Source organism: Pundamilia nyererei, unplaced genomic scaffold, assembly GCF_000239375.1.
Source record: "Pundamilia nyererei isolate P.nyererei 1_Seehausen unplaced genomic scaffold, PunNye1.0 scaffold00035, whole genome shotgun sequence".
In the NCBI taxonomy this organism is placed as follows: domain Eukaryota; kingdom Metazoa; phylum Chordata; class Actinopteri; order Cichliformes; family Cichlidae; genus Pundamilia; species Pundamilia nyererei.
In genome coordinates this window covers 1,181,806-1,253,894 of record NW_005187436.1, presented here as the reverse complement: position 1 = coordinate 1,253,894, position 72,089 = coordinate 1,181,806, and the positions used below count along the sequence as shown (strand labels likewise).

At 40.0% G+C, this 72,089-nt stretch overlaps 1 long non-coding RNA gene across 1 annotated transcript; it reads left to right on the top strand.

Annotated features, from left to right (window-relative positions):
* Positions 1 to 17,094: 17,094 nt before the first annotated feature.
* LOC102192970 (uncharacterized) lies at positions 17,095 to 66,388 on the top strand. The gene is made up of 3 exons (XR_001290336.1): positions 17,095 to 17,386; positions 17,632 to 17,856; positions 66,077 to 66,388. It is a non-coding gene; the product is annotated as an uncharacterized LOC102192970 (long non-coding RNA).
* Positions 66,389 to 72,089: the final 5,701 nt, after the last annotated feature.

Here is a 72,089-nt window from a genome sequence, read left to right as displayed (position 1 = left end):
CATGGCAAACAGGATAGGGTCAAAACAAGGCTTTCCATTAACCTAGGACAACTGGTAATAGAAGAAACACTCAGTTGCTAACTAGAATTGTAACATGTCACTAGCACTTTTGAAAAAGCACAGTATGGTCCCACTTTAGGTCAAAAGGAAATTAAAAAAAAATTGAATATAGAAACTAGAAACTGTTATTATGAGTAGATGACACACTGGGAAAATGACCAGAGAAATGCTAAAATTAAAGTTGATTTGTAAATTGTTTTAAAAAGCAAAGCAAATCTCCCCATTGTCATTTTTTTAAAAGTTATTGAACAGTTAATAGAAGTAGAAAAATACATTTTTAGTCCAAAAAAACTTTGACTACTGAGAGGAAAATGTTATACTCTACATCAAGAGGCAAAAAGAAAACTCTAAATTCACATATTAGATTTAAAAAAATAAGTCAATTAGCTTGCAGTATATTATCTAAATATGTGAAGGATACCCTTTCAAAAGGTCCATGTCAAATTCTTGACAGTTATACAAAAAATATTAAACTTTAAACTTGGCCTGGCATTAAAATCCAAGCCAGATTCTCTAATGTGTAGGAAGAGGTATTAACCTGATACACAAAGTATGCGAAATGTTACATTTTGTCTTAATGACTGTTCTTGCATTAGTGAATCTGGTTTCAGTGCACTGAATTTTTTAGTTTTGGAGACGGAAGATGAAATGGGAAATATGCACGAAAAAACATTTTATGTGATTTGGATAAGGGCAAAGTTCTAGTGTTGTACTTTGAAGGCTACTGGATCCATTTCAGAGGAAAGTAAGTGAAATTAAGAAGAAAAAAATGCTGGGCACCATGTGTTAAGATGCTACTTGGAAGATGCTAAGCAGATACAGTCATGCCCCATGATATTCATATGCTGTATTTTCCACAAAATTGCACCCACACTGCTACTTTAATCTGAATACATAAACTTACAAACCACTTGCTGCCATTACGTTATCATAGATTTCATTGAAAATTCCTTACAGTGCCCATGCCAGTAAATGGATCCCGTCTCTTAACTATACTGCTACACTGCACTAAAACCTTAAGATGATTAGTGATATTCTTAAAACCTAGCCCACTGATAATGTGTTTAAAGAAGCGATACGGCTTTTCCAAGCTTTGAGTTCAAAGTCTGAGAAGCATGGGGTCAGAGTGCCAATGGGCTAAACAAAGAGTAGCCAAAATGGGCTTTGGGGGATTTCAAACTCAGGCCCCTGAACCCCTTTGATCAAAACATAGCTACCGCTATAGAAATACTAAGTATCGAGTGCATGGAACTGTGCTGGTAGCTAAAAAGACTTTAAGAACTATGAAAATACAATTTTTGTATGTAATGGTAGGTAGATTCTCAAATTATGTTATATAATGGCTTCCAAAGCTGCTATATTTTCAAACAGGATAGATGCAAGGGATGCTGTTGAACCTAGTATATTTGTTTAGATGTTTTATATTTCACTTTTATTATCAATCATCACTTTTAGATATGATTTTAGACAAGATTTCTTTCAAATTTATATATAAAACTAATTACACATAAAGATTAATCAGGTGGTAAGCAGATTTTTCTTCCCCATCTGTTTTAAGGGTGGTATGGGCTAACTCACAAATATTCAACTGGCTAATTAGTTCTACTTTGACTCTCAGTAAATGCCAGTGTACTTAATGAAATAAACAAGAATAAAAATGACTGAAACTCAAACTTGAACAGATTTTCCCATCTTGAACAGCCCTGAGCAATTAAGCAGGTATGTTTTCATATTATTCTAATATGAAATCAATTACACCCAAGAGAATGTGACTGTGTCGGTTATCACGAAACTGTCAATGAGGCTAACAATATAGTATCAACAAATGTACAGTGAAATTGATGTCTTTTTTCTTAATTTAAGGAAAAGAATGTCATGAAGGGAATATTTATTATATGTAAGATATCTAAAGTTGTTAAATGAAAAAAGAAATGCGTATAATGTCAAACTGCACTTAATAAAAAAAGAAAACTTAATTTTATGTGATTATTAGCATCCTTCAGTACAACACCTCTGGGTATCAACAACAACAACAGATTAGTCTGGGAGAAAACCATATTGGCAAATGGAATATATGATGGAGAAGATAATTGCATTGTGAGAATTTCAATTAGCCTATGTAGGTCTTTGAATATTTCCTTATGGCACTGGTGGTTAGCTCATATTTAAACAGTTATCGCTGTGTTTCACAGTCCATTACGAATGTTTTCAAAAGGTCCATAGTGAATGATGTAGTGTCTAGTACTTTCAGATAGACCTTATACTACTCCAACTTAGGAACATACAACTGCAATATAAGCCACAACATATGTTGCACATCTGAGAGAGGGGCAGATATGGCTTGTTACACCCAGAGTACTGCAGGCAAAGATTAAAAAAAAGATTAGAGTCTACAAATGAATCTTTCCCTCATTGTTGTCTACCCTAGCTGTGGATTAAATCACTGTTTGGTATGTAACAGCATATAACAATGCTATAAATTGGGTTTTCATTCATTTTCCAACTTACCTTAAATAATTTGCTTCTTTGATTTTGTCGCTATCAAGCGATTTCATCAAATGCTTTGGTCTAAAACGTTGTAGAGCCCAAAATTAAGCAACAAATTTTGGGGTTTTTTCCTAGCAAACAATGCAAACCAGAGGTTTAATTTAGTATAAGACAAAAAAACAGTATAACTATCATAATAGTGAAGCTAAACTAATCAGTTTTGGGCATTATAACTTGAAAATAACATTTAGTGATTAATTGACTAATAATGGCCATGATATAAAGAAAACACACATTTTATTTATTAATAATATGCATGAAACTCAAACAAAGGTAAATAGTTTTGAAGATTATGATGAATATCATATAACTTTACATCCCAGATTTAAGTCAGGAAAGGTTAACACTTTCTCAACAGGAATCTTGATTGCTTTATTTTTTAAGCTGACACAAACAATATAGCCAATATAGCCAATAGAAAAAGACAAACTTACTGCTATATTTTCTATTTATTCCACCCTGAAAAAGCCAATTACTGCATTAAAACATTATTTTTCAGCATGAGAGATATCTTCCTTTATAACAATGAACAAAATTTCATTTTATTATTTAATCTATTAGAACTGGTTGATGCCTCCTGATGACACAAATAGATGGGATGCACAAAATGTAATAGGCATCTTGTTTTAATTGTTCAAATTTTCTCTCTTTTTTTAAGGTGACAGGGCCATTACTCCAAAGTCACCACTTATCAGCAGTATCACCGAGGATTAATGGTTTCACTTCTGCTAGTAAGAAATGTTTAAGTTGTCCTGATTATCAGTGCAAGAAAAAGAATAATGGTTATTTGTCATTGTGTTAAGCAGTGGGAGAGACTAATCTAACAAAACACCGAGTTAAGAACACCATTAACCCTTTCTAGTGAAGCTGAGTGGGATGTGAGTTGGATTGTGCCCAACAGTGAAGCCCAGTGTCTAAAATAAATGCTTGTCTTTGTAAGAGCTGTGTCAATCTGACTCAGAGGTGCATTATCCATGAGCAGTTTATGCTATAGCAACTATAGTTACTCTGGCTTCCATACTGAGCTTAACATTTTCTACATTATTCACTATTTTTGGACTGTAATCACACTTTTATTGTGTAGGAGACAGTGACCTACAGAGGAAAAAAGGTTTGTTTTTATAATACTGCATAAGAAAAAAGAAAAGCTAATGGGACAACATCTACTTCCTTAAAGTTAATAACAGCCAGTCAGTCAAAGATACACAAACAAAAAAGGAAATTTCATAATGTTACAGTAAATATTACATTCATAACCCCATTGCAGAACACAAACTAAATATGGCAGTAAGTGAAAGATAACATTATAATGGTAAATGTTCAGACATTGAATTTAGTTTAGGACTTATACTTTGTTCGCACCAGAACAATTACCACCACCAATATCTGGCATACTACCGATTTAACACATTTGTCTCGTAAAGGATTTTTTTTCCAGTGGTAGAGTCCCTGAAGCTTTTGTACTGGTGGTGCTGCTCCAGTAATCGCCTACATTATTTTCCTTGTCTGTCACCTTTATAGTATCTATTAGCCACTCTCTACTATCTGTTTGTGGGGCATTTTCTCTTCCTTTTTTCCCATGAATGTTTTATATATTGGAGGGAGAATGATTGTTCTTTGCAATGAGGCTAGCGCGTGGCCTCAGTAAGACAAATTGCTCCAGAACGTCTAAATGGCAGTCAATGATAACTCATTGTAAGGAGAGTAAGTGACTTCCAATGGAGTGGATAGGGGACAGAGAATAATGGCAGAGCACAGGTGAAAAATAGATGTTTGGCTCAGTGTAATTACTCCATTAGGGGGCTCTCTGTTAATCTACCAAGCCACAGCAAGTGTTTTTACAGCGATGAGGAGGTGACAGGCGAAAATGACTGCAACTGGACAGAGAGGAGCCGCGCTGCCTCCCCAGTCACAACACACTCTATGAAGTGTTTACTAATGGACAAATGTACTCCCAGTCTGTGCTCTATGCGGCATGCCATATGAGCTACTCCAGTCAGAAGTTCATATAGTGATAGATGTATTGACGGAGCTCCTCAATGAGCTGACATATTAATTACCTGCAGTATGGTCCCATGCATGCAGAGTGCTTTAACCTTCACTGTCTCTGTTTTGTGCTGAAGGATGGATCAGCTGTGTGCCTGTTAAATATGAAAATCTGGGTTAAAACAAAAAAGGGACAAAGGAAAACCCACCCGCTGGAAATCAACACCCCCATTCTGCTGATTTTCCAGACAAACATAATGATAACAATTTTTTGACCATTTGGTGTCTGCTGCTTCCGCCTGTGGCAATCTAGACAAAAGAAGCCTGGAAAAAATGCTCCAATATGGTCTTAAGAGTTTATTCTGACCATACAATCTGTTTTCTTAAGTCAACTTTCAAAACACTGCTACGAGCAGTGCCCACAGCATTATCAGTGAAGCTCAGATTGACCTGGTATTCACCTTTATACCATTTCCCATCTGTTTAGGTTCCACCCTAGAATTCATCCCAGTTGGCTGTAGGCCCACTTTGCATTGGGCTTTCTCCGTGAAACCCTGAACAAAACCCTGTAGGAGCTAGACTTTCTGTTCGGCCTATTTCAGAGGAAGATTTCAGCTTGCATCCCAGGATTTCAGCACCTGACTTTTTCCAAGTGCTTTCCAATGTAAAAACAACAACAAAAACAACAACAACAACAACAAAAACATAAAGACGAAAGCGGAAAAATTTAACCATTTGTTTCAGCGCAACTTTAAATTTAACTCGAATAAGTCGAATATCCCTGCACCTCAACAGCAGTAACTATGGGTTTATATAGTGAGAGGAAAACTGCCTGCAAACAAGCTGGTTACATTAGCCGACAACGAGTTTATTCGAATTTCTTTAAACGCATCTATTTTCATTCAAGTTACATTAGAGGCTACATCCTTGATTATAGCTGTTCTCCTTACTGCAGCTTATTAGATAGGAGGGACCGACCTTCAACTTGATGAGAAAAAAATAATAAAAAAAAATAAAGCTATCAGCAGGCAGGAATGGCTCAAAACACACACAAAGGCACCAATACAAGGCGTCCAGCTGGACAATTTTCTCTGCCCCAAAAGCTACAGGTTGCGGTTAGGGGACTTCAAATGGTAAGGACAGTGAGAGGTGCCATTATCACTCAGTGATGAAAACGAGCACGGTGACCCGATTAAAGCGAGAATTTCTGGGTCATGGTCTTGTTTTTCAATGCTTAATTTGTCTATCGATAGTGACACGGTCCGTGGCTTGCACCTACCTGTAATATTATCTTTCTAAAAGTCGTGGTTCAGACAGGGCCCTTGTCACTGTAACCCAACACGGAGTGAGTGAGCGGATTAGCCCGCAGCGTGTAGCGGGGGGGAAGAGCAGGCTGCCTGCCTGTGCTGTGCAAGTTGCGGGCTGCGGCGCCACTCAGTGGACGCTCCGGTTTCAAGAGCTCCTGCTTCACCGTGGGGTCTCAGTCACTACAGTCTGCTGTGCGTGAACGATACAAAGTGTTTCTCGAGTTTTTAAACCATACATAGATAGATAGATAGCAAAACCTTCTTTAATACTTCTATTGAAGACAAGTAATGATAAGTGGACCTACATACAGCCACATAAGCTATGCATAACAAATGCAAGCGTTGCTTTCTGTCTTACATTGCACAAGAGTATTGGGAATACTATGGACCTACACTTTAGCCTTCACCTGAGCTGAAACTAGGTATAGCTTGTTTAGGTGGCCTTTGGTGTGTGATGTATGGTAACAAATAACAGTTCACAGTGTCTGTGGTCTAGCCTTCTCAGGGCTCCCTTTGCATCAGACACAGTCCCCTTCATCTCATGCTAATGTAGTGCAAAAAAGATATCCAGCTTTAAAGACATGGCAGTGAGTTTAAAAAAAGGCTGTGCTTAGTGTTTGAAGTCATAAATGTGACAGAAGACTTCAAGAGAAAAGACCCAAGACTGGCAGTCTAAAGATGAGTGAGAGGCGGACAGGGAACATGTTTTTTTCCCATCCAGAGGGATATTCTGTGGCCAAGCTTGATTATTAGAGATGAAGGACAAGCTGAGAGGATGTGGGATTGTTAAATTCTTGAATCCTTTCACTAAAGAGCCCCCTCCTATAACATTCTTCCGCGCTCCATTTCTGTGCATTTATGGCGCACCCTTGATTTTGCTCCCTTTTCTTTTTAAGGCCAAATGAAATTCAGATTCCTTGATGATATGCAAAAAGCAGAAGAGAAATATGGAAATATAATTTGAAGCTGGGCTGGCATTTAAAAATAAAACTGCAATATACATTTACAGTGTTTATATCCGAAAACCAAATAATACTGCTACAAAATGACCGAATTTCCTGTTTGACTAGAAATTATAGGCTCACCCCCCTCCCCAAAAAAATTAATCACTACACTGTATGTAGAGAGCACTTCCGCTGTCTATGGTGTTATGTGAAACCCTGGCTGTGGATTCAAAACCTTCTTTCCCCTTTCTGTGAGAGGCTGTGCTTCATTTGATGCCCTGTCCATTATTGCCAGCATATTTGAAAAGTGCTAAGCCTTGAAACGAGTCCCATATTATTTCAGGCCGGACTGAATATTTCACGGCAGGAGGCAGAAAATGAGACCTTCCCTCAAGAGACTGCCTGCAGTGCATTCTACTTGGTGCAGCAATCGGAAGGTCTCATACTGTGCAAAACACACTTGAACAAACAATTATATATTTATCCACCACACTTGTGAGATTTTTTTAAATTTCTTTATTTTTCCTATCCACTTGGTTGTACCGAAAATTAGGAGGGGGGGGGGATGCAAGTAAACTGTATATATGGAGTTTCCTTTAGTTTTGGGCTTGCAGCTATTGGTATCAGCACCTTCACCAGGGACAGTGAGTATTCACCAACCCTTAGAATAAGGTGTTTTATCACCACCTCAGGAGCAGAAACACATTCTAGGGAAAGAGGAGCTTCCTTTGAGTTGCATCCAGAGTAAACTGCAGCAGGCTAAAAAAAATTAATAAATAAATATAAGCTAACCAGATTGATACCTGAATCCCCTCTGCCTTCTTTAAATCCTATCTCGTTCTTGTGAGATTAATCTGTGTTCTGGTGCATGATTTCATGAATGTGTAACAGACTCTTCTGTGGACAGTTGTCTCTCTCTTTGACTGATTCACGAGAGTTAGATAGCGGCATAGCGCTCTGAAATGTTTGCCGGCAGAATATTCATGAGTTAGGAGTGGCAGAATGAGGAAAGTTCCGAGAAAGCTGTAACACTTACTAGTAAAAAAGAACTCAAGAACATATGTAGGTGTGTTATAGTCACCCACTCAATTTGCCCTCTGCACATTTATACATTATTACTGTTTGAGTCATTCCTGGATTATTCTACTTGGCAAGCACCAATAATACTATGTATGTAGATATGCATTAGGGCATTATGGTAACAAAAAAAAAGCTGTTTCTGTGGAGATGTGTTCTTTTATCTGGTAACATATATAAATACATACACATATATTCCCCTTTGACATTTGATTTTATCATCTACCTTCAAATTATAAAATTGTGGTCGGCCATAAATGACATCTATTCAAATTTAAAGTTGACATATAAAATATGCTTCAATTTTATACCATAATAGTGAACAAACTACTCAATTTGCACCTAAAAGTAGATTTGCTACAGGAAAAAAGTCAGACAACAAAGCTTTGCTTAATCATTAAAACTTCAGCTGCCAGTGACCTTTGGGAAGGATCCATATCTCTGTTCCTGGAAGAAATGATGTGAATGGCAAGCAGTTGTGTCCTTTGTGTTTTGGGAAGATATTGAGTGTTTGAAGTGTTAACCCTGACACTACGCCTTTGGGGCGAGCAGGCGAAGGAAACATGTCACACAATAGGATGGGACTTGGATCTTTGCTTCCCCTATCCTGACCTCTGACCGTTATTGGTTTTAAGGGTTGCTGCAACCCCAGCTCCTTAGGGGCAGTGTCGGCCTCTATCATATCAACCCAATATGTAGAAATAGTACTACTACTAGCTAATAATTTGTACTTTATGTAAAATAGTCTCACTGCCATTTTAATTATTTCTTTTTGTTTAAATGTATCATAAATTCAATATGTTGGTGTGATGTTATAAAGGATGTTATGTTACCATTGCAACTGCTGTTAACAAATTTCTGAACAGCGGTATAATGATTTTTTCAACCCAGTAGGACTGCAAAATTATCATTTCGATCCTCGCTTCAAGGTTTTTTTCATTCAGCCTGTTTATAATATCCTCATTGTGGCTTCAAAAGTCTTGGCTGTCTATTAGGTATTTGCTGTCATGGAAATGACCTTTGTTAATGAATCTTTGAATTTTGGTTGACAATGTTTTTGTGTGATCTCTGCATGTTATATGCCTCCAGTAGCTTCGCTGACATAATCCGCTGGGGCCACACATAAAACAGTGTGCCATCTGCACCTGGAGCATGGCTATCAGCTCTTTTTTTCCCCCTCACACTGCTTTTGCTTGAGCCTTCTCCTGCCTGTGTGTAGCCTGACCCTGCTCTTCCCGTTCCAGGCTACAGAAGCCAAACCAAAGGCAGCTTTCAAGGGGGACTGTCTGCTCAAATCAAGTCAGAGGCCTTTTTAGAATTGGTTCAGAGATCATAGCAAGTAGAAGTCAGGGAAGAGGATGACCCTCTCCTCGAGGCTTGATCGGATCTTGGCCCAGTCAAACCCAGCAGGGCTCAGTCTCTGGACAGCTTCGTCTCTGCAGGCTTTGACTCTGTGATAGTGCGAATGAAAGAGGGCACCAAGAGAGCAGCAGTTCTGATGTGTCAGGCTCAATGTCCTGGCAGTCTCGCAGAGCAAAGTGGGCAAAGCAAAGGACACAGCCAGCAGGCACGGGGCCAGAAGAAGACCCCTATATTGTGTGACATGTCATCTAATGGCTGTCTTCCTCTTTTAAATCCATGCATCTGAGATAAGTTGGGGCCAGTGACAAAGGTCACGATGTACAAGACAAATAAGCAAATGTAAGAAGGCTCTTTAATGACCCAAATAAACAGATTGTTAACATTTTATAGTCAAATATTAACAGTAAAATACCACATTGTTAACAGATAGAAAAAATATTACTTCCCCTTATTAGTATCCATTAGCATCTGTTGATTTTTCATAGACATGTCTTATATCAATCAGTAATTCAAATTATGTTTTTCCCCTTTTTACACTCCAAATAATGCCTGGTGTTCAGCAACATCTTTTTGGGATGAAAAAGTAAATTCTGAGATTTTGTCCTGCAGTCACTCACTTGGTTTATTGTTGAACAACAATGTCAGATGTCAGAAAACGTTTGAATTCTGCTCACTGTAAACATGGCTACACATTGGGATGGAGAGAGCTAGTTGTGTCTTGTTGACACAGGATTATTCACCCTGTGTTTCTGACCCTTCTCTACTTGACTTGGGCTCCCCTCACTCCCACCTCCACAGATCTCAGCATTCATTAAGATTACGTATTTACTTTAAGCCTGCCGCCTCTTTGCATAATGGCAAGCAGGTTCCCTGGCCGGCACAGTGTGTTTCAAGTGCTTGGTGAGGATACGACTGAATTTTAAACACGATGTGTCTTGCTTCGAAGTTGACCTTGCACAAAAAGCCCAGTGATCTCATTCTTCGCTTCAGTTGAAAGCTGCTGATTCTCTCTGTTACAGTGTTGCTCCTGTAAGAAAGGAACTCTGTATGGCCCGCATATCACTGCAGGCCACTTCTGCATACTCCCTCCACTTTCTCTTTTCAGCAAAATGGGAGGGCAGGGAAAATGGCATAATTCATAATTCTTTGATATGGAAATCTAGGTTAATTTCGCTCTCCAAAGGGAGTAATTTACCAACAGAGAATAATGTCCAGCTAAATGCAGGAAAGGAGATCAGCCATTTTCAACTATAGCAGGGAAAAACTTATCTGAAGTTATTATTGTACAAAGATGAAAAACACGATAAAACTATCATTTACATTTGGAGCCTGATGATCATGTATCTCGCAGTATATAGTGTTAGATGTCATGGTTCCTTGTGTCAACCACAGTCATTTCCCACAAGGCGATGGCAGTAAGAGGATACCCAGCTCCCACTAGATGTAACTTTATCTCAGACTTACTTAAGGTCAGTGAACTCACAGGTCAGCAGAGGTCACAGAGGAAACCCCTATACACTGAGTACACATGATTCTGTCCAAATGGATTACATTAAATAGTCTTGAGCTTCAGCATAGCTTTCAGCAGCTTGACTTATCTGTGAGAACAGCCTATGATCCAAAACTTTGTAACATTTTTTTACTTTTTCAGAATATCCTTCCTGGCAACCTGTCCAGGGTCCACCACACCCCTATATACCTAACGCTAAGGAAATTGTATGCATGTATGGATTGAATATCCTTAATAAAAGTTATTTTTTTATGTTGGTGTTGTAAAGCTACAGTAGCCAAAGCCCCAGTAATAAGGAAAAGACTTTTATGAAGTGCTCTTCGAGCTAATATCATCATGCTGGTACCATTTCATCCATAGCTTTATGTGACTGAAAGCATTTATTATACTGACACCAAACAGTTACTTTGATACTGTGCCTGTCAGTCAGAGGCATTGCCAAGCTGTCCAATGCGACTTGGGGTTATGAAGGTTAATACTGGCTAGTACTCAAAATTCAAATCATGACAGGATGGGTTCATTGATGAATGACTGATAGTTGACCCCATATTTCACTTGTCACTGTGTCCACTAAAGATTTCTCGGACAAGGTTTGTATGAAGAGGCTTGCAGCTTAACCCTCAGTTGTCTTCGTTTTCCCTCACTCGCCTCAGCTGATGACTCTGTTACTTATCGTGACTCACTGTCAAATCTGATTAAAACTGGATTTCCTTTACAGTGCTGCAAAACTCAGGGATTTAAGACGTATGTAAGTGTACGTCTGTGTGTTGAAAACAAAGGCACTGATTTCACAAATCCGATATTATAGACAATATAATACCCGCAGTTTTTAACACAGTAATGAAGCAAATACTGAAAATCAAGACAAGCAATTAGAGCTGGTAAAAGGTTCATTAATCTAACCAAACCTTTGTCTGTTGTTTAAATATCTTTTTTATTACATAATAGCAAAGAGGATTATGAGTAATTTTGAAGAATTGTGAATCTATTCTTTACTTGATGGCAATAAGTATCATTACTTTCCATAAGATTACCCAAGTATAAGATTGTTTAACTGTTTGGTTAATCATGACATTTATAAATTCATAGTTTTATTGGGTCCTCACAGCATGTCTAACCAGTAAATTATCAACAATGTTACACCATTTGTTTAGGCCATTCACAGTTCTAAACCAGTCTATGTTATCATCTAGTGCTACTTTTCCCCAATACTCAACTGAGTCTTAACAGTCATTGTTTTGTTTTAACAGCCAATCCATTTGTACAGAATAATGCGTACTCAGTGTATAGGAGTCTTTGCATTATTTGGTACAGCACGACTCAGCACAGAGTGCCAGACTCTCTTTGTAGGGCAGCTAAGTTCATTTTGTGTCATGAGGGTTGAGCTATAAAGACGCAATAGGCTAGTGGGGTGTTGTTGAGCCACTGTTTCCTTTTATATGCCTGAAACAATATGGTAGCCTAAATCATAAACAAAGGGGTGTGCTTTCAACTTGACATGAACATATCAATTAGTGTACAATATTATCAATCTGACTGCTAAATGCAATAAGCTAATGAATTTTCTAATCTCTGGCAAAGTCGGTGCTACTATAACTATCCCGCATTGCTTCATTACGTGTTATTACAAATGTACAGCTCAGCAGGTTGTATATATAAACTGTATTCCCTGAGAATGTGTATTGCTCTTGTCTATCGCACAAATTTCCCCGCCGTGGGATCAATAAAGTCTTGTCTTATCTTTTCTTATAATTGTAGTGATCAAGGTTTAAAGAAAGCCACTTTGTTATACTGAGACACTAAACAGTTCTGGTTTTAAGCTAACCAATACCTTACTAAACCATCAATCACACTTCAAGGTAAATGCCTTTGCTCTGGAGCAGGTTGTGTTAAGAGAACGTAGCAAATGGAATATTTTCACAAATTCTTTTATACTGACAGTTTGATCGAATGGCAAAATATAATCTTAACTGAGGGAGTATGTTTTTTAATTGCAAACCTGTGTACACTGATACACTAGCAGTTAAGTTACCAACAAATGATATGTCTGGTGTCTCCACCAGACATACCATTTGTTGGTACAAATTTGCATACATTCATCTGGTGATGAATGTACAGAATCTACAGAACATCCACAAAGCTTGATAAAATACTTTACTGTCAAATCTGTTTATGGTAAATGGTCTGGTATTCTACTCTACTTGAGGGCTCAAAGCGCTCCATACAACATGTCTCATTCATACAAGCACTTTTTTTGGCTGCTTCTAAGTTTTCTATCTAATTTTCAAACTCTGATAAACACATCCAGGTTCAGTATCTTGCCCAAGGATACTTTTGCATACAGGTTGGAACAGCCAGGGATTTGACCACCAACCTTCCAATTGGTAGATGAAGTGGTAGAGAATGTACACTACTGGCACTGTATAACACAAAAAAACTAAGTAGCCTGTTGTAGCATATTTGATAGAGATTATTTAATAAGTAGAGTTCATTTTACTTTGATTTAGATAAAAGCCGGTGTGATTTCCACAACTTTTTCATTACAGGACCATATCAGGTTCGAATGTTCTTCTTGAATATCACATTTAAACGTCACGAGTTTAAAGTTCACAAGTTTAAGCATTTCACTGAGTTTGACTGAAGAAAGCAGCACCCATTCAGTCCATGTTGTGTGGAAGATGAGTCAAATGAATGGTTTAATAGGAGTATACACAGAGTTTGAGGAAGAAGCCATAGGTTAACAGTAGAAAGTTGATAATCACTGTTTTGATGCCCAATATCTCTGACTTTAAATTTCTGGGTTTTAGGTTTTGTCAAAACAGCTAAGACACAGAAAATCCAGCTATCTAGTACACCCTTCAGATGTTGAACATACTGAAGCCTTTTACCACCTAATTGCTAAATACATATTTTCCACAGGATAGTGGACTCCAGGCACAAAATAAAAAGGACAGTCTAATTTGTGGTTAGACAAACAGCTAGAAAATGAAAAGTAATGTTGCAAACAGAAGCTGTTAATAAAACAAGCTTACCAAATCAATAACACTTGTGATATATCAGGGTCCATTTCAGTACTGAAAGAGCACATACTAAGTGTTTCAAACTGATGTATTTTAAAACATCTGTATTTGAAACTACCAAACTTAAAGCTGGTGGTATAATGTCTTTTGTTTTGTAATGACCTATAGAGTGACACACTTTTAGGCTACAATACGCGTGTTACCTTTTTTACTGTCAAATGCCATAAAGCCATATGGTTTTATAAGAGTAACTTCATCTGGCCACTGCTTTTCAGAAGTCTTGCCTTGGAGTGTGCTCTTTCAGAATTTCAGCTGGAGGGCACATTGGTGAAACCTTGTGGTGATGAGGGCAATATATCAGTCAGAAGCATTTTAAGTCATTGCGTTGCTGAACACAAGGAATGACTTACATTAACTGCAGTTCAACAGTCATAGAGTCAAAGGACAAAAGGTAAAAAACAGGGTATAATCTGAAAAGGTCAAGTCAATCAAGCTTAATCTGATACACAGAAAGTCCATATGTACAACTGTCATTTTTACTTCAACTCCAGGGAAGTTGAAATAAGCAATATGAGGCAGTATTTAGTTGTTTAAAGTCTTTAAAACCTTAAATTTTACTCCTTAAATGTTGTTTAGAAAATAATGTTGTGTTTTACTTTGTAATTATTTAATATCTGAAAAATATTGAGTAATACAAGCTTGATATGAAAAACTGCATTATGTATCAAGAAGTGTTTCTCACATTTGGACCAAATTTATGGCTTCTTCTTCTCCTTTTTGAAAAACTAAAATAATAATGCAACCCCAGCTAAATTACCAGCTGCATATAGAGACCAGAATCCATCACAGTGCATTTTTGTAATTTTAAGCAAAACCCTTTTCCTTTACCAGGGCCTACTGGAGCAGTCAGGATGCCCCCGTTAGGTCTCCCTCCTGCCTAGACCCAGCGTATCTGCACCGTACAGCCATTAACCACCATTACCGGGCAGGGCTATTTCATGGTCAAAGAGCATTTTAGTGTTTGCTCTCCCTGGGGCAACAAAGTCATCCAAGTGAGTTTCAGCCCTGCTTGGCTACATATGCTATGTTTTACATCTACTCTCTTTTTAAGCTTATTTTTTATTAATTTCGCCCCGTTATGCACTTTGACTCTGTGAGTGTGACTTAGAATGAACTGTGGATTTTGCAGAAAATAATAATTGTGTTGGACATACTCGCATCATCCATTAATTAATGAGACCTGACTTACAGTAGAAAAAAAATCCTTAAATGATCTTTAAACCCCAACACCAAAGAAAGAAAACCTTCACTGTACAGTATAGCTCCGTGCTCACAGACATTATGTAATGGATGAGTGTGTTGCAGTGCTCCAAAATAACATCAACCAGCATCCATTGATCCATTATTAACTATAGTTTTATGATTATTGGCTGAAACCGCTAATTGGCTGAAACCACTAATGGGGCTCTACAGACTTACTCCTCTTTGCATCACACCATATTAAAATTGTCAGGCTCTCACTGTCAGATGAACCTTTTCAACCCTGTTCGACTTTTTATCCACTATGTATTCAGCAATGGGTGGAGTGGTGGCTCATTAGAGGGCTGTGATTGCTGAGTTAGAAAGTTACAAAGGTTACTCTCCGCAAAACGCCTGACTGAGGGCTGGCTCATTTAAAACAGTAACAAATAGTGTTTTGGACGCCAAAGCCCCATCACACCTCGTCCTTGCTGCTAATATCTCATGCAAAGCATCCAAATAAAATGACGAAATACACAGAAATTGCAAATTGCCCTCCTGGACACCACACAGGAAGTATTTTCACAGACTTGTTGGCAGGACACATGATCTGTCTGAGCTTTTCAAAGTAGTCACAAATAGCAAGAAGGTCCTGAGTTCAATTCCATCACCAGTATTTCTGTGTGGAGTTTGCATGTTCTCCCTGTGTTTGCATGGGTTCTCTCCAGGTACTCTGGCTTCCTCCTATAGTCCAAAGACATACAGTTAGTGGAGTGAGGTTAATTGATGATGCCCATAGGTGTGAATGTGAGTGCAAATGGTTGTCTGTCTCAGTGTGTTAGCCCTGCAACAGACTAGCGACCTGTCCTGGGTGTACCCCACCTAGGACAGCTCCCTGCAACCCTGAATTGGATAAGGAGAGGGGAATAGATGGATGGACAAAATCCAGGTTGCGATTTGGGTTTAATTTGTTAAAGTTAGAGGGACTTCATTATCATGGTTTGAATAACAACTAAATGTTTACAATTGTGGTCACGCTTTAAAATTTGCCAACTATTAGTTAGAAACAAAAGTCTTTATAATGCAGGTTTTGTCTATTTTGACACCTGACTAGTGCCTTTTTGTCTATTCATAATTCCTATAAACCAGGCATGCAATTCCCTTTATGTAACTGTCCCTCAGTGCAGCTAAGTTGGTTACAGGGCTCTTTAGACCTCAGTAATTCAGCCAAAGATTTCCCACATGTAGAGCATTTTAAAACATCTAGGGATGAAAAAGAGCACCGGGGGAAGGCATGTCTCAGTTGACCTCATTCTTTACGGAGACAGTGGAGGACTCAGGAGATCTTTATTCCCATGGGCATTTGTCCAAATAACAGAAATTGGTTAGAGAGACAAATATCTTTGACTTCCACCATGGCGAATGCATACAGAAGATACCTTGGAAAATTACCCTACTCTTATTGAAGTTGTGTCCTGGCAATTTTTAGCCTTATTCAATAATTTTGTAAGTTAACCTGGACTGCTAGCTCAGGTAGCTGTAGCTCAGGCAGTAGAGCAGGTCCCCTACTACTCGGAAGACTGGTAGTAAACTGTAGTTCAATTCCTAGCTGATTAAATCTGCATGACAAATATCTTTGGGCGAGACACTAACCCCACATTGTTCTCTGATGTTGTATAAAGAGGTGCTCAGACAGAATACAAAAGCTCTGTCCATTTACATCCTGTAAAACAGGCAATAAAGAAGGGACTTAGTCAATACTCTATGGGTGTACATTGTTATTTGATTGAGTTGAGTGTTGCAAAAATATTTAAGGTTGGTTTGTTCCGTAAACTGATGGGTGATGTCATTGAGGCTACATCCATATTTCATGGCATTTACAGCATAAAGTTAAAGCAATAAACAATGAGATGATCTGTTAATCTATTTTGGATACAGCTTGGAGAGTCATGTGATAATCCATATGGGCCCCTCCCCCTAAATGTAGCCCTGTAGAAACAGAGTACCATATTTTATGTGTTTTGTTTTCATTAATGTGTGTATTACACATTTGGATATAAATTATAAGTTATTTGGTAAATTTATTTATTCTTTAAGTTCAATTTTAAAAGTTTTCAATTTCTTGGTTTACACGGCCTACCGGGGTCTGATTGGAGGGAAGGAAACTTGACCCGCCCTCTCCTAGCATGAGGACACACGACATGGAACACCAGAGAACTAAGAAGCAAGTTCACAAAGTGAAAACAAAGCTGTTGTATCTCTGAAAGTGTTTAAAAATAAAAGCAGAAGTGGCCGAGGCGACAGCCAACACGCTTGATAAAGTTGAACTTCTTGGTAAGTGATTATCGAGTTAGAGTTTAGCTAAGCTAATGTAGCTAACTATAGTGTTGGCATGACAGCCGATGTTACAGTTAAATACATTTTTTTCCCGGTGTGTATGAGACGTTATGTGTACTTACAGCCATATAAGAAATTTGTGAAGGAAATTTAGAGGCAAACAAAAATGTGGCTCTCATTGAAATATGGTCACAGATTGTAATGCCATGACTGTATACAATAAGGGTGTTATTGTTATGCAGGCTGGATTTTTGTCTTTGGATACCTTTTGAATCTCCCTGGAGTTGGGCCCCGGATTTCCTCCTTTGCCTAGGAGGTGGTGCACCCATCCATCTACCTGAGAAGGAATCCACCTATTCCTTCTCTTCTGTTGGAGAAGTTATCCGCTGTGGTAGGACTAACATAGATCACAAACTGTTGTTGACTAATACCATTGGGTGCAGCCACAAAGAAACAACTGCTCTAAGGTTTGACTAAATACTTTACGCTATCACATAATTATTTTTTGCATAAATCCTACTGATACCCACTTTGTAGTAGCATTTTTTGTTTTTATTTGTTGTTTGGAATCACCATTCATTTCTACTGCGGTTTAAGGTTTACACCATATGCCACTGATGGCAATGTTTTATTTCAGCATGCAGTTAATGCCATGTTTTAAGTTATTTATTGTGCTCCGGTATTGCAAAATATAGTGAGTGTTACAATCACTGTCAAAGCCTCCAGCTATTTCCTGGTAATCACACACATTTTGGCACCTACCTCTCAAATCTAAATACTGGTCCACTATTTTGTAGCTTATCTAGACCAACTAGTGGGTCTGATTATGTTACATAAACATAAATCAAATCAAGCTGGCCATTACAGTCCGTGACAGTACAACTCATCCAACTTGCTGAATAGATCTATCCCAACTGGTGGTGGGACTATATAAAGATATGTACTGAATGGAAATAATGAGTACAAATGCAATTAACATTCATTCAGTAACAATACTCACCACATTCTACTGTATGTTGCGGTTATGATGAACTATATTGTAAAAGTTTTGTATAGTAAGTTATAATTTACATCCCTGGGAGTCAGAATTGTTGTGCTCTGGATAAACTTGTGTTTGCTTATTTTTAAGGCAGCAATTTATTAATACAAAATAGACCTACAAATATCTTTCTAATGAAAGCTCTCAGTGTATGTTAACTCTACCTTGACAGAACATGACTCCAAATGTTACATTTTAATCTGCTTGAGTGGAGACTCAAACATCTGTATTTCATCAGAAAAGAAGTAATCAAAGTTGACATCAAGCTGGTCCTTAAAGTTTGTTTGCAAGTGCCAGCAATCTGGCTCAACATTGGTATGAGAGTAATGAAACATTTTTATTAAGAAATTATGATATGTAGTTATCTAGAGCAGTGGAACATAGTATGCAGCTGTTGCTGGCAGACCCCACTTAAAAGTGTTATGCACGGACTGTTGCTACCATCTGGCTATTACCCGTGAATATGAGGTTATATAAAATGCAAACATTAAGGTTCAGTCATACCTCAGCAAACTACAAAACCATATTTGACACATTAAAGGCATGTTCTGATTTTTGGGACACACATTGGTAGAATGGGGTCAACAAGTTTTCCAGATAATCACAGAGATAAAGCGTATGTGCAGATAAAGTCTTCTTTGCCTCGTGCTTCAAGAGAAACTTTCTGATTGACATTGGCAAAAGACAACAACAGCACCGGGCAATTCGGATGAAAGCGAGAGACACCACCCACTGTCATGTCGTACAGCAGCTCAATAGTCCACCGAGCACTGACAGTCACCACAGCTGTACATTTTACGCTACCTGAAGCCCAATAATTAGCATTGCTTTTTGAGGAAAAAAATCCCAAAACAAACAGAACATACACTCCAAGATTTATATAAACAACTATGCACGCACACACACACATTCAACCGCATGTGCACGTCAGGTACGCACGCTCAACACATTCAGTGGAACTCCTGCTTAACTTAATTGTTCTTTTCTGTAAATTGGAGCTATTTGTGTAGTTCGTTTTTGTATTAATTTGTGTCAGTGTTACACTTGTCAGCTTGAAGTTGACAAGAGAGCCATATTCTTGTTGTACAGTAGGAATCCAAACATGCTGGTTCTGCCTCATGCTGCTGGTGGATGACACTCAGGGAGAGATCATCTTGCTCAGTAGGCAGTTTCCTCTCAGTTGAACTAGACAGCTGTTTGTTTCTCAAAACTTGGCTATTTGACATATGTTGTATCCATGTTGTCAAAAATCACTCCACACACAAATTAGTTCCCCCAAATTGCATCTACTCTTGTAATAAGCTGTTTTTTTGGACTTTAATGACTATTTTTAACCACTAAAAGGGTATTTCTATTACTTAGATGTGTTTTATTTCAGTTAGAATTCCTTTGTACATTAAATATATTATAATATTTTCAGCTTTTAACCGGTTTAGAGTATTATATGATCTAGGGGTATTGCTGGAGGAAAAGGTTTTGTGGATTTTGTCCTAGAGGCAGACATAGCAGGACAAATCAGCAGGTCTCAGGACAAACCATCCTGTCACAAGAGATGGAGAGCCTGGCCAACTGTGTTGACTGATTGTTAGCATTAGTGGCTTTGAGTGTGATTAATATGCCTTCCTCTCACATAGCACTCTGGAAAAAGAGAGGTGTAGCTTAAAACTAAAAGTGGAGGCCACATTGCACATTTTTAAAGAAGATAATGCATAACCTGAGTGTGGCCAGCTGTATGTAGCTGGATGGATGGCTCTCAGAGTCCAGGTGCTCTTGCATTAATTCCTCCACCTTGAATCAGAGGGAGGATGTGCTGGCCTAATGAGCTTGTTGTGTGGGATGCTGTGCGTGCTGCTGAGATGCTGTTAGAACACACTGTGCTCCAGCTTAGTGAATTTGAGGCGAGCGTAATTGCTGTGTTGTGAAGGGGATCTTCTTCTTCTGCATCTGAAGCAGCCCCTTAGCACCTGCCTGTTTGCCTGGGCCTCCTGTCTGCCGCGGTCATGGCACTCCCTTCGCTTCCGCACACTGGGACTTTGGCACTCACCAGTCAATTTGGCTGTAATTTGAGAAGATTAGGTCCCCGTACAGTTAAGTCAAACATTGCATCACTGCCTCTCTGTTGTGGAGCACAAAAGTTCTTGCTGTGCTCTGCCACTGTTGACAAAAGCACGCGAGCACCTGGGCATGTGCACATACAGTTTCCTCAGTGGAAAGGTATGTACTATATAAGCTGGTGTACCACTTGGCTTACGTTGCATATAGATTAATATTTTTTCTTTTATTGAAAAGTAGTTTATACAGTACTGATAAAAATTATTATTACAATATAAAAAATTTAACTTCAAACTTTCACAACCACAGGCTCTGACAGAGGAGCTGTAAATTAACCTGAATGGCTCTTACAAAGCCGATTCTTCTACTCGTAGTTTCCATTACCAATAAGGGTATCTAGGGGGAAGTAAAGACATGTTCTGAAAGAGAAGAAAACTTTTACATAAAACTGCAAATCCACATAACAGACAGAAAAAAACAATCTCCTCAATTACACTGTAGCACTGTGTAGCAATGTTGCACAAATAGGGTTTGCCTTAAAGAGTTATTAGAAGAAAAAATTACCTTCAACCTCATTTTCAGCCAGACTCAAGTCAGCAATATTTGGAAAAATGTGGTTTTGGAAACATGGGCTGTGGACAGATTGAACATTTCAATTGAACCCTTGGGCTAGACTCACAAAGTATTCAAAGTATTCAGTGGCTCAGTAAAACCGCAAAGGGAAGAACAGATTCTACTAAACACTTAACAAAATCTGGATGCAAACTGAACCTGGAAGTCTACATTGGGTCGGTGCAAATCTTAACATCCATGACCTGCAGAAGGAAATATCAAATCACAATAAAACTTAAGTTGATGTTGATAAAATATAGAATAAAACCAATTTATACGTGTATATGAAGAATAACTTATTGTTTATGCATTTTTGCAGATTTTTCCCACGAATAACTAAACCTTTGAATACTGAGGCTAAAATTGCCAGTGAAGCCATGTTTACAACAAGCTTTATCAGATGCCCACATTCATGTCTGCCTGTTTCTAAGTTGTTGTTTTTTCTTTTGCAGTAAGTATGACACTGCTTAGAATACTAAAGCAAAAATATACGTCAAGTCCAGTCAGTCGCTCATTGAGTTGTAGACATGACATGATAAAATGCCACCTTCAGTTTTCCATTTTTGTACATGTGTGAAGGCCATAAGAAGGCTAAGCTATTAACCATGCTGCTCATTCAACATCTGCACGAGGTTCATCTGTGCAGCAGAGAGCCGTGGCTCAGGCACTCCCTCTGTGCCCCTATGGAAAAAGAGGCCTGCCAGAATGAGGAATGATGGCTAAGGCCCTGATTATTAGGATTAATTGTCTCTTAGTCATGCAGTGGAGCAGGAATGCCAGGGTAAAAGCAAGGTGGAAATAAAGAGGGCCAGCCAGCAGTCGTCATGTTTTCTTTACAAGCACCTTTCACATAACAGTTCCTCTCAGGTACTTCACTCTATCAACACCATTTAGACTGGTGATAAGCATGAAGTCATAATAAAATACGAAATGCTTTTGAATGGAAGTTATTCTACTTATCCTCTGTGCTGAAAAACTTGTTTTAAATAAAGCATTGCCCTGGTAATAATACTGGTGCTGTGTAGCCTATGAAAACACACCTGCCAGGTTAAAGGTTTCTTACACAATCTGCTTCGTATTCATTTTGGCCCTAGAAATCTCAAGTATTGATCTTTGACATACTCACTCTCTGTTAGCTTGTTTATAGATTTTACCAGAAAAAAAACAAACACATTTCATTATTTTTTTATTTTCATTTTTTGCCAAAAAAAAGTTACACAGACAGTCTGTGCCAAGCTCAAACTTCTTTCAGCATTTAAATAGTGTAGATAAAGATATTTTTAAGAAAGACTTTGGTAAAACTTTTGCGAGAACGGTCACGTTATTTTCACAATACCAGACCTGAAAGAGTCATAAAAGACGGATCCCTTTGTTTAGCATTCTTTTCATATTTGGCTCTTTAGCCTTACATTAAACACCCAAATTTTTACCTGTTTTCATTTAAAACAGACAGAGCTCTGAAGTTGCTTCTCGTCCTCAAAGTGAACCAGAAAAGATTTTCGGGAAAGTTACAAATAGATGCCTTTCCACCAACAAAACATCCAAACAGCTGTCACTTCCCGGCGTATTCATTCATCATTATTAGATAATAAGTGGGGAATAGCCCCTGAAAACCCCTATTACCTTTATGTACTCTACAGAAGTGTGCCACAGATAACAGATGAGGCTGGACTTGATGTAAAATTAAATTACTTGTTTCGTATTGGGTGCAATTAATGGGCTTTAGACGCAGCGAGGCTCAGTGCGTTTAGAGATGTGTCCTATCAACTCGTCCTGGGGATTAACCTATCTACTTTGCATTGGCCCCTGACTGCATGCAAGCAATGCTAATCTGTGCACAGCTCCCTTCAATAACTTTCAAAAACTTCTGCATTAATGATGGAATATCTGTCAGCTGGATGTCATTAATTTTGTACATGATTAAGCGTGTATTTAGGACACTTGTCAAGCGGTTGTTTTGAGCTGTGGCAGGTTTGAGCGCACATATTTTTTTTCCTACAGTCTCTTAGAGCCAGAGCTCTGTTTTCATCATTTCAGATAGCAAAACAGAGACTGGTTAGTGTAATTATGAAGTCAAAAATATTAAAATATCTCTGAGTGAATCTGCATTAAATTTTCAGTGGCAATTCTCTTATTCCTTAAGATTTGCTATAATTAAGTATCACAGTTTTAACTATTACCCACTCTCTTCACAGTTTATGTTTCACCTCACAGAAATACGTCGGCTCTGTATTTTCCCACTAAGTCTGTAATTTTTTACATTTTCTTTCTTTCTTTTTTTTGCTTTTGTATAACTACATTTGTTCTGTATGTCTTATAAAGCATTGCAGGGTGACCACTTGCTCTCCTGTGGCCTTGACTGTGGCAGCACAGCACCTGAATAAAAACCATCAGAGAAATGCCTTTGATTGTAGAATACCCTTCCAAATTTTGTATAGCCTTCGGTAAAAACACGGAACAACAATTCAGATGTACAGTACAGCACAATGGAGGCACTCAACATGAACTAATCAGTGTTTAGGGAATATATAAGTCTCTTTGACTTTCATGCAGTCGAGGGGGAAAAAAAGAGTTTCCAAGTTGTTTGTCATCTAAATAAATCTTCCCTGCAGCATTTCTTCAGACTTCCAATAATAGTGACTAGTTCAAATGCCAAATTATGCTTTGCTCTGACATATTGCCCACACCATGTGGTATATGTGATTGTGTATATGTTTCTGTGTGTATGTGTGTCACACGGATTGTGTCTGTAAGAGTCTGTGTGTATGTGTGCCCGCTGTTTGTATGCATTACTGTATGTGTTAGTGGAGGTGGCTGGTGGCGGTGTACCAACTAGTCACGGACCTGGAGGATTAGATTTACCATTTCAAAGATGCCTGTGTTTCTAAAGTTTACACACATACATGTACACACACACACACACACACACACACACACACACACACACACACACACACACTCATACAATCACCCACCCACACACTGCTTCCCCAGCTTGTCAACGTGCAACGTGGGCTGTGGAGGCTTGTGCGAACAGATGGGAGGAACCAGCATAAAATAAAGTTAAACTAGAACAGAATGACTATGCAAGTGGCGTGGCCGCCCTTTGTTTGCTAGGAAGGTGATCCTCAGCAGCTGGGGATGATGGAACGCATGATTAAAATTACCAGAGGGAATGATTAATATCTCCTTAAAGCACACACTTCCAGCATATCAATCATCTCATTACACTGGAAATGTTAATTGTGTGAGGGGAGGGTTGGGGCCCCTGAACCATGAAAAAGTAGCCCACCCCTCGACATGTTTACTTACACAACAGAACGGACCTAACAACTCCATGTGTTCTGTACCGTGTTTTGAGAGTTTCCACTGTTACCACTAAAGCAGGTCCCACTCAGCAGGGGACACTGTACTCAACAGTAACTGGACTCTTCACTTCCTGACAAAAAACTTTGTTTAGGAGCAATCAGGAGGTGTATGCTGGCACAGGAGTTGTTTTAGAACTCATGTGTGATGCTAAACAATACTAAATGTGCTTTTTCCCCCCTTTTTTTAGGGGAGGGAGGTTGAAATTTGCATTAAAGTTGTACACCCCTGTGCACACTCCTAATAACATTCATGGAAATAGTTGAGTATCATGTGTTAGTGGGATACTTTGTTATATATGTCATGAAGTGTTGGGCTTTTTAACTGAACTGAGATTAATTTCCTAATATCCCAGATTTCCTGTAAGATTTTTATATTTAAACGACACAGGCTTCAGTTTTTGGGGGGCAACATGGAAACGATGAACGAGCAAGAACAGAAAGTTTTTTGTTTTGCTTTATGTTAAGCGATAAAACATCGTGAAAAAAGAAGACTAAAGCTGTGTACATTTTGAAATAAGGAGAGGAAGAGGTCCCAGTGCCTATGGTGGCCCAGATTGCCCTTGCCTTGCCTTCCTTTCCCCTGGTTGCCAGTGTGTCCTACTCTTTGCCCTCTCTGCTCCGCTGCGTTCGCTCCCGTCCCCCCTCCCACCTTTCCCTGCGTGCCTACGCTGCCTGAGCCAGCTGCTCCCACTTCATCTTCAGCAGCGTCACCAGGCGGGGTATTAATCATGTTTTTCGAGGGGGACACTCTGCTATTTATCTCTCTGACACTTCCAGCATTCAGAGGCCCATTGCTGGGCACAGCCCATTGAGTAGTAAGATTACACATTACATCGCTCCATTGCTTCTCCCTGCCCTCTCCATTGACTAGCTGTTCAACGGTGGCATCAAGCTTGCACGATCGGACATAATTTATGCCCTACATGTATAAAAACACTATCCTGTGTCTACATTTTTACCTTCTACACTTCACTTTTACATGTACATGTGGAATTGCAATCTTCCATTGATTTCCACATATAGGAAATACAGGAGTAATATTGTAAAGGAGAGCAGTACAGTAAACTAAAATTAATGTGAAACTCATTCACAGTGAGGTTACAAATCTGAGTAAATGATTGTGATTAAGCCTGTTTTCTGTCAATTGTGCAGCATTTTACTAATATTCAAATAAGAATTCTGTGTAGGATACAACAGGGTACTTACTTTCAGTCACTGATCTGGTTTTCAAAGAGAGAGCCAGAGGAATAGTTTTATCTGTGAAATGCAATTACAAATCCTGACCCTTGGCTTTTTCACTTACACTGCGTATTGAGGCACTTCGGCAAGAACTCCAGTGTAGTTCGTGCCATAGATTCAAATCGCAATTCAATCTCCGTGCTTTTGAGTAGGCAATGAGATGCGGGAATGAATGCACCACTCTTCTGGTATTTTGTTCAGTTTCAGTTTGTTAAATGTACGAATCCTCGGGCTAAAGTAATCTATTACGTCTTCCTGTTGGAACTTTCAAAAACAACTGAATTAAAGTAGGGATGAAAAAAGGTGTCTTAGAGAAACAGGAAGCAGTTATGTTGGCTGATGGCCAGTCTAATGGGCTGATGGGAATGCTGAATGAATGAGTGATTCTCCAGGGATCCCCTCGGCTTTTGGTGGAGTTCTGAATTGAGAGTGTCAGCTAACTCCTCCTCTGTTGAAAATGGAGGGTAAAAGTGCATTGAAATCATGCCAAATAGTAAATCAAATATGTGTTCAAAAAGGAAGTGAACATTTTTAGAACAGTAGAGTTAAGTACACCCTCAACCCCCACTTCTGTCCTCCCTCTCTTCCTCTTTATCTCTCTGTCTTTCACTCGCCATTTTCATGCACATATTGAAAGAATTTGTGTTGAAGTCTAGATAATAATAATAACTGTTGTTGCCGAGCGCAGCCCAATGCAGAGAGGAGGCGAAAGAGCTGAGGTTTGTGCTACTACAGCCTTTGATTTATGCATTCCTACACATAAGTTCAGAGGTCAGGCACAAGGTTTGAAATGGCTTGTTTGCCATTTCTTTAACCTGACTCAAATTCTTCCTTGCTGGTGGGGGGTGGGGGGGTGGGGGGTAAAATATGATCCTAATCCTTCTGTCAGCTGAATGATATAAACTTAATTATTTCAGAGGCAGTAGAGATGTGGCCCACATTTCATAACACTAATATACTTTTAATTTAGTACATCTGACTCAAAGGCCCCGGCGTCTTCATGATCCAAAAAACTGTCAGACGATATCTATAAGCTGAAGTTATGATAACTTAGAGATAGTGGTGTGAATTTAAGGCTGCAGTCTGGTCACAACACTTTATGAAAGCTATTAATGAGATGGAAATACACTTTATGCAAAACTGAAGTGAAATCAAGTTCAGTTTTGACTTCTGCATGACTGAATAGTTTCACAGTTTTCTGACATGAAACTATTGCATTAAATATTCAATCCTATTTGAGCCTCTGTCTGGGAATCTCCATCATAAAAGAATGTTGTGTGGTTTTGAGTTGCTGATGCAGAATACCTCTTTTGACTTAACTCATCTGGATTTAAGGTTAGCAACAAATTACCAACCACTGAGTTTAACTGAACAGATTATTGTTCTACATACATACAGATTATTTTTCTTTCACATTCTCTATAAAATCACAAAGATTTAATTTACTGGAATTTACTTGAATCCAGTATATTTGGCATATTTAAATGTAATGAAGGATAAATTGCTTTTTAATTAAAAAAAGAATTATGTTGTTCTACGTGTCCTATAAATTCAGAAGTAATCACAGGAAAATATGTTGGATAATTTAATATATGTTATGCAGTTGGATATACACTCATTGACTACTTTATTATGTACACCTTGCTAGTACCTGGTTGGATCCACTTTTTACCTTGAGAATTGCAATACTGACAGGACAGCATTGACACATTGCTGTTGTGCTAAAATATTACACCAACAACAATCAAGACCCATCAGCTCAGGCAATGTCCAATTTTATTACCCGTGTGAACTGCGGCCTCGGTTTTGTGTGCTTCTTCAGCTGTACCCGATCTGCTTCAAGGTTTGGCATGTGTACTAAAAGATGCACTTCTGTATAACTTTAAAAATAAATTTTAATGAGTGGTTATTTGGATTGCTGTTGCCTCCTATTGAATTCTGATGTCAATATGACATTTTTAAACAGAGAATTACAGCTGACTGTAAACCCCGGAGACACTTATGTAGGAAAATCCCAGTAGGGCAGCAAAAAAACTGAAAACTGTTTACATGAATGCACTGAGTTGCTTCAATGCGAAAGTGATGAAGTGGCTGGTGAGTTTATATAAAAATATTTTATTACTTCAGTCATTTAATAAGATATATTTGGAGTATTTGTTATTTCTTAATTGTCTTTTTATTAAAAAAACAAAAACTATGTAGCGCGTAATGTTGGCCAGTATGTTAGTCCTTCTATACTTTATATAAATGAAGGAAACTGAAAAGTCATCCTAACTACAAGAAAAATCATACTCGCTTCCACACCCCAGATGTTTTATCACCAAGCCTTTTGGTGCTCAAAGTCCAAGCTTCTGCTGATAGGAGACAGGAAATGGCAGCAACCAAGCTTAATGGCTAATGTCTACCTACTCTGTCTGTAAGTGGTTCTCCACACAGCTACAAGGAGTGGGTGTTAACGCAGGGAAAAGAGGGGTGCTATTAGTTGAGGTGCGCTGTAGGGGGCAGAAACACTTAATAAAGCGTTGATAAATGACATCTAAAAGCTAAATATATCTAAAGATCAAGGGCAGGGGGAGTCCGATTTGCATTAGTCTTCTTGTTTCTGTGAGAGTGAGCATGTACATTCTTATGTCTTTGTCTGCGTCCGAGTGCCTGTGTGTGGTAAAGGCTCACCTGGTATTTCAGTTGTATCTGTCATGTATTAATATAAGGCGAGGGTTTTGAAATGTTAACCATCAGTCAGTGTGTCACTGGTTCTAAGACTGTTGGCTTCTGTATAGAGGATGACTCTCAGATGAAAGCCCTGGACTCTCCTCAGAAACCTTGGAAATGGAGCACAGTATATAGCTAGCACTGATAACAAGAATTTGGCTTCAAACAGAGGGAACATCAAATAACTCTGTATGTGTGTGTGTACGTGTGTGTGTGTGTGTGTGCGTGCGTGTGTTTGTGTGGCGTCTGCCAGACATGTGTTCTTGTCCGTGCAGGTGTGTGAGAACGCTTGTAACTCTATATGTGCTGTACATTTCTGTGTTTTTATCCACAATTATGGTACACTTGAGTCTGTGTGTACACGTGTGTGCACATGTGAGTATCTGTGTGTGTGTGTGAGTGAGTGTGTGTGTCTGGTAGCAAAACCCTCCCATTTTAGCTCTAATGACACAGTATGTTGTGGCTAAGGCCACAAGATTTGGACATATGTTCACCTTTCTTTTGATGAACAGAAATTGAGACTAGAAGAAAGGGGACAACATTTGGACCAGAGATCCACCAAAGGGAGTAAGATGAAAAGGGAAAGACTAGATGGCTAGTGAAACCCTGTCAAGACCAGCAGAGTGGCCCATTCATCTGCTCTAATTCAGGGCATTAGTGCCTCACAGGATCAACATTGTCAAAGCTACAAACAAGAATTGTTACAGACTTCACTGCTGTAGTTTCTTTTATGTGTCTCACAGCATTCTTTTATGCAGCAAATTTCATAACAGTGTGTGATAGTAGGGTCATTGTGGTGGCATCAAAGCAAAGAACAACACAGGAAAAAAGGATCCAGCCATAGTTTAGTACACACACTTTATACTGATATTCTAATATGTGTTTTGCGACATGCTGAGAAATTGTCATGCGCACATGCTGCGGCCTTAAGAGGAACATGAGTAATAATAAAGGGTTAGCATGATTTATGACCCTATCTGCCACTGATTCCTGGAGGATTGCTGATATTCTATCTCCAAATTTTGTATTGATTCTGATCGGACTGTGTAAAGTTGTGGCATGACCTTTCTTTACAATTCCCTTGCTTGGGTCTCTCTCAGCATCTGTGTCTCCCAGCACTAAAAAGGCTCATTAAGGGTTTCGCAGGTGCCTTTATTGCTATGTCCCATCTTTGGACCTATGATTGATTGTTGGTATACAGTGAAATTGGAAATGTTCTGTGCTGTGATTGTTTTGTTAAACACCCGCACAGCACTTATTATAAAGGTCACATCACCTTGGTTTCCTCATCCAAGAATATATGAGACCAATCTACCACAGAAACAGTTTTATTTAGACATACAGGCAAGCGACAAATTAAAGGAAAACATGAGCCTTTGACCCCCTATGGGGGGGATCTGGTAGCTCTGTTATTTTCTGGGGGCATTTTGCTGCCATGGTTTGGATGCACTTTTCCCCTTAAATGTAAGGATCACTGCCAAATAAATAAAACAAAGAAAGATCATATGAAATAAAATGAAAAACATGAAAGTATATAAAAGTAAAATACATAGTTGTTCCAAGAGATCTATGTTAATTTGTCACCACCTACTATCATATGTTTTATTGACTATGTCAAAAATTTCAGCACTCAGCTTTAAAAATGTATCTTTTTGTTTCAGTGAAGGCTGGTATTCAGATGTCTGTCTCTATCATAGCTTAATGTCACATCACTTTGTAATTCAGTACACTAATTCTAATCTAATCTAATCTAATCTAATTAATCTGTCATATTTTGTATTTTGCATATCCTTTTCAACAATGCCATTATCTGATTATTTGTCTTTTATAGTCAAATTTGTATCGCTGTGGTTAGACTCAGCAGCAGATCATCAGCAATATAAAATGTGTGTCAAAGCTTATAAGCATTAAGCCGGACTTCAAAACACATGAAGCTCTGTGAGCAATTTATGTTCTCTTTTCTACGGTCAGACTTTCAGACTGTTGTTTTTGATCAGATATCTATCTAAATCACAGCATTTGTTTGGCAGTAGTTAACAAGAACACGATTTAAAAATATAAAAATGAAACAGTCGTGTTCAAATGCAGGAAAAAAAGGTAAGCCAGTGGCTTTGGGTTTGAGCACAATGATGGAATATAAGTCTAAACCACTCCTTTACAGGATTTTCAAGTTTATAATTAATGAAATTATTAAAAATAAGTACATCTGCTGTAGTAATCAGCGTAATTGAATTGTTGTATGCTTAATGAGTTGCTTATTAGAGTTTGAAATAAAGTCTTTAGAATTTTGTATTTTCATATTTAGTTAGCTTCCTTTTACCTTAATTACACCGAAATGAGATTTAAAATATGCATCGTTATCTACTGATAGGTTCAAACTATTCCCTCTCATAAAAATGTATTGACCAAATTAAAGTGTGATGCCCCACTTGTCTCTCATTTCCTAGCAGCAAACAATTTAGTTTTATGTCACACATATTTTCAGCCTCTACTTAACTAACATTGGCTCCTTTTTTTTTTCTTTTGAAATGTGTTGAAGGAGCATTCATTGTACGTCGCGCAGGCTGTTCATTTGAACTTCACAGTTGAAACAGAACGTATGCAAAAAGAGGAAAATCATCGATCCTTTAATGCCATCCCAAAGGGTCCACTGGGTGGGGCAAAATAAAGAAGCCCTTAAACTCTGCAATTGCCAATAATGAGCTATCATTACTCAAATTACAGCAAGCACTGATTGGATTTAAAGTAATGAAGAAAACAACACGATCAATCATCATCAAGGCCCAGTGTCGTCATGTCAGAGCTTGGGCCTTGCCGCGGTGCAGCGTACTCTACAGAGGCCAGGACGGGGCCATGTCCTTGGGGCAACCATCCATCCTCCAACATCAACATCTCAGAAGCAGCAGCACCAGAAGTATTAACTTTGATTTTCAAATACTGCCGTGACCATCGCTGAATAATAAAATCAGAGCTACATCAACCAGATGATAAGACAGATGTTTTTATCAGGAGTTAATTGCTGGTACAGTATACGATTATATTGGTGTACGCTCGTTATCCATGGAGACTGCTGGCCAGATGCTGACTTTTGTCTTTCTTTTGGCGGTCATTTCCACCAGATATGAAATTTGTGAAGAACTGAATATAATAGTTACTTTTCATAATCGCTCTGATAGCTGGCTTGTCAAGCACCCACACGCTCCATTATCATTTTAATACCCTGCATGGACTTATTCTGCCAAGGTGCTGACAGAATGGTTTCTGAGAGTAAGTCATCTTATGGAAAGGAAAATAGTTTTCCCCTGGTTCACCACAGATAGCTCAATTAAGATAAGAAGGAACAAATCTAAGTCGGAGGAATATGTAAATGGTGAAGAAAAACTGCAGCAGCACAGGCATTATTTGTCTAATAACCATATTGCTATTATTGTTTGCAACAGTGCGAATAGTCAGCCCATTCAATACATCAAAGCACTGTAGTAAGCCTTCAGTACTGTATGCAGTTTATTGTCATTCTCTGTGTGCACTCTGTCAACTCATCTTCTCCCACTTATTTGCCATTCAACAGTTCAACCAGCCCGCCTGCCCTCAATCTCAAGCAGGAGATGCAGAAGGCACAGAGCAAAGTTTTATTGCTGATCCAATCCCTGTTTAGATTCAGCGTGCATGAAAGCTCCTAAAGTTGCCTACCATCAATAATGAGGTCTCATTTACACAAATTACTCTGAACGCTGATTAGGTATTATCTAACAGCAAGGGCCACCTCGATCAATCATCATCAGCCTGTGTAGCGTCAATGGACATCGAAAGGTTAACCCAGATCTTGGAGGCCCTGCCAGTGTCAGCAGAATCAGAGTGGGAGGCCTCTATGCTGTCGATAGAGCAGCCAGACAATTAGGTAATGATTAAAATAACGGCACCTGGGACTCAATAAGAAAATGAGCCATCCCGGCATAATTTGAGAATGATTTGTTTACCAATCCATATAGCTGTAGAAGAAAGTCACTGAAGTGCAGTGTGTTAGATGTACTAAGTTCTTTCTCTGCCACTACAAACTTTCTTAAGCAGTGGATGGACTGTTGTGACACTGTTAATAAAGGTAAAATCAGCTAAAAAAAAAAAAGATGCCCGAATATTGTCTTACATATATATGCATGTATATGCAGTTATTTGTTGCATTCCATTTTCAGAGCCTATTAGTAAAAGCCTATGGGAGACAATCATAGCCTCAGACTTGCTGGTGCTACTCTTCATCCTGACTAAGCTACCCTGAAAATGCAATGTTTTTGCAAAAAAAGTTCTATGATGTCAAAAGGGAAAGAATACTGCATAAGAGGAAGTGCGGAACTTTTTTGCAGAAGACATTTGAGCACATTACAATAGGACGAAGAGCCCAGGTGTCCATGATAATTAGGCTATATGGTGACCTAATTTCATCTAACTGCTTCAGTTTCAGGGTCCTGGTTATGTGCACAATAGTTCACTATCACATACCCCTGTGATGCAAGCCTATAAATGTGTTCACATTCATCCTTTTTAGTGTCACTATTAGTTAAGATGACAAATGAAATACACTAAAGCCTGAGGCAACAAATGTTTTCTATGGATGTACAGTGCATTTATGTATTATTAGAGCTTCAGTGAAAACCGTTAAAACCATTAATACTAGATGTAGCATGCTGTAGCGCATTAGATGGACAGGATTGCCTCATTTACTTTTCAATTCTTTACTCTTCAGTGCAGATGTCAGACAAGAATCCCAAAAGTTTAAATAAAGTTTGATGGGATTTAAAGGGCCCACTCACTGCTGTGAGGCTTACTCTCAAACGATCCATGAAGTGAGTATGTTAGTTGACAGTGACTCTTTTAAAGTTGTGGCTTTCAGAGAAAAATGGCGTATGTTATGATTATGATAATTACAAATTCCGCCTTGACAGAATGCATTTGTGAGATGGTAGCTAACAGTTTTAAGAAAAGCTCTCTTCCTCTCGGGCTGTGAATGCTGGAACAGAAAAATTTAAAACAGTAGTGTCACGATGAATATGTGGTTGACAGTAAGGATGGATCAACTGCTTGTGATCTAGGAATACGCATTAAAAATGTCAGTTAGACTTTCAACACTGTGAAATTTGCATTCCAAGCACCCGAGATTATTCACGCACAAAATGGCCCATATACAGACCACAGGCATAATTTCTGCTCATACGTGGGCTTCAAAGCATTACCGTATACTCACAGGCTGTGTAGACCTCGCCCGTGCACTCCTGCTGAGTAGGAAACGCAGCTACATTCAAAACTTTTGTGGCATTCTTTATCAGCTCTGTGTTGATAGCTGGCGCTCCCCTTAAGACACAAGTGAAAACAGAGTACTGTAGATACTGTAGATGCACCTGAGGGCTAATTGACTTCCGTGGCACTGGCGTTACATCTGTGGCTGATGCTTTTGATTATTGAATATTATTGAATAGTACACTCCTGCCATTTGCTCAAGAAACTCCGTCTTCTCACTGCAAATAGAGCTGGGCAACACACGATGGACTGTCTGAATGAGCATTCACTTTTAAAGAGCGACGGCTGTGTGTTTATACTACACATGCATGTGTCCCTGGTATTCTTAATAGTGATCACTCCTTGTGACACAAGATGGGAAAGAACAGCTTTGTCAACTGTACCGCAGCTTTCTGATTTGAATAATGAAATTAAATCTCACATCTCTGCCTTTGTTCCATATTATTTGAATAGAATTAGTATGGACAGAAAGCAGTGGTAATAATTTGAATGATTTAACCTCTAATTTTAGGAGTATTTGTACTGCATTTCAAAGGAACAGATGGCAAATGAGAGTAAATTTTCCAGGGAGTTGTACCTTGAATGACAAAATATTATATGGCATAGTTTGTATAGTATAGTATAGTAATATTTCCCAGACATTTTGAAATGGTTTATAAATGTCTGGAAATGAAATGCGTATTCAAATGTTGTGGGCATTGCTAGAAATATTGCTGTGTTTAACATTATCTGCACAAGTACTGTAGGATCTGTGATGACACAAAGCCAAAATCTAATACCGGATAACTCATCACATACTTCTTATTCAGCATCACTTGGAAGCTACCTCAAGCCAAATATTTGCTCTTTGAAAAACCTTGTTACCCAAATCAGCTGGTGGCCCTCAGTATACATCCATCCCATAAGGAGTGAGTGCCAGAGCATGCTGTGTGCATCCACTAATACAAATGAACTTTCTCAGATAGGTCCAACACTTACGGCAGTGAACAAACACTGCAGCCTCTTTATGTAATGGGTAGCAGTGGGGCACAGCAAAGAAATGATGAGACATGAAGGGCCATTGCCTCTGAATAGAGGTGAGTGCTGTCGGGCTGTTCGGATTAACACATGTCCCCCACAGCCAAGTCACATGCATTCGCTGCTCTCCACCAAACAAGCAGGGTTACAAGTGTTATTACTCTCACCTTTCAGAGGGGGTTTTGGATAGAGAGATCATTAAATTAACCGCAGGGCACTGCATTTGTGACCAGAAGTACATAAGCCACTCAAGGGTGGTGGCCTACACTCTGTGCTTTTTGAGATGCATGTATAGCTGTCCTCAGAGAGCAGGTATGACACTGAGGTGAGTGTGGGTCGGTAATGTGTTAGCCTTTTGATCATTATGGGCTTAACACAGTAGATCTTCATTATTGAGCCTATTTTTCGCTGAATTCACTTAGCTGAACATTATTTTTCCGTGACCCAGTTCAATATCTGCTGCTTCACACTGACTTGACTGGGGAGCTCTTTCCTCTTAGAGGATGGTGAAAGGTAATGAACGAGTGCCTCAAAGAATTTTTCAGCCATCAGTCTATAGCCTTTCAAAGCGGAGGTGATTGACAACATCCTATCAGTGTAAGTGTGTGGTGTATTATCATAGTTGTCCATCCTGTCTAACAGGAGAGGATGTCCCTGTCTTCAGACGATGCTTTTTATGAAGTGGTTCTGCCCGATCATTGTCAATAAATAAATCTGATAATTGTCAGTGCAGACAGCTGTTTGTGACAGCTTTGTTGTCTTGACTCACTGCATCCTGTCATTCTCACAGAGAGAAAAGTGAGTTTTATATACTCTGACTGCCATCGGGGGAGCAGAGACATTTGCACATGAATCAATTGTCAGCATCACTGTACGCTGACAACTCGGTGACAGCTCAAATATACTGAATGTTGTTGTGCACATTTTTCTAGGTGGCATCCAAAGTTTGTGCAGATATTTTTCTCAGTCATGTGATTCAAGGAATCTGGAATATCAAGGTTATATCTATCATTATGAAAACAGAAGTGCAGAAATCTTCAGAATTATGGACTCGAGCAGAACAGGAAAGTAGATGAAACATCTTCTTTTTTTTTTTTTTTTTTTTAAATATCTTCTCTTTCAACAGCTACTTGAAAGTGAGCCTCTCCGATTATGATTGTGGCTCTTGTTGCTCAAGATAACTGCTTGACATTTGCTAAATCAGTCAGTGTCAGTCTTGCATACTCAATTTCCCTCCACTTGAAAGCTCTCTCCAACTTTGGCATTTTGCAATGCACTGTCACTCAAACAGATTTTGCTATGTGTATTGATAAACAAAAAGTCTGACAGCACAGCAAACAAAAACCGGCTTTTTTTATTACAGAAATAACTCACAGTGGCTTCCATTAGACCTATAAACTGATAAGTGTGGTAAAGTGTAGTAAAAGTAACACTCTATATGCTTTAACATATAGCATTTTAGATCCATCTTGCAATATTGTGCCTCTGGCTGGGGTGAAATAGGCTTTAAAAGGGATCTTACTGTGAGGATGACAGTTGTGGAAATCCTTCCTGATTCAATATTTTTATCTCCTGCCTCGCAATAAGTTAGGCGATAGGAGTTCAACATCTTAGCAACACCACACAGGAAGGTGGTGGGGAATTGTACATTTTATGTGCTGTAGGGACTGAACTACTATAGTCTCTGCAAAAGGACTGATTACTTTAAAATTTAGAGCTCAGCCCATAGTAGACATCACAACTCATGGGTTAATATGTTTAGGAAAATGAGGATGACCTCATGTCAACAGCAAGGCACTTACCCTAGTAGACCATGGCACATTGATCCAAGCTGGTGAGAGGAACACTCTCCAGCTGCACTTCATCCTGAACATTTCTTAAATGTTTTGCCAGTGTCAGTGCACTCTGAGTGCTCCCAGTGAAAAGATAATCACCGCGATCAGTGTTTTTTAAGGCTTGACCAGCCACAATAATCAGTTCACATCAACGATTGTGCACTCACTTGTGCCTAATGGCTCTTAAGTTCCCCTGCCCTGCAGCTCTTCTGCACCCTCTGAGTCACAGCTCGCAAGCTACAGGGCTGATCAATTGAAACAACTTGAACATTTAAAGGCCTGTCAATAAACAGTCCCATGTGACACAACACTACCTGTGGAAGATGTGGATTTGGCTCATGTGCCATAAACAGAACTAATTATTAGGTGCCATAGCAACCACTTTGTAATCCCATTTTGCAGTGTTTATGATGTAAAAACATCATGTTATTATAGTTTGTAGAGTTGTGAAAGAATTATAAATGAGTGATTAAATCATGTCATCTTTGTAGAAATTATGTAAGTGTTTTTTTAAGCTTTTTTTGTTGTTGTTGTTTTGTTTTGTTTTGGTAGAATGTGTAGTTTTACCAGTGATAAATACAACAAATAAAGTAAAAAGTGAAAATCTTTTTTTTAAAATTAACCTCAGGACCCAAGACTTCCCAGCAGAGCACTGTAATGTATCTAATTGATCTGTAGCCACCTATATTATTTACCTTACCTGTCTTCTTTGTACATTCACTGTAAAGCTTCAACAATGTCCAACCATGTAAAAGTTACACATCACACGAACACTTTCCAAAAAGTAATATCATGCTATTTTTCTATACTGATGTAACCTCTTTTATAAAGGACAAAGAATTGAATGTATATGTATTATTATAATGATACCATGGTGATTTAGAGCATATTTCCATGTATATATTCTATGGTTAGAAACCCAAGAAAACAAACACTAAACAAATAGCTGAAAATCTGAAAAGTCTATAAATAACACTGCATTAGAGTTGAGGGGAAAAAAAGAAATGTTGTATTTGCATGAGGCGCGCAAGCTGTAGTCACCTCTCTGTTGTTGCAGATGAGATTGAAGTTGATGCTATAAATGGGCCGGGTAACTCCCTTAAGGGAGCCTCGGTTGACATGTGTTACTAAATCTTATGCAGTTGCCATCTGCTGCTGTGTTAACTGTTGGGAATGTTGACCTCCGCAGACACTGAAGTCATCCAAAACTCATCACATCTGGAAAAGCGGCCAGACCTTAAACTTAAAAATAAGAAATCTTGTTTTTCTTGTCTGTTAATATAAAAAAGCCAGAAAAACACGCACACACACAGCGCCGCTCATTTGAATATTTGTAATGAAAAGCCAAAGTTATTTGGAAGAAATATTTGAAGAACTGTTGACTTAGTTCCTCAGATTGCGTAGCTAGCTATGTTTACTTTGCTGAGTGGCCCAAAGTAGAAGTGTTGGAGTGAACAAGTCCAGACAGTATAACAGACACTATGGAGTTGGATGTGGGTGGATACACTTGCCTGGAGCATAGGGTCATGACATAAACGTACCAGGCTCCCTCTCTTAAGCAGTGAGTGACAGGAAGAGGCAGCGTGTTGTTGCCTTTCACGTGGGAATCACAGCTTGCAGCAATATTGAAACAAAAAACGTCTGCAAGACTTTGTGGGAAAATTCAATTGTGAGTTTTTTGGTCCCTTAATGTTTCTCTTAAAGTAAACTGCTGCCCAAAGTTTATTAGTTCAGATAACATTTTTGTCCAAAGAAAGGAACAGCTGTGTTTTCAGTCCTGCCCACAAGGTCACTCAATAGACATGGACTAAAAATAATTCCTTCTAAAATTTCTTGATGCAGTAATTGTTGTAGTTTCAAATGCCTCGAATGTTCTCATTCCATATGTACTTATTTATTATCAATAATATCAGTCTTTGTTTTCACCAAGATGAATGTTTAACTGCTGAAGCTGGTTTGCGGAGTTCTGAGTGCTGAATTCTTGATTTATTCTGACTAGTGGATAGGACAGAAACGGCATTTTAGTAGTGGCATTTGCCCAAAAGGAATGCTTCAAAGTACACTCTTCTTTGCAATGTCTGACAGTGAAGGCATCAGTAGTGTCAGAGTATCTGCTTTGCTGTCTTGAACCGATGTGCAGCGCTAATCAGTTTGTGAGCATTTGGAACTTCTCCTGACTACTGAGCCATACAATCTGCACACCTCAAAGACACCTTTCCTATGGAACAGCAGGGGGCTGCTCGCTTTACAGTTTGTAAGTTCTTCACTGAGTCTTGTGTAGAAGTTTGCAGGCTTATTACTCAAGGGGGGGTCTTCACTGTTTTCCTTGCATGTCCCATGGGTGTCTTTTTCAGCTGTAATGAGGCCTCCTGGACCAGAAAGCTCTCTTTAAAACAGGGAGTAATGAGTCCTTGTTGGCAGAGAGAATGGGGATTTGCTCTACTCGGTGGAAAGGGAAGGTCACTGAGAGGAGTTTTATTTTGGGAAACTGTCTTGTTTCTGAACCAAACAAAGCTTAAAGGGAAACACTACAAAGTCTTAGTCCAGAAATTGACTATCGTGGTCTAAAAGCAATTCAACACCTGCAAAGTTCTAAGGTAGAACTGACAGCTTATGTCCCATATCCTTGCCCCCAATGGCAAGTATTATTATAGCTGGCAATATCATTTAGATATACCATTTTCATACAAAGTGTTGCATATACATACATTATAATGGATGCATTTTTACTGGCTATATTCTTAACGGAATGACTAATTAGGGAAAAATGTTGCATATTGTTAGCACTCCCATCAAACATGACATTAAAAGAAAACAAAAAACTAAGTCACGCCATATACATATCACTATTTAGTGTTATGTGTACTCGTCCATAAGGAATGTTTCTATGCTGGTGTCTCTCCAATCACTAAAAAAATCATTCACTTATTTCATAATTTTATTCTAAAGGGTAAGCCTTTAGGCTCGTACCTCCTAAAAATCAGAAAATCTGGATCTATCTATTAGACTCATTTAATGTTTGGGTAAATTACTATTAAAACATTATAAATACTCCTTGTCTCTCTGTTTAGCTCAGTATACACAAACACAATCACAGTGAAGGCTGCTGCCATGACAGTTGTCCACATGACTTTCATTGACACCTCCACAACGAGGGTGAGCCTCAGAACATCAGTGCTAAAAAGGCTGGTTTGTTGCAAAGTGCTCTGTTGAAACATATGAAGTATGGTAGGAAGAGGTGGGCAAGATACAGGGAAGACTGAAGTTTTGAGACACTTGCCAAGGAAAGTCAATTCAAGAACTTGAGAGAATTTCACAATCAGTGGACTGATGCCGGTGTCAGGGCAGTAGAAGCCACCACACATTGACATCTTCAGGAAATGGGCTACAACTGGCACATTCCTAATGCCAAGTCCCTCCTGAATCTGAGCTAAAGTCAGGAGTCTCTTACCTGGGCAAATGAGGAAAGGAACTGGACTGTTGCTCAGTGGTCCAAAGTGCAAGGTGTTTGAAGTCCAGTGTGAAGTTTCTTGAGTCTGTGAAGCCTGTCAGACTGTCATCTGTTGGCATTCATGGTGGTTAGCCTACTAAGTACAGAGTCAACACAGCTGTCTACCACTAGATTTTAGAATTCACCTACCAGCGGTGCAAGAACTACTACCAAATGGTTTACTGACAACATTACTGTGGTTCACTGGCTGGCTAACTCACCTGGCTTGAGGGATATTGTGGAGAGGCAGATGAGAGTTTCCTGACTTCCTGACACCTAACCCAAAAATACAGATGAGCCGAAGGAAACAGTCAAAGCTACATTCTACATAATAACACCTCAGCAGTGCCACAATCCTACCACTTTTCAGATTTTGAACATTTCAGTGTTATAAAGACTTTTTGTGATTAATCCTAGAAAATATTATAATATTCTGAGATACCTCATTTCTGTTTTTCTTGAGCTGTAAGCCATATGCATAAAAATTAAAACAAGAAATATTTGAAACTTACATATGAATTTATTATGAAAATTTTTTTTTGGGTTGCACTCAACTGGAATATGGACATTATTATTAAATAGTTCAAATAAATAAATATTCAGATTTTTCTATCGTTTTGCAGTCTTTCATTGATTTTACAGGCATGACCATGAACATCAAATAGATCAAATATCAATTATTATATTTCTCAATAATTCACTACCGTTGCAAGAACATCCCATGTTAACGTTAACCTGAAAATGGGTTCTCGGCCTACACCGACCTACGGTAGGGAAAATTGAATGCAGCACCTGCAGACCTGGGGTGGGGTAGAGAGGCCAGCCAGCTTGCAACTGCCTCACGTCATCCTTCTGCACCAGTAATAGCATTGGAACAGCCTGCCACCATGACACATTCACGCATAATTGGCCCTGACAAGAGGGCAAATCATCAACACAGGCCTGATAAGCATTACAGCCAGATGACAGCGTACAGAAGTGTATTAGCAACAGTGTGACATATCATATTACCACCATGAATACAATAAAGGAGATACTAAAGACTATGGCAGCTTCAGTGACCATCTCTTTCTTAATTTTTCTGCTCAGCCAATATGCCTTATTTTGTGTTTCTACATTTTTTGCAGACTGCACACTGGTAGATGTGCACTTTAAACCATTTGTATTGTCACAGCAACCTTGATGTCTTAGTCTAGGACAGATTTAATAAGTAATTAAATATGAAGCTTTTCACAACTTATTATAGATGTGAGTTTGTACCGTTAAGTGTTGAGGGACACAAACAGATGGCGCATGTGGCAAATCTATATGAAAACACGAGTTCTTCGCTACCATCGCCAAGGTACAGCGAGAAAGGCTTGTGCTCAAAAAGAAATAAGTTTTTATGAGTTGTTGTGTCACTCACTCTAAATGTACTTACTTTGATTGGAGCTTTTATGACAGACTTGGGAGGCTGATTTCTGACATGCAGACAGTGGAAAATCCATTTCCCTTAATTGTTTTACCACTCGTATAAAAGGCAGTGCCATGTGTAACAGGAGCCTTCAGATACTGGGACAGGTCTTGAACCTGATAACTTGTACATGTTTTATAGCTGTTACATTATAAATTATTTCCACAGACCTGGGCCTTGAGGGATCATATTCTCTCAGCTTCAGTTACTGGTAACATCTTTTAATGATATTAACAAATTTGCAGCTCTAGTGTTTCAGTTTTATCTAGGAAATCTTAAACGGCTCCATGGTAAATACTTGGTTATGATATTATCAGGCACAGCCCATTGTGTGCTGGGTGGATCATATGGCTATTAAAAGTGGGCCAGCAGTGGTAATAACGAAGCTCATAAAGGCCTGCGTTGCTGCCTAACGGCGTGTCTGCATTTCCTGTTACAACAGTGAGATATTGGCTGGAAAAGTCGAAAAAGTGCATTCATTTTAGTGGTCACCAAAGCAGCTGCACTTAATTTTCCATGGGTTCTCATGAACCTTGTTTTTAAACTTTTATTCCATATTTGATAAAGGAATGCATTTCTGCTCAGCCACCACAGTGCCATAATCGGAGGAAATAAATGTCCACATACAATTTTACGAAATCCCTTTAGCAAATTGAATCTAGTTGCTGCTGGTTTTGTATTTTTTTTTGTATATCTTTGTAGAACTATTGCTAATAAATGGTGGTGTTATAAGTCATTTAAGTCACTAGTTTGTCTATATCAAAAAAATACCTTGCATGCCCAAAAAATGTTGACGTGATTGGACAATGGGAAATGAAAGATTGTTTTAGTCACAGAAACTATATTTAAATTTATTTGACATTACAATGTGGAAAAAAAATACAAATTTAGATCATTCCTATCTGTTTTACATCTGATATAGAAGAGAATGTGCATGAAATAATAACCTGCCAGATATCATCCTAAGCCATGAAGCCTTACTCTACCTCTGTGGCCACACAAGACATGACAACTTTTAATCTCAGCATGGAACTATGCCAAAGCCCATTTTATCCCTAAGACAGGGAGAGGGATTTGCTTCCACTAATGGAGTTCAAAGATTGCAGCATGTCAGATAAGGAGTCATGGGAAGTGAGTGACAGCGCTGGATATGAAGTGAGGAAAGGTTTGAGCATAGCTATGCGAGTACCAGTGTGTTGTTTAAAAGGGTTTTTGCTCCATCACTCGTCAGCCACTGTCACTCTGCCTTTTTTTTCTTCTTCTTTAGCAACAATTCTGACTTCTAACTGACAAACTGAGGAGAATGAGGAAATGTTACACCAAAGCAGCTCTGAATCAGAGTTAGAGGGGCACAGGCAGCATCAGACCAGACAGCTATTTATAGGAGATGACAGTTTGCAAATATCTCAATCTGGGGAAAGGCACTCGGGGTGACAATGAGGAGTGCCATGAAATTGGAGGAGTCAGCAGCCAGCATTTATTTCATCAGGCTTTTTCCAATGAGGTGCAATTGCCTGACAGCATGAGGTTACTGGTGGGTGTGTCATAAGGCCCTGCAAACCCATTCTGTATAGATATGTTTTTATAAGAAACATATAATCCAAAAATACAACAACAACAAAAAAAGCATAAAAGCGACAGGAGCGCTAATAGGAAACTTTCACTTCAGGTTAAAATAAGTTGTTGTGGTGATGCTTTGCAGTAATGCTACTGTAAGGAGTTGCAACCAAAAAGTTGTCAATTATAATAATGCTGTACTATTTTTTTTTTTAAACAGTTCTAGGATAACTTGTGCTTGATTGCTCTTTTAGATGCAGTTTGATGAGGGTTCATATTAATTTGGTCTTGTTATGCCCCAGTATATGCTACATGTTAACTTGGTTCAGGGACAGGAGGTTGTTGGCTTTGTGCTAAATGAATATTGTGCTCACAGTTATATTTGACATATCTGACATGGATGTTTAAGCTAGAGCAGCGGTCCCCAACCCCGGGGCCTCGGACCGGTACTGGTCCGTGAGTCGTTTGGTACCGGGCCATGAGAGTTGAGGCTCAGGTGTGAAATGTATAGTTTTTATAGCGGTTTTGAGCGTTATTTTTTTATCATTTACTCGGTTTTCCTGGGTCTTTTCAGGTGTGTTATGAATAAATCTTTTTTTCGGTACCGGTACTAGTTTTATTTTGTTGTATCGGTCTGTGAAAATATTGTCGGGCATAAACCGGTCCGTGGCGCAAAAAAGGTTGGGGACCGCTGAGCTAGAGTCTGGCTACATGTTAAATCATATAAATATTGAGGATGTTAAGTTTTGCATCTTCTGTGACTCAACAAATGTAAAGTACCTACTGTACATAATATATAAGTAATATGATAACTTTTTCAGTTTAATAGGCATTTACCTGTTGAGCAACTGACCACATTTCTGTTGAATTTGGCTATGAAGCTGCATTATGCTAATCATAAAACATCGCCTTATATGACTGCTTAGCTTCACTCACATGCAAACCTTTGAATTGCACTAATTGCACTTTACTTGGCTACTGTATACTCGACACACAACCGCCCTCAAATCCCTCTCAGCCCCCTCTGAGTGATGCAGGAATTAGTCTAGTTTTTGGATCAAAGTTGTGTCACAGCCAGTGACTTCCATGAGGCACTGGATTAGAGGAGATGCTAAACCAGTTTGCCATCAGATATGTGCAGCTGAGTATTACAGCTGTACAAACAATATTAAACAAACAGGGAAAGTATTTTCTAAAGGAAGCCAGTAATTCACCCAAAAATCAAGGGTAAGGTGGGGATGAAGCCACAAAGACTAAACTGCTTGCAACTAAAGCCCCATCCTGTGACCCAAATGATTTCCAGCATGCTTTTGTAATTTTAAACACAGCCATTTGGTGCTTTGGACTGTACTCGAGTGACTCTCCCAAAAGTAAATATGAACTAAAAGCCACGTTCGAAATGCAATCATGTTAAGTGCAGGCATATGTTGAATCGCCAGCCTATGCTATGTAAATTGTCATTTTAGTCAACTCTGACCTTTAAATGAGGCCTGGAACCAACTGATTTCATCAGCAACAGCTGCATTTTCTTCATGACTTCTAAAACGTTTGCATTCCTGGGAAGCTCAAATTTCTGTCCACTTGCACAAACCGATGCCTTTCTTTCTACTTTTAGTCTCAACCAGTGTTATGTTAACCTGGATTTTATTGAGCATGGCAGTGTGGCGCGATGCACACGCACGTTAAGACATCAGATGTCATGGTGCTGTGCGGCATTTGGGTTTCAGCTGTGATTACAAAAGCTATGGGTAACCCCACAAAAGACAACTTGAGGATCTGAATGTAAGCAATAAATATGACCCATCTGCATTTATAGACTTTATTCTTTCAGGTCTGTATTCCCCAGTCCTCTTTTTTTTTACCCACTTGTTTAAATTGGAAACAAAAAGCAAATATAATTACAGTATAATTAGGTGCATACCATAACAACTTACCTCTACATTTGAGCAAAAAAATGAATAATTAAAAAAGAAAAATACAGGTGTCTAATTTGGAACAATTGTATCTCCCTTTAATAATTCTGGCCTTAAGTTCTAAAATATGCTTCATTCTATAACAGAAAAGTACAATGACATCATGACAGCTGAAAATGATGAGAGAAGGCATAAATAATGGATGCGTACTAATCAAAACATGGCTTCAAGCTTTATGTGTTTTCTTTCCTGAAATCAAAAGTAAGCGTTTTAATCTATTCGTGCCAGAGATGCAGTTTAAAGCGAGGTCAAACATGTAGTCCTGTACATGTTTTCCAGACAGTGAGAGAAAAGCTAATGTAAAACATACCATTAAGGAGGGGCTGTTTGTGAGGTGATACTTTTTAATTGCTTCAGACAAATTTGTTTTGAGCCAAGCGTCAAATTCAGAATATTAAAGCAGATTTCAGCGAATGAGCACGTAAAAGGCGTGTCCTTGGGGAGCACTGCGATGTACTGGTAATGAGTGGAGGTAATGAAAGACTTCACATAGACAGATGTATCCATTTAAAATAGTAATAACTACAGTTAAGATGGCAAAGTGCAAATTGCACATAACTTTCACTAAAGCACATGTTTATTCAGACTCTGCGGGGACCTGCCATTTTTACTGTGTCCCTGGGAAGGTAAGGGAGCTCCTGATGACGCTCATTGCCCCTCAAACAAGGTCAAAACTGTGATAGAGCCAGTATGACTGAAGTGCTACTGGGTACTGTACCTCTGAGATCAGAAGAGGCTCACGGCACCACGTACAAGAAATCAACTGTTGTATAGCAAATGCTTTACTTGGTGATGAAATGCTTTTATGCATAGTAATTTAATAAAACTTCATTAATTTCCTCCGAAAAAGGATGTACGTTTCAGGTCTTATACTGATAACTTAAATGCTTCATATATTTAATTGCAGTAAAACATCATTTCTATGCAAAAAAGATTTCCATCTTGAAAAGTAAACTCTTGTCCCAAACCATAGATGGAGCATGTGTGACCTAGAAAGGATGTTTATCCATCCATATGGATGGTGTATCTTTTGAGTGACATGGCAAATGACACTTTATAGAGCGATGTCACTCATCAGGCTGCATGTACATGCTGGTTTGGAGGTTATGCTTAAACCCCTCACCTCTAGTCTGTTGTTTCAGGTACAGCCTGTTAGAGGTCAATAGACTGAAATGACAGAGCTGAACACTTATTCTTTCTGCACTGATGGAGAGCAAAGAGCAAGTTAAAGACAATACTGTTGTTCGACAGCAACCCGGTCCTTACCCGAGTAATCATTTGTGCCATTTAATTCCCCTGGCACTGTGTCACAGAGGTGCTTCCATGACAGCTATGTGGTTTTTAAGCCTTTGTTGTGGAGTCACGTGAAGTGATGGATGGTGCACTATTGAGTGAAGATCAACCTCTTCCCGTGCAGGGGAAGGTGTCTGCACTATGTGTGTTTGTGCACTCAGCAGTGCCGCCCCTGCCTTGTCTTCTCCTTGGAGGACCCGGCCATTTATCCTGATTTAGTCTGGAGTGGTAACATCAGTACTTCCCCTTTGTGTTGGACAGAGACTGATACTCAGCCTCCTAAAGCTTTAGCTTCTGCTCCAAATCTGTGGTGCAAAACTCTGAAGAATGGTGTTTGTTTAAAACTCTAAAGAGTGGAGTGGCATGTGTGTGTGTGGTGGGGGTGTGTGCACATGAGCGTCTTTGTGAAAACTGTTCACAGTCAGTATGCACAGAGCTCGCCTGTGCCAAAGCAGTGCTTCCCACGCAGCTAATGGCGGGGATGTGGAAATGACTGGCTGGCCATGGCGGTGGAGGCTGGGGATGTGTTAATTGAAAGTTAGGATCACTTTGTGGCCATTACAAGGAAACCTGAGACATGTTAACTCAACGGAGTTAGGCAGCACCTGCTGTCGCTAGCTAATTGTGTTGGGTTTGGTCATGTCTGTCAAGAGCGGGTTCTCATCACATTCTGCTTCCAGTTACAGCTGTATTACTGCCAGAGTTGACATTACGGAAGCAACCACAAGGGAGATGAAGCCAACCTGCAACCTCACTGCAATGGCTCGGGCTGACGGATCCTCAAAAGCCAATATAATCTCAGCCATGTTATTCTTTGTCATTTGCCAATTAATTGCTTTTTGTTCATGTTTTTTTTTTCTGTAGTGTTCATTCAGCCTAAGGTATGTGCATAGTATTGCATTTTTATGAGTCATTTTCTTCTCTAATTCCTTTTGTTAATTGACTGAGAGGGTGTCTGTTAGGATAAGAAAACAAAAATGAGCTGTGTCTTTCCAATTCATCCTCACTTACATATGCATCAGTCACAAACCAGGGTGCTGTGCAGATGACTCGCTGAGGAGGCATACTGTGCTTTTGAGGACCTGCTAGGGGCAGCAATGTATAATCTGATTTAGACTAGAGCAACCTCCTATTTATTTTTAATTGTCCCACTTTAGCATTTAAGAGCTATTGATCCCCGGAAAAGCATTAAGTGACAGAATCACTATTACTGTTAGTGCTCCCTGCTTGGGGAAGCCACATCAAAGGACATTTTAATGTCACTGACTTTCTGAGGGAATTTGAAGCCTGGTTTTGAACAGGCCAGCCTATGAACGGAAAGGACACACAATAGACAAACGTAGAAACAAATGTGAGGGCAATTTGCAGCTAATCAAGGAGTAGCCGGGAATTGATTTCTCTAGGTGAATGTTTGTAGAGCAAGGATTTTATAAAACAACAGGCTTTCGTAGATAGATGGATGGATAGTCTCTTGTTACAATGACTCCACACACAAAAATATACCCCTTTCAAGTGAAGCCTCCCCCCCTTCTTCTGCCACCATCCCCAGATGTTTTGATTAGCAGCAACTCGTATGCTGGTCAGATCTCGGGATTAATGATGGATAATTTGCCTAAGGTTGGCATAGCACACCGCCACGCTGCCAGCCTTTGGATGCCATATGGGCAGAAGCAGCTGTTTTCATTACTCTCCCTTGCCCAGATGTGTCAAACAGGATGCCGACTTCAATCCGCAGTCTTGCTGGCACTTGGTGGGGGGTGCTTTCTACTAGCTTGGCAGCTAATTACTTTAATGTAGCCGAGTACGGAGTCCCTGCATGTTTTTTAAAGGCCTTTTATAAACAGCTGAATGCCAGCTGTCACCTCTGTGCACAATGAGGGAAGATGGATAGGTAGAAGCTGAGTGTATGATGAGGTTGGCTGCGGGCACAGACCCAACCCGGACCAGGGGCAGGGCAGTCCCGCTCATGAACAATGGGAAGGTCATCCCAAATACATGCCGGTGAGCCATGTGGCCACCGCACCACAGTGATACCTCTCACTTTACTAAACTGCATTTTCAGATCTGACCTTGCCTGTGTGTCCGTGGCTCTGCATTTGCCCTCTCTCCACACACACACACACACATACACACACAAAAAAGCTACAGCGTTGAATGAAATGAATGTGAATGTGGTAATCTGAGCCGCGACGGTACAGTGCCAAGTCACAGCAAAGACCACACACAGGATAAGCTGGCACAGGAGCAGAGAACGGCAAGTGAAAACAGAAAGGCGGATGCTGCCAGAATGTCAGCTGGGTCTTTACATGAGATTGCACACACCATGGAACATGTGTTCAATGTGTCCCATTTCCTGCTGAGCAGCTCTGTTTTATTGTTCAGTGATAAATCCTGAGATTTGTCACAACTGCCACATTTTTCATTGTTCGGGCTTCGGCACCACTGCTGTCTTCAAACTGTGTGCAGTGTGCTTTAAAGTGATTGACACCAGTCAGATAAAACCTTCCTTTCATTCTGATGCATTGACACATGTCAAACGACCTGAATAGTACACATAATAGCTCTGTGCAGTCAGTCAGTTACATCGCTACAGCAGCACAGGGCATCAATAAGTTTTCATTATGTTGAGATGCCATGTCTATATTATGACTTAAACAGTGCCCAGCAGCAAGAGCTGAGTGTTGACATCATGAAAGGGTCAACGACGCCTGTCTATGGCTTTGATATTTCCATCAATAAGACTTCATGTTTCCACACCTGTATGTCCTCTCTTCTGTAATGATCAACAAGGGGTTGCCATCAGTCAATAGAGCATTATAGTTTCTTCCCAGGGCAAGAGATGATGAAAGCACTGTCTTCATCCAGCGCCTCCAGTCATCAAGGTGCTGTAACACATCCAATGACCTAATGTTTTAAATGTGTTGGGGGTTTTTTGTTTGGGTTTTTTTCCCCCTGAGAAAGGTTGAATTCAAACATTTGGAATTTGAGGCATCGCTCGTCTTATTGACAGGCCTAAGAACGTGAGTGATGTGGGGATGGTAACAGCAGCCGTGCTTCCTTGCAGCTTGATCCAACAAAGTCACAAGGGTGTTGTTTTGTTGTTGTTGTTTTTGTTAAGTATTGATCTTAATGTTGCGCTTCATGTTCGGCTTCCATTGGGGAAAAGATGAGTAAAGAGTGCATTTAGTAAATCAAAAGATCTCCTTTTGAGCAAGGGTATCAGAATCCTTTTTTCTCGTTTTCCCTTTCTTTGTATTTTGAGTGTCATTTTGTTCAAATTATTGACACCGCCTTAGGGAAGGTAACGCCGAACCTTTAAACTGTTATTATCGTGTATACAAGAGCAGCTTTAAATCCTGAGTGTAGTTCATAATTCAAAGTGGTGTTTGTTCATCGTGGCTCCTTCTACACTTTACCATGTAGTGTGCATCCCCTTCACAGCACTTTTATAGTCATACTCACTTTTGGGCCTCAGCCTCTTCTCCCATAGGAGCCTATTATCCTTCTTAACATATGCAAAAGCTTGCTGGATTGTGCATCATACTCACTTGGGGACTTGACACACTCGTATTATGAGGCTCATAGTTTGTGCGGGCTGCTCAGCATTATTGTAGGGGGTGCTTCTCATTTAGAAAGCTCTCCTCTTTCTGAGGGCTTTCACAAAGAAAGTCATTATAAGTTTTGAGCGAACATGAAGGGTCATACATCAGAGAGAGGACATTATTATATCTTGGTATGAGTTTGAGCATCCTATAAAATTCACAGTTTAATGACAAGATCGGAGACTGGATATATCTATTAATTTTTATTCATAGCTGCTGTTTATCCATTTTATCCAAGGGATGACCTTGCATTCTTTCTTTCTAGGGCTGAAAATTCTTTTTTTGGTATTTTATTCACCTACAGACCATTGCATTCTATTTCGGAGAAGCAAAATGTTGTAAATATTTTTTTTTAATTAGATTTGAGGACACAGAAAAACTAGCAGTTTTTCTCATCATCACATCTGTTCTAAAAACATACACTCAATAGAGATGGGGGGCACCTCAGCAACGCTTTGATTTCAGCTATGAAATTTTAATTTGAAAAAAGAAAGGAGGGAACATATTGCTTTCATTCAAATCTAACTTTGTTCCCTCAAACTGGAAGATTGGATTTTCTTAATTAAATTATCCCCCTTGTTCACATACTCAAGGGGGCCATTGGCTCAAGGCAGTGAGAAAAATGTGTCTGGGTTTTTGGATGCATGGCTGGCATAATGCTGGTTTGTGAAGAGAATGAAATGTTTTGTTCTGGTTGGACTCCTTTTTTCCATTCCATTTGGACTCCTTTTTTCTAACTGGCTGTCCCTGCTTTCTTCTGTGCTCCTCTGTGTTGTGCCAGCATCAGCCCTGAGCCTCTCACCGAGAGAACGCTTTGATGTGTCCCCACTGTGCCGCCGCCCCCCTGTGCCCTGATTGGTGGATAGCAGGCGGGGCTGGCGGGGCAATGTGGGAGTGGATGGGGGATGAAAGCGAACGGGGCAGCGAGGGGGCACCTGCACACAGAGCCTTGCCTGTGTGTCTGCTACATCTTCAACTGCTTCCCTTGACCGCAGTCTGAACTCCCGTGTCAGCGACCATCACACGGTCACTATGACCTCCCTTTCTCTCCCTCTCTCCGTCGCTCTCTCAATTTATTTCCCCTCTCTCTCGCTCCATATCCTCCTCTTTTCTTTTCCTCCCTTTTGTCCGTCTCTATATAAATGTGTTATGAGCAGAGTAGCAGATGACAGGTGAATCTTTCTGGGTGTGAAGTATTAAGCAGAATGTGAATCAAATGAAATTCCTTCTCTATTCAGACATTTATTTTACCAAAGCAGAAATAAAATCTTACTTAAGAAACCACGAGGTGTGGCTTTAATACTTCAGACTAGTCTTAATAAATGCCAGCTGGAGATTTTAATAAATGTGACAAAAATACATTTTAAAAAAAAGCTTCACTGCTAATCACTCAGTGTTAGGTGAATGAACAATGTCCAGCTACATCTGTCAACTCTAAAGCTGCTCCCTGATTCTCTGTTCTTTTGGAATTTGATTAACCATAAAACGGTGCATTATGACATTTCTATTTATGCCTATTAGAGCTGCCAGAAGGTCAAAGCAAAAGGACCCCCCCTTTTTTTCTTTTTACTTTTATTGAGATGTCTCAGCAATAAGGGTACTGTTTCACCACAGCTGTATGCCAAGGCTGGTCAGTGAGAAACAATGAGCGTCTCTGTGCCATCACATTTCAGGCATTGCTGTATGTAAAAGAAAGGAGGTTATGGTTCATGGCTGAAACATGGTTAACGCTTATTAACGACAAAGCATGTTTACATATTGTTTTGCACGTACAGCATTATTAAAATGCGATTTCATCACACAGCATGCGGGTGCTTTTATCAAGGTTGAATCTGCATTGAGAAACGGTGTTAGGTGATATAAAACTGCGCTGGTGTGTGGTTGGTTCCCCTTCAGTTCGTTCGTCTAAATGCTGCTGACATTACAACAATTAGCGCTTAGCTTTTATTAACTGTGGCGTTTTATAACCCAAGCTTTAAACTATACTCTCTTCATAACTGACTTCAGGTATGTGTCCACATGCATGGTGTAAAATGTTTTGTGTCCTGTCTTAAGGATGTAGCTGTTGATTCCTCTTCACTTGCAGGCCCAGTTGTGACCCTCTTCTCTTATGTCGCAGATGTATAGCCACGTCTGCGCTCTCAGGAAAAACTATACGATTAAGATCTGTCCTCTTTTTAGAGCTGTTTGCTGTACATGGATCTTAGCTGACCCCGTGTAAATGTAGTTGTTGCAGAGGCCACCTGCTTATAAATGAGGGTCATGGTTCAGGTGCTAGAGGTCATATGAGTTGGCCCTCTCTGTGCATAAGGGCACCTTAGTGGCTGCCATCGCTTCGACCCCCAAATGCTGAACGTGCATTTGATTGTGTTAGGACCAATAACGTATGGAGCTCCAAGGGAACAGAGAGGTCACCTCTGGGCCCATTGAGATGTGAAAGGTGACAGGCACCAGGATCTAAGCCAATAGAACTCAAAGAGCATCTGTCAGATGTCCTGGACAGAAGTGTTTGCTCAGCAGATATACAGCTTTCTTTTAAAGAGACACTCTGTGGATGGAATATACTCTTTAATGCTACATAATACGTTGGAGTGTCTAAAAAATTTTTTTTTCCTTTTTGTAAGGCTAATTTTTTTTTTTTTTTTAAATAATAAAACTGAATCTTCTAATCAATCTCATATCGATTTTAGCTCCATTTTCACTCACCTAGAAGACTGAGAGAAATTCCATGGGATTGTTAAAGAAGTGTAAAATACTTTCAAGGCTGCCTATGCTTAAGAATTTCAGAGCAAAGCATCACAACGTACAGCACTTAGGCCAAATCCCAAAGGCCGTGACTGGCGCAGCATGTCCCACATTAGCTCAACCACAGCTCGCTGAAATGGACTCGCCTGAGTGGAATGAAACCCTTAAGGCACCATGCACACCATGCCAGCGGCTTTATCAGACAAAGATCAATGGACAGCAGCATTCACTCTGAGCACCCAAGCTGCAAGGACAAATACAGTAACTTGGGGGGCTGTGAGAGTCATTGATAGGCTTAGGCTGTGTATGTGTATGTCTCACCCCCCTTTAATCAGGTTTCCCAACAGCAAACACTGGGCGTCAAGTGATGCGTTTCAGGCAGTGAGGCCTTTCAGGCAGGACAAAAGGTGGAAGAAGCTGTGGGACTCAGGGCCCAGCCCTCTCATTCGGTGAATGTCTCTCAGTTTTCCAGTGGCGCTCAAAAGGCCTTTGCCCTTCCAGCTGTAAAATTGGCAGACAGGGAGCCTCTAAAATCACCTACTACTGTGAGTTCACACAAAACTACAGCATTTACTTGGAAGGAGCTAACCAGGCTGCAGCACAGGCCAAATCAGACACTGGGGAGAGACTAAAAACAACACATTTTTGCACATTTTATGTAGAGCAGTGGTAAAAGAAAAGCGTACACATTAAGGTATGGGTTATCAGTTGTGCAACAAAATAAATGTTTTCGATTAAATATAACATATTACACCCACATTGTTATATTACTGAAAGAGTTCTTAGTTTACATCAATCTTATGACCATGTGGGAGAAAACAACTCAATATTTTATATATAAATATCTACATATCAAGCACTATCGACTGTTAATCTAAAAGAAATAGTAGTACATGCTTCTAAATGGCACTGAAAATCACACTTTTTTTTATTTTTAAGCAATTGTGTTTATGCTCTCTTTAATGGCTTATGCTCACTTTAATGCTCAAACATTGATTCTGCATGCTGATCCTCATGTTTGTCCCCCTATAAATTAGAGTGCTAAGTGAAAGAGCTGGAGGTCTGTGTTCATCATTATTGCATCACAAGCCGGTGAACTGAACAAGACGGGAGCCACAAGCCCCTCAGTAGAGAATATCATTTATTTATGAAGTGGCCCGTGACTTAAGAGGCTTGTGGATCTTATGAGGGATTTATAGTGCATAGCATCAAATGTTGATGTGCATTTAAACAAAGTAGCAGAGGTCACCATTACAGAGCTGGTTATAGTGGCTTCAGAAATCCTTCTAGGCTCTGTCTACTAGTAACACTAACTTTAAGCATAAAATCCAAACTTGAAGATGATTTTAAACTGATTGTTAAGAAGAAATTCCTTTTGATGTGCTAATGCTGAGATATTGTTCATTACCAGTTCTGATGCAAGTACAGTAATTACAGGGTCCAGATAGCAACTATTTTCTGTACATAAACTAGAAATTGCCTCAAATATTATTTGGCAGTTTAACCGCTGTTAATGTCGAGTGACTTTTTTTAGCCTCTGTTGGCGACTGTGCTTCTGTCTACAGGAAACACATCACGTATGACTATGCAGACCTATTTCTTTCACATTTCAAAGAATCGTATTAGCTGAGCAACAACACTGCAAATGTTTGTTCACCTTTTTGCCATTTTTATATAAAATATTAAACACAAACATACCGAAGTAGCTTTTGAACCTGATAAGATGAAGAGAAATTACAGAAGGTGTATGCTAATTATAATCATAGGTAGTCTTTGCCAACCTTTGCAAATTTCTGCAATTGGCTAACGACGAGGTTACGACATGGGCACCAGGACACTTTGAAGGGAGGCAGTAAAGGATATGTGCAGTTGACATAGCTCCCGTCAGTCGCTGTCTGGCCATGTTGTTTACATGATTCATAGGACTTGCTGCTCATCACGGCCTGTGGCACTCTGTCAGGAAAAGAGAGAAAGGATTGTAACTTTGGCCCTATTGTTTAACAGCTCACAAAGACGGAGGACACAGAAATTATTCTGAAGAGCAGGAGGCACACGGTGGAAAATGACCTTTAACTGCACTTCCTTAGCTGAATCTCATCCAATTAGAGCACTGTATATTTTCCCTAATAGCAGCTGATGAGGCAGGGCGTATGAGTGAGCACGCCCGACCGGCGTTGCTATGCAGCGAGATGGCTGCTTAGCACCAGAGGAGCGCTAGGGAATAAGTGAGCAGAGAGCTTTAATTTGATAGGGTTAGAATCCTGCAGGCTCCAGGGTCGTGGGTCACCAGGAGCTCGTCTCACACTGAATATGAAGAAATCAGAAGTAAATTGCTTACATCTGCTGCCAGTGGCTGTGAAGGCTGTGATTGGCTCCCAGAGGTGTGCACTATCTAACACAAGCAGTGGATGGGGGCCTTGGCGCAAAGAAGGCTTGTAATTGGAGTAATTCTGCATTAATAGATGTTAAAAATCCTCCAAGCAGCTGGTTTGAAAAGCAATGCCTTCATGAAATGCTGCAGGATCAGGAGAAGCATTTCTTCTTCTTCTTCTTCTTCTGTTTTTATTTTTTATTTTTATTTAAATCTTCTTTTTTAAATGTCTGCACTACAGTGCAAACCCCACAGCCATCTATAAGTGCTCTGGTTCCCCAATGAAGGCTGTGGCTGACAGGGGAGCAGATAAATAAGGTAAACAAAAGTGCCATGTGAAAATTACTATCCATCAACATTGTCCACAGACTGGAATGAAAGGAAATAGCATGTAATATTACTGTCAGTGAATAATACCATATCAGGTCAAAGCTTCAAAATGCCATATTGCGTTTTCCACTTTCCATCTATGGATTCTATACCAGCAAGCGGGTTGTTTGTCTTAAGTCTGTCATGTTTGCTGCTCAGATATTTCTCAGCTATTTCCATGCTTCAGATATTTTATTATAATTTTCTCTTGTCAGTGTGACACTGTCTAGTTGTTCATGTTACTCATCACAGTCCCTACTTTGGGACTGTGTCCAACAGAAAATGGGACAGGCTGTGAATTATCACAAATGCTCTGGCAAATGACACTTCATTGGAAGGTCTTTGTCACCAATTATGTGTCTATTAAGAAACAGTCAATCAGTCAATGTGCAAATAGCTAACCCTCCAAGGGCTCAGCTATTGACAGGATGCTGTCAATAGTCCATCTGATATGATTTAGCTGTGGAAGAACTGTGTGCTCACCATAGACGCTTGACAATCCTGCTGTATGTTTGGAGGCTAACATCTACTCTTGCTCGTTTATTGACCAACAATTATTTTAATGAGCCTTTTTAATGGAAATGTATTATTCACAGAAAGGAAGCTGAGCCGCTTGCTGTGTGCGTTTGAACCTTTTGATTACAAGGTCTTTGGTACATCAAGCATAGGTCATTTCTTTTCTTAGCAAAATAAAAGTTTCCATTTCACAGCAAGAGCTACACATTTTTGAGTTACGTAACGCAAATGAGCCACTCTTCTCTTGTCTTGTGGCCTCCAGCATATTAAGCAGCGGCTACATCTGACTTAACCAAAACGCAAATTGGATGTCTGGCAGACTAATTTGATTTCCCAAAAACCCTGAAACTGAAACCCTGTTAGTTACCTCAAATGATGGACACTAATATTGTGTTTTCAGCATGTAACTGCAGCTCGGCATGGTGTCCCATCCCAATCAAAACAGTTGCTTCCCAAATGTTATTACATTATGTTGCCATTTTCAGATAAATGACTGTAAAACGGCTCTGCATCACCATTGATGTCCGTGCACAAACACATTAGATTTACTGGCTTACTCTGGTTTCATAGAGTCTCACTGTCTCATTTTAGTAACTTATATACTTGAGATAATGTGCTACGAAACCATTACCACGAGTGAAAAAACCCCATCTCTTAACTACATACAGTACTAGCATGGAGGTAAACATTTTTTGATCATCTAAAGCTTGAATGCAAAATCCCAGAATCCCCCTTCCCCACAACAGTCAAGCTAAGTTAATTTTCAGTGTTTCAGTGGCATCATGCTGCTCTGAAAGCTGTCGCCCGACATGCAGAAATAAGAAGAAAACAGGCATTGCTGTTTCATATGGGTGCTGCGAGATGTTGACTGCTGCTTCCAGACTCTCTTCCTGTCAAACACTGCCTGGATTGTCAGTTAGAAAATTATAAAATGAATGACAATTCTGTGGCAATACCCAGTCAGCTGGTTGCAATAGTATTCACATTTAGACACAGCCTGATGGATAATCAAACATGAAGCGAAACATGGCCGCAGAGCACACGCTAATACACTCATGCCTCGCATAGTTATTCCTTGCCATACAATGCATTTGATTTGCCTCAGCTATTGCCATTAGGTAGATAAGTGCATCTTTTCAATTTCCCCCCAGGCACACTGGAGACTCTTTATGTTCAGGATAGATCAGACTGGCAGTGAGAGAGCTAAGGACCTGATAGTCCTCAACTATCCACCATAATTACCATGACAGACTCACTTAAGCTTCTCCTCCATCTAGCACTGTTACCGGCACAGATCTCAGAATTCTTGTTGTGCATAATGGTCATAAACCTCCAGAAAAAAAAAGCGAGAGGTTATTGAATCTACAGCTTGGAGCTAATAAGAAAAAGTATCACAGGAACAGGTGGACTGCATATATTCCATCGGGGTGTTGTTTAAAGACTGACAGGGATCAGATTAATTAGTTACAGATTGTATAAGGAGTCAAGCATGTTGTCTTTTTTTTTTCACTTGCTGCTAGCACATAAGCAGATTTTAGAAATGTTACCAGCTGAGAAACTAACTTGAAAATAAACCCATTAGCAAAATCACCATTCTTAGGAGAATTTCAAAAAAGTATCTTTGCTCATCTTTATTTTTAAATCCAATTTTCCTCATCAAGAAGAAGATTCAAATGGTGTGATTGCTTTGATTTCCCCCTCTCTCTCTCCCATGCTCTTTTTTTAGGCACATTTGAATAATAATTCCTTGTTTCTGATTTGTGAGGAGGGCAGAATAAACAGATAATCATTAAAAGCAGAGTAGTCTTCTGCTCATAAATCAGTTGTGGGTATTCCAGCTGAGGTAGCTCAATAAGATTCCCTTAAACATTGGCCCATGGTAATGGGAATATCTGAGGGTCAATCGGGGTTAGGCAGTCTTCCTCAACAGGAAATGAGCTTTTGGTGGGCTGTGTTCCCAAGGTAATGAGCAATGTGTATGTGTTTAATCTTAGCTAATATTGTTATAATAACTGGATAAATTATTAAAAACAATCAAATGGTAACATTCTAAAGACCACCAGTAGAATTTGATTTTGTTGGGTTAATTTACTCCTTGGAGCTTGGTTTTAAGGCATATTAACTGTCTAAGTTCCTTTTTTAAGTGTGAATTTGATAAACCTTGGACTTGTTGGGATAGACGATGACACTAGCTGTAAACTACATTTTATGTGGTCAAACTACCCCTAGCAGAAGTCCTCTTTATCTTCATGTATGCATCCTCTTTAACTCTTTGCACATAGTGCAATCATTTCGCTCCCACCAGTGAGCCAACGAATTTTGGTTCCTTTCATCTCCTGTAAAGTCATTATTGCCTCGAATCTGCAGTAGTGATGGGTGCATGAAATTCATCTCCTGATATGCAAATGGTTTCATGAATGCTCCATATTGTATAACCACATGCATCTGGCATGATTGGGCAATGTGGGACAAATAGCCCTTAGCCAAGGCATTTTCCTACTCAGCAAAAGCTAATGTTGAGGTTGGACTCATGTTCACAATTACCATGATAAAGGTGAGCAGGCAGGGGAAGAATAAATTGTGGAAAGAGAAACTCCTGTGCCCTATACGAACACAATACATACTTAGTCCTGAAATCACAGAACAAATGCATCAAATAAATACTTTATTCATGTGGAGCTAATTTCACCCCTCCATTTTGATCACGTCATTCCCCCTGGAAAATTGCAATTAAGTTTGGAGAGATAAAACATGCCAACTACTCTGCATTTCAAGGCTTGATTGGCCTATCAGCTAGTCAGTATGCTGCCATGGTTTTCATCACTGTTAATTGATCCTTTCTTTAATTAATCTGGAAAGGAAAGCCCATATCTCTATCCTGTCTGATCGTCCCCTCTGTCTGTCATAACACAATAAAGGCCCTATCCTACTGCTAGTAACTCTGCCTTAGCTTCTCCCTCTGGCTCTCGGCCAAATGGACTATTTATGGTGCACCTATCTAACGACAAGCCTGCTGTATGGAGTTCAATGGCTGGGTTCATTAACAGTGCTTTACCCGGCTACGTCTAATTTGCATGCAGTGACACCTTGCTTTTAATATAGATGTGAAGGTTAGTGGTAGGCCACGCCACTTTCTCAACTACCAATAGCCTAAATGTTGTTCTTCCATCTCCTCGTACCCCCACTGTGGCTAACACAGCCGCATTTTCCTTCTCATTCAATTATACTCTAATCTTTTCTTGGCATGCTTTGTTCCTTTGCTTGCGTTTGTCACATATGTTACCATGCATTATGTTAGCATAGCCAACTGTCAGATCAAATTAAAATGTAGACATTGGTTTTTTTGTTGTTGTTTTTTATTTCAGCAAAGTGTTTAATAATCACAACATTATCCTATAATTTTAAATAATACAGGTAAGATCAAATATTACTTTATTTTTTTAAATCTGTGTTTTAAAGTCATGCTACAAACTTGCCTAAGAGGTCTTTATTTGGGGTGCCATGGGTGTGATCTTCATTCAGGAGGATACCTCAAGACTTTTTGGAAAAAATGTACTTTCTTTGTCCAAAGTCTTTGCCCTCTCTTTTGTGTATTTTAACAGTTGGCCTGTGATTCTGACAGCTCTACCTGCTGTAATGGGTGCCTCTAGGAAGTGTGAAACAAGGTCTTAACACTTGGCTTTTCACTATGAATGTGTGGTTCTTTCTGTGCTCACAGTTAAAGTTACAATTGGACCATAAAGCGTTTTTCCCCAACAGACTGTAAAGAAATGGATGGGAGGCAGCTGAGAAATGAACATGTGAGTATCTGTTTCTGTCTAATTAAATCCACAGAACAGCCTCAAGCCTTCCTCTGCCAAGACTGGATTCAAACAACTTGAGGATACTGTAGCTGCCTTCTGTGGTAGCACACTGCCACCTATTGTTCGAGGGACTCCTCTCTGCCTCTGAAACCTTTGTCTGGCTCCTCTCTTGATTGCTGAAAAGACAAGTTAGGTGGTAACAGATAACTGATGATAGTGACATCAGTCATCTGCCAGCATAAAACACTCTTTTAAGATCACATATCTCTTTTGAAGGCTTCTTTATTACTATTTGTACAACACATAGACTACCTCTAATGGCACAAATCATCAGAGCAGGAGAGTAATGCAACCCCAGCTCTTATGTGTTATCATTGTGAAATGTGTTTTCTTAGTGTGGGATTCTGCAGAGGCCCATTTGTTGTTGTTGCTCTCGAGAACAAAGCAAAAGAAGAAGTGGCAGCTGGAGGAGCAATTTTTGTCCATCAAGGGCTATTGAGAGTTCAATTATTTATCTTGTGAAGTGTTCCAAGGATGTGGTCAGCTCATCAGGGTTATAATGCACGGAGTGAGAGGACATGTGCATGGAGCATAGGGAGAAGGATGTTGTTGTAGTCTGAAAAAAGTCAGCTAAAGCTTGTTTCCAGATACCAGCACTCCCACGCTCTCCGCAGCTAATGAGGAGGTCTTTAGAAATGGACATTGTTCGTATCTCCTCTGGTGAGGAGGACAAAACACTTCATGTCAAACACCTGACAAACTTAACCTGACAATAACCAGCGGGGACTGCAAAGAATTAATTCATTTGTTGTTTAATAATATTTCTTTACTGAAGTGCACAAAGTAAAACGCCATGTCAAACTATCTGGTTGCACACTGTTGAGACTCTGGAGGTCCCAGTGACATTCAAAATGAAAGAGAAACATGTTGCCCAAACAGGATTATGAGATCAAAGAGGGACTATGTTTGTGAGTTCTCCTTGCGAAAAGCAGAAGAAGATTTTAGTATTAAAAATAGAAACTATTTATATTTAAAATATCTTTATTAAGTATCACTCAGCTGACAGTGATGGGAAGTCTTTTAATTTCTAAACTGGATCTATAGAGAGACCTCTATTTTCTTTACAGTTCCCACCAGTGTACCAAGTGTGTTATTCAAATATAAACAGTGGATATGAAATATATATGACAATTAAACCACATGTAACATTTTTCTAGTCTTATCAACCACTATATGTCATGTTTACCCGCACATTCCTGGAGGAATTTCACTATCAAAGACACACCAGTGACACACATGAGGACAGTTTTAGGGGTTTGGTATGTTCCCCGAGGATACATGTGGACTGGAAGAGCTCAAGATCCAATCAGAATCTTCTGGTTAGTGGAAGACCAGCTCTAATTCTTGAACCATATTGTATGCATTACTATACAACAGGAAAATAAGCATATTTCATTGAACTGTCTTGCATAATTTTCTAGTTTTGACAAAACTTTGGCTGGACAATGAAGATAGAGCACAGCAGGAAAAAAATCCTGCTAGCAGCCCCTTACGGGCCATCTGCCTGACGCATTACTATAGGAGACAATAGTGTTTTTTAAAACCAGCCAACAAATATTTCCATTCACTGGAAAGCAGGGCTTTGGTCCTGCTTAACCCAAGGTAAGCAGAGTGGCAGGGGAAGTGCTGTACTGATTAGAGGAAAATTTATCATCTGCATTTTAAGCCAAGAAGCCTTGGGCCATAATTTTTCTAGCAAGGATACATAACAACTGTTAATGCAGAGCATGGCAGCAGAAAATGCATTACATACATAAACAACATGAAAGTCCCAGATGACATCATGGATTGTTTTTGGGTCCATATTGCTGCATAGCAGGTAGAAAATATGTAGTATGCACTATAGAAATATCTACAATATTTAAATACAGAACACAGCAGATCTTCAGAATATTGGGATCTTTTTTGACCATTTTTGTGAAATATCAGAGATTAAGTGGTAACTTTAAAAAAAATCTGAATGTAACTTGAATACATTTGAAGTAAGACAACACAGAAGTGTGATCCAGTCAATCTCAAGCAGCTGTTAAAACTGTGCCTGAAGAGAGATCCATCACCAGTTTATTCAAAAAAATGAGCCGCTTTCAGAATTCCTGCTAATGTCCATCCATTTCTCCTAGTCAAATGGACTCTGGAGAAGTGACTGATTTTACACCGAACTCAATAATCCACAGCCTGTGCAGTGCAAGCAGTGGAGTTCCACTGTGCGCATGTTAACACCATTAAATCACCTCAAATGTCTGCATGATTCAATTTTTTTCACAGTGTCCGACAACCGAATTGAATTTCTCCAAAGTGGCTGTCCATTTCCTGTCTGTGTGACGAGTGGCTATCGTTGCCAGGGATTTCAGAACCATTCTCCCATTTGCTTAACTTCCAGATCACATTTTGAGCAAAGTGCGCAGCTACCCATTTTCCAAAAATAAAAATGAACTGGGGAAAAAAAAAAGTTAAATGAGAATGAGACAAACATACAGTTTGTAGAAAGTGATTTTAAATTCGGTGAGGTTTTGTTTCTTTTATTTCTAATCAACTGCATGTGGTTATGTGACAGAGATAGGGTTCTTTCTTTGTTTTTGTGCGTGTGTGTGTGTAAAGCTGTATCCACAAAAAAACCATATTCACTGTCTAAATTTTGGAATTGCAGCCAGATGAGGCCCTGGCCTTGTACAAGCCTGTCACTGGCACTCTATAGCACAGCGGCTCTTAGTGGCCGTGACTCCATGACCTGCTTTCCCGTTCATCATGAATAGCTGCTGGCACCTCTCTTCAGCCTGTCTACTAGATGAGGAGCAAGTTTAAAGAGATACACCATTTTTTCAGTACCATTACATTTTTGCCTTGATTATGTTATTATACTATATGCTGTGTCCACACGGTTCTGCACAGTTTGACAATGCCCTCCGGGTCAGGTATAAGAATAACAAAAAGTAGTCTCCTTCTGTGTTCCTCAAGACTGTTTGTACTACTCTCCATGCAAATGCTCAGCTGCAAGAAGCGCAGAGAAAGTTCAGAAGCATTGTTGAGCATTTACGAAGAACTGACTCAGTTTGGCGTTCTCTGTTAATGGCTAAAACCTCTGAAAACAAAAGACATCGTTTATTTTCAATTGGGTTTATGAAGGCTCAAAAATTTCTCGCCAAAGATTTGAATTCTGCTATAACAGTTTTCCCTTAAAAATATGAGACGTCTAATCAACTCTAAGACAAAAAACCATTTCTTTGTGAGTGCAGCTGTAGATGGGCTGAGGAAGACAATGTTCACGTGGGCTGGGGAACACTGATTCCCTCTGACAGACTGGGCCTGTTTGCTACCTGCTTAATCCCCAGCATTTTAAAACGTTGTTTGGAATAAACGGACTAAAGGGAATAGAGTACCTAAGAGCTCAAGAAATTGAGAGCTCCACAGGCTTGATTGGCAGGTCTTGTCGGCGAGTCTCTTCCAGTAAGAGGCACCTGCCTCTGCTCTAGTGGGATCCCTGCCTCCAAAGTGAAGCGCAAAGGCATTGTCTTAATTATTCCCCAACCCCACGCCCCCACACCAGCGCATCTCAACAAGGAGGGGGGAAAAAAAACACAATTAACGGTAAGCATTTAGGGGAGAGAGATTATTTACTGGGGCCCATCCAGTGGAGGCAGACGCTCAGTGGTCCTGAGAGACAAACATGTCCATCAGCCTGGGGAAGCCTTGCAATCCAATTAAAGTAGAAGTCTTTCAGGCGGTCAGTGCTAGCTGATGGTGTTCATCATCCACCGGTGACATTGCTTGAATAATTTCTCATTTTAGTCCCTTACTAGCAAAACATTTCTTTTTTGGAATAATAACTGCAAAATATTCAACAACATGAGATGTTTGTATGAAGAACAGAAGACCAACCCGCAGCAGAGAAACACAGAAATCACGCTTGCTTATTCATAAAGTGTTGTTCAAGTAGTGATCTTTGGAGCCCAACACAATGGAGTCAATAGGAAGATCATTAGCCATCTATATGGAAAAATTAATAAGTGTTAGTGGATTGAACAAGGGAATTCTTATGGAGACAACAATAAGAATGCAAGCATGTGACGGCAGGAAGATTCCTGTGTGCACTATGTGGACTTTACTACAGTCGCCCAGGCTGAGGAAAAAAAGGAAAGGAGGAAAAAAAGATTGCTGCAATTCAAAGAGCATGACTTTACTTGGAGAGGCAAACCAAATGAGAGTCTGGGCCTTGGGTCTGGGGTCAGCTAGCAGGTGGGAATGAGGTGAACCAGAGCGGGGGAAAAAACAGGATGGCAGAGTGGGGACGTCACATCTGGGCTGAATTAGGAAAGTAATACGGCGGGCCCAGGAAAGTGTTTGAGGATCTGGCAGATCTCCTTTCCCTAAGAACAGCAGGTTAGTATGTCAGCAGGGAGTCCAGATGAGAACGATTAGAGGTGGCCTTTGAGGAGCAGGTGCCTCTTCTACCTCTGCTGCTTAGCACTGAATGCACGGTCATTAATCTTACATTGTCATAAGGCATTTAAGCAGATGATACTTTATGAGCTTGTCAAATTCCGCCTTGTATGTGGTTTGTTTTAAATGCATAATTTCTTATGCATGGACCATTATGGAGCAGCACTCGGTTACATTCAACAAGCACTGGAATTAAAGCTAGAATCTTCTGCTGCAGTGTAATGGAAGAAAGAAGAAAACAGGGCATCTTAATCATTGTAAGTGGATTACCTCACCTAACATTACATCATAGCTGATTTGGTGAACAAATTATTTGACAATATCGCAATTTAAAATCAAGTGGCTCGCAGCTTCACTACTGCATGACCAGTTGCTGCCAACTGCTGTATTAAAATGGAGATACAGCCACTGGCAAAATCCTGTAAGAAGCCAAGAGTAACAACAGTGTCTCCTTAATAGTCTCATAATTTCCCCTATGGCTCTATCATGCTCACTGTCTCACTCTGCTCCGCCACCCCGCCTTGCTCTGTATACCAGGGATAGACACATTTGAGAATTGATTCAGCGCTACATTAAGTAATCTAGTAATCATTTACAGCAATAGTTTTGGGGTTTTCTTTGAGAAACAGAAGCATATTAAACAGGCATTGGTGTCACTACGAGGAGAATGGAGCGGTTTCCATGCAATGTGAGTGCTATCTGACTCGGACGGCCCGCGTTGGGGTTTTTGCTCTCCTTTACGACCTCAAGCTGTACAGTGAAGTGGAAGAGCGTCTTTTTCATGGTACAATTTTCACCCCATTTCTTTGCATTTCATTGTTATCCCTATCTCCAAAACAATTCAGTCATGCGGCTCTATGCAAAAGAGCAAAGCATGCATCTGCTCACAGAACAAGTGGAAAGAGAGCAGCTGTGGACACAGACCGCAGCATGAGAACTACAGTGTAGCTGTGTTTGTCAACATGAAAGGCTCGAGACCAAAAAAAACCCCCCAACCTGTTTTACAGTTTTACATCAGCAGAGAAACATTTTGTTATTCGTTTTATGATTGTGGGCATTTTTGGTACATTCAGGCTCGCTTGAGCATTGAGATGGTGATGTAAGTAGTGATGCTGGGGAGCCGGATTAGCTGGTTGTCATACTTTGCCGTTTTTGTTAGTTTTTGTTTAAAAGGGATTTCAAAACGCGGCTTTCTGTAGTGCTCATGAAACCTGAAGTGCTTTAATAGGAGTTCTGTGGTCTGTAGCTGTGAGCGATCTGAAACATGGACAAAGACGGGGAGATGGAAGAGAAATCTAAGCCAGAGGCAGTCTAGTTTGAACAGCTATACAGACTCGCCTTAAGTGCACCGGGCAGATTTTGGGGTGTAAAAGAATGAAAGCGGTAATTCTCACCTGGCGCTGGTTTTTGTTATAGAAACAAAAAGGTTGCTTTTTTTTTTCTTTGCAGAAAATTTAAGAAAGTTTTTGTTATTCTACTGGAAGCACTTGTTAGCAAAATCGAACGATAACAATGAACAATTATGAATGAACAGTACTTTCAACTGTAATTGAAATTGTGTAATGCCCTTCAAAATGACAATTCCAGTTGTTGTTGTTGTTGTTCAGGACATTTTTAAAGGAAGAAAAACAAATTTTTGAAAACCACTTTTTCATCCGCTTCAACTAGTGCCTGAGTGAAGTGCTGTCTTCTCCCCTCGCATAGGTTTCAGATGGAGGTGTGGGTGGTTGCAGATCAGTAATGATTTACAAATAATAAGTGGTGGAATGAACAAATCAATAAATCAGTAGATCTCTGGATATTTGTGAGGCAACCTTATTTTTTATATTTATCTGGGTCTTTTATTTGTTTTCAGCTCTCCAAGGCAGGAGCAGGAATCCCAAATTATCCAGGGGGTTAGGGGGCGCAGTGCCCCTGAGCCCCGAGCCCCATAGCAGAGGTAACGTATTCAATGGCCTGGGGCGAGTGGAGGAGAGGAGCGGCCCTGCTGCATACTGATGGCAGGGAGAGAAGCCAGTAATTGGAGCTGCAGAGGAGAGGGGAGAGGGGGGCAAGCACTGGGAGATGATGGCTTTGTTTTCTCTCTTCCTGTCTGTGCTGCTCAAACTCCTCCTCCCAGGCCTCGCTCTCCCTCACACTCACTAAGTAGAGATATGGAGAAATTGAATAGAGATACTTGCTAATTGGTCTCTTGCTGCTTGCTTAAAGGACCATAGACATTCTTTTTCATTTGCCTATTGAAACTAATAAACTACATCTGTCCGTGTGTGTCTCTGTGTGTGCGCCTGCGTATGTGCGTGCGTGTGTGCAGTTATTCAAGGATTACATGAAGCGCTGTGTTGTTCTAACAGGGAGGAAAAGAGGAAAATGTGAGGCATTGCTAATACAGTAGATTTAAAAATGGTTGTTATTGTTATTAAGACTGAAAGGAGAAGCCGTGCTCACCAAAATGAAAAAGAAATCTCAGACTAACCTATTTGTAATACCCTATCAAAGCTTGACGAGTTCATTTACTGCTTTATTTCACTCCACTGCCGTAGAACATATGCACTGCGTTCATGAAAGCCAATTTAAACCCTGTGCTGCCTGATATGATGTAAATTGGTAAATACTATCCTAATCAGAGCACATCACAGTTAATTAAGAAAATTACTTTGACAAACGGTTTGAGACTGGTGTAGGAGCTCAAGCCAATCAGGCTCATTCCTTATGGTGGTGCTCCCTCATGTGGGTAGGGAACGGTGAGAGTGCTGTTACATACATTGTCGAACATCGCTATCAAATCGGCCAGGAGAGAAGCGGATGCTTTTGGCGAAGTAAGTCCCACAGCACCGTCTGTTGACATTGTGAAGTGGTATGATATATGCAGGCAAATTAACTAAAAAAGAAATAATAATTTTTTAAAAATGGAGAAGAAGTTTGTTGTGGCGACATGTTCGAGTCAGCCCTGCTGGCCAGTTGGCCCTTAAACAGGTTGAAGTCCACAGGTCACAAGAAGGACACAAGCAAAGTGAAGCTCTCATTTCCTGTCAAAAGCAGCGCAGACAGATTCTTTCCAAGGCATCAGTCGCAGGCTAATTGGGCCCCGGTGGGTGACACTGCAGCATCATAAATAAAACAAACACAGTTGTGGTGTTTCTGCCACTGGACTCTTTAAACCTTCATCACAGAATAAGCGGTTCTGATGAAACACCCAGCCTAATTACTCTGGTACAGAGCTGTTATCTTTTCTGCCTCGTGTAATTGATCCTCTTTTTTTTTTTTTTTTTTTTCCTGAATGCATTTATGTTTTTAATCAGAAATGAGAGCATGCATTGCCTGAGAGCTTGAAGACCTTGTAGGAGCCGATAATTAGCTGCTGTGGTTAATGGGCCTAACTGTGCTTGTGTGCTACATGACTCTACGGTGTCATAATGTGGCAGAGCTCAGAGGAGACAGTGCTCAGGGGTGATGCACGTGTGATTAGTCTCCTCACTTCACCAAAGCCCTTTTCACACCTTCACTTTGCAGTCAGAACCACGAACCTCTGGTGTAGAAAATTACATATCTTTAACTGCACTCACTAATCAAATGTGCTCTCTGTGAACCTCTGACTGATCCATGACCAGTGTTGGGTTTTAATAGTTTTTTTTTGTTCTCTGAAAAAAGGACTAAAATACTGAAACACACAAGTCTTGTACTTTCAAAGTGTTACGACTCAGCACGGCAGAATGTAATGTGCTCCCTTTAATATGTGTGTTGCGTTCATGTGTTTGTATAGCAGCATGTGTGCTAATTTAGATAAATATACAGCTTGCCCTGGGCCATGAATTAGAAAGCAGGCTAATATTGATATACTTTGAATCTCTTGCTTCTTTTAAATTCACAATGAATCAAAATACATCAGCTGCCCACCTGGCATATTGTGTGTTCTTCATTCTGCTCGGTGTCCTGATGATTTCACTTTGTTATTCAGCCAGTGGCTCCTTCCTTGGGACCATATATTCATATTCATTCTGAACCTATAGAATGTGTCAAATAGAGGTGTCCTAATTGTGTCCTTGATGAAAGGCTATTAATATTGAACATTTTCACGTTCACCCGTGTACCAGTGCTGAGGAAATGTGTTTTTCCCCCTGTTTTTTTTTTTTCTTTCTCCAAGACAAAAAAACAGATCTGTTCATATCTCTAATGATACCTGATTCCCCAGGGGTTAGCGGCGAGACTAGCGGTGGCTTGAGCAGATTCATCAAACAAAATATGGTGCTCTTTCCTCAGGAGGCTGAGAGTCACATTGCGTTATATCACTGTTAATTAGAACGAAATATGCAGTTCAATTATTCTTTGTATTGTTTCCTGACGCGCGGGCTTGTGCTAACTATAGAGCACTGATGTAACACCAAATGTTAGAAAGCTTAACACTTATTTCCGCTCATTTTTTTTCTTTTAACAAAACTGCAGTGCTGCTTTTTTTTTTCTCACACACACACTTCCATTCCATTTTTCAGCATAACAAAGTGACCCCATAACTATTCCAAACAGTGACTGTAAAACCAAAGCGTTTATTGTGTGAAAATTCTTGTAGCTCTTCTAAGCAGTGCTGTCATGATACTGGCAGCAACTGGCCTGATCGGCTGGGTAGCCGGGTGGCTCACTTGACATTGTTTTTTGAAGCAGGCACTGGCTGTCCTGTGACCAGTGTCAGTATAGCACAACCTCTGATCCAGGAACAGCAACTGTCAGGCCCGCACCTGTACGGCACTGAGACCTTGTGTCCCCCTCCACGTCCACAACGCAAGGTTGTGCTTAGACATGCTTTGCATCTCATCGGCACTCATTGGCCCAAGCAATGCTCTCGAGACTGCCCATGATCCCAGCTGTTGTCTTCATTTTAATGCACTCTGAATAATATTAAAGCAGAATCAGTTGAATTTATTAATGCAGCTCGCCCCTTGGAGAGATGCTTTTAAAGGCCAATGATTTAATTTCAGCTCTTAAAGGCCATCTTCAGTTCTTGATGCTATAAAGAATTATGGCTTTTGCCATCTCTTAACACCAGCGTGTACTGTGGGCCACAAAATGAATTATTAGTAAACTGGAGCTAGTGCAAACAGCTGCTATTAGCGACCATTTTTCTCTCTGTTGTTATCTCACTTACATTGCCGCCCGTATTCCCAGAGACGACATCAGTCCTGGTTACTATAATTTATGTCTTTCATCAGGAGAGACTAAAGAAATGTGCCAGCTAGTTAAGGCGCAATCTGGAGGAAAACAGCTCAAGGTGGCTACAGCATCATTTTAAAAACTCCCAATGCAGTTTCATGTAGACGTGTTAATATACACTGGGCTAAACAGTCGCTAACTGTATTAACATCAGTATGTTCTGCGTTGTGTTTTACAACTGAGCTGATGCACAACAGGTCATGTTTCATTTGGTGCATTGGCGTGTTCTGTTTAGAGGCAAATCGTAACCTCTGCCGTAATAATTTAGGCCATTTGGGAATTGCAGAGCAGCCAGTGATCTCCAGTGATGATCTGCTTCTCCGGTGGTACAAAGAGACCAAATAACACATGCACAAGCGCTTTAACACATGCAAGTCAACGGAGAGCGCTGCTTTTGTTGGTTTTTCCTCCCGTGCGCATTATGTCTGTCAGAGGGGAGGTCAGAGAACCTTAACAGCATTGTAACAGTAACAATTACTAAGGATTTGTTGAGAACACTGGCTTATTTAAATGAGTTTTGTGTTCTGTTTTGTTTTTTTCCTCTATGCATCTCCTTGTAAAGCAACACAGAACTGCGACAAAGGGTGCAGTGTTCGCTCTCCCTCTCTGCACTTGGTAGTTTGACGCCCGCTCCAGGGCTGAACATCAGAAGAGCGGCTGCTGAAAAAACAGGTTGTATGGGTCCTTGCACACAGCCTGCCTGTGGTGCTGCCTGAAGGACTGCCATGGAAACAAGGAGTGTGACAGGCTCTGGGGGGATCCGCCACAGCTGCAGGCACTTCCTTTTTGACAGCCTGATGAAGACATCACTGCCACACCATGCACAACAACAACTACTACTGGAGAAAGAATATGATCAGACAATGTTAACTGCTGTGTGGCTGAAATGTTCATTAGCAGGCTTGTAAAACATCCAGGGATTTTCCCCACCGCATTCAGGGACCATATTGCACAGTGACTTCCTCTGCAAATATCTGCAACTGTCCCAGGAGAAAATATACTGATAAATAATTCCTTAAATATGATTACAACACTTTGAAGAGGGGCTTAGGTGTGTTTGTGTGTGCGTGCCATATGTGCATATAAGTAGAGAGCATGAGTGCGCACCGGTGCATGCAAAGTAGAATCAACAATTGTTGAATCCCTGTCAGACTGTTCGGTATGATCCACTGAATATGAATGATACGGGGTACATCCAAGTCCACAACCTCAGTGCCACAGATTCAAAGATTTGACAGCTTGGAGGCAGGCAACCATAGTCCCTTAGGACCTCTCGTAACTGGAAGAATTTATCTTTATAATAATATATATGTCAAATGACACATCATTTCAACTAAGTGCTATTAACCAAAGCGATGACTTTAGATAAACTGTGTTGTTTTTGGCCCCATATATGTCACATTCTTATTTTCACTTGTTCTGTCAGATATTTAGATGAAATCCGGTTGTTTGCTGTAATGTCTCTTAAAAGTACCCTGGGAGTGTTGCTTAATTGGTTTCACCTCTTGGGGACGTTTCATCGGGTTTTGCATTGGATCTGCTTGTAACCCCCCCTTACACACCTCCCCGCGATGCCCTCCTCTCAGCACAGCCAAAACCAGCTTCCCCCCCCCCCCCCCCAAACACCCCCCCACCCAAACACACCCAAGCCCCAGTGGAGCCAAGAATGTAGGAGGGTTTCAGCCAGTGTGTGGGATTTAGCTCGTCAGAAGCTCAGGGTCACCTCCACACCCTCTCACTTTGAAATGGACCCCTGGTGGCAGCTCCTGGGAGAGCCCAGTGATGTCTCTATCAGCCTGTCAAAAGAGATAGCCCGGGGCTCCACCAGGTCCCCCTGAGCCAATCAAACTCTTCACAAAGCACAGATGGATGCTCTTTCACCAGCGTGCTACTCCTGAGGAGGAGGGGTGGGAGGGAGGGAGGGGACCCGGCCGTGATGCTCAGTCCCCCAATTGGTTAGAACAAACTTCCATTGCTGGAGTCCACTCCTCAGTTCAGCTCAACTTCAATTATAACTATATATTGTATTGTATATTGTGAAAGAGAGTATCTGCCATTTATCTAGTGGGCAAAGAAGGAAATACTACTATTTCTAGTTTTAATTTCCTCTTATGTACTCTCATATATTCTACAGGATGCAATTATTTTGAAGAACAGTTCTTTAGTCACTTTGTGAAACATTTATGTGAGCAACATAAATAAGAAGAAATACTGTTTTGCACAATCAAAAATGATCAAAGATGCCAATCGATCATTTTGCGTATTTAAAATTAATATGCGCGGGAACACTGAGAGATGATACGCTATATCCCTTGACTTTGAAAAACTGTTGCGGGAATACAGATGGAAAAACAGAGTACGTGTGTGTGTGTGTGTATATGTGTGTGTACGTGTGCAACCATTAGATAGGCCAGGTGATTTTAGTGGAAATATAAAGCACTAAGTGCCGGGGATGGAGAGAGTACTCTCTGTGAGATGAGCTCTTTCTCTCTCATCTGGACCCTGTTATTGTGAGAAGGCAACAAAGCAATACATTAGGAAGCACACTGGAGCCACACAGCTTTGATGTGAGCTTGGTAACCAAGGCGCAGCAGTGGCCGGTGTGTGAGCGCCGTTTCAATGGCTGTGTTGTGTAATCAGATGTGTTTACTGTGTATTCAAGTAAA